The sequence below is a fragment of the Labrus bergylta genome, chromosome 6 (assembly GCF_963930695.1).
Source record: "Labrus bergylta chromosome 6, fLabBer1.1, whole genome shotgun sequence".
NCBI lineage: Eukaryota > Metazoa > Chordata > Actinopteri > Labriformes > Labridae > Labrus > Labrus bergylta.
The window spans coordinates 16,539,906-16,610,939 of record NC_089200.1 but is presented as its reverse complement, the minus strand read 5'-3'; the positions used below and the strand labels follow the sequence as shown (position 1 = coordinate 16,610,939).

Here is a 71,034-nt window from a genome sequence, read left to right as displayed (position 1 = left end):
GAGAGCCACTAGAGGGCAGAAACCTCCTTTTTAAAAAAAAAAAATGAAATGTACCTCCACCAATATTAAACATAGAAGGAAAACATCAAACACGTTCTCATACAATTAGAGATTATAGTCCCTGGTTTGTTTTTCCTCACAACGTCCAAAATATAGCCTATATACAAACTTGACAAAGTAGCAAGAATGTGTTGGCTATACAATGGCAATCACTGCAACATTACTTTTTTTTTATTAACACTCAATTGTAATGCTGTGTTGTTCCTGACAATAGCCTGAATCCACCCATGTAGGTGTTAAAAAATAAACGGTTGTTGTTGTTGACACAAGACAGATAGACCCACCCACATGTTTGCTCTGTTGTACTCTTTTAATCCAGAATGTTTCCTTATTAACATCTTAATGAAATGTATAAAGGCCAAAACTATAAATAGTAGTTTACTTCAGTCAGTGACACATCATGGAAACTGGTTGAACCCTGCCTTGCATTCTTTAACACTTTGTGTACGTATGTTTTTTTCTTAGGTACGTTTTTGATTGATAGTCTGTCAGAGAAACTTAAAAAGGCATATAAAACCAAACTTGAAAGGTAAAAACAACGTAGAGAAACAGATGAACTTAAAAAGGAAATACTTTAAGGTTCACTTCATTCAGATGCAAAAAATGATAATCAAAGGAGATGTGTCACAGTGCCTTCACTATAAAAAAAAAAGAGGTCAAATTCTACACAACACAAGATGATTGAGCATTTTATCAGAATAAATAATCAGTTTTGTTTCCACCAAGTACTTTACCTGTACATTCGTCCATTTTGCATCTTGTTATTTTACTTTCAATTCTTCTTATAATTTTCAGGAAGTTTTAAATGCTCCAGGCTGCAGTGAGTCAGTCCTCTTCATTGGTTTACATCCACCGAAAACAACACAGTCTCCTGATTTTTGTTTGGTTTAAAATGGAGAATGGGGTCATTAAGTCCGGTAATTTGAAGCTGTTTTTGTTTGGCTTGATGTTTTAGGAAAACCCTGATAACAGCAGGCCTTGCTGGATCATTTAATTGTATATCCCTTTCCTCTGCTATTCATATCTATTATCAAGATCAATTACGTTAACAAAACAGGACTTAAGCTCCACGACACAGTTTCAGTTTTGTGTTATGAAAATCCGTTATCCATTACTCAAATCCTCTCTTGGGGTTTGGCTGAGAGATACTGTGTCATAATCTTAACTTTTATTTATATGCTTCAACATGTTCAGTTCTCATTTTGTACTTGTCACATGCTTTTCGTATCATTCTAAAAAAAATAATGTGACCAATGTCAAGAAATTATTGTTAGTCACCTTCCAGGAACTTTGTTGCTCATTGAATAGTTTACTGCACTTGTTATTTTTCAGTACTTTTTCCACCCTTTATCTCCCAACAACAATGACTCACACATCTGGGCTTTACTGAATTTGTCAGACTTTTTCTAATTGATTCTCTTCCCTGAGTTAACCGTGGTAGCAGCTGTGATAACAGATGCCAGTAAATGCAGTGTTTAGAGGGTAAAATGACTGTAGATACGGGAGGAAGGAAGCTGTTTCAGTGTCAGGAAAGCCTGTAATTACTGGAGCACATTTAGCCTTTTTAGGACAACGGGATCCACTTTGACAAAGAACAGCAGAAACTTATAAAGTCTATACAGTTTGAAATCAACGACAACATGTCTTTGTCAATGTTCTAAATCTCTTCTGAACTTTACATTAAATCAATAAACTTAATTTGAAACTTGAAGGAGATTGAGGAAAATCATTAGCAAATAGTTCATTTAAGCCTGTCATGCTTCATTACATCACACGGACTCATTCAATTTGGTGGTTTGTTTTTTCGTTCTCCTTTGATGCCGCTCTTCAAACAGAGACTCAGGTCTCTTTTAGTGTCCCACAAAGATCTCGCCAGCTGTGCAGAGTAACAGGACATGTTACTAAATGCTGCTACTGTTTACAACTAAGTGGTGCTTTTACTTGAGTAATTCCATTTCATCCTTCTATAGTCCTCTAGAGCAGTGGTTCTCAACTGGTGGGTCGGGACCCAAAAGTGGGTCGCTGAGCCATTTTCAGTGGGTCGCAAACATGTGACTGTGAAAAAAAACGTGTAAAAAGTCTATGAAGCGCTCTTAAAACACGTTGGTTTTTTTCCTTTTCTATATTATGTACCATTCGAGGTCCAAACTGCACTATTTTTCATTCAATAAATCTGATTGGTTGAAAAATTATCAGAAACTTGGGTCACGATATTTATGAAGGAATTGGTGGTGGGTCCTTAGACTAGACCAGTTGAGAACCACTGCTCTAGAGAATATATTCCTTTCACTTTTATTTTACAGACTTACTTATAACTTTATATTATATTCACATGATGTATTTTTGTAGAATATTTGACTTTAAATAGACTTATTTATAAATACTTCTGTAGTTTGGTAAAATTGGAATTCAGGACTTTGTGTTTTCCTGTATGATAAAGTAAGTTGTAAATACCTTGCTGTGATTTAGCCTGATGTTTTAAGTAATAAACAGAAAACTCAGCTACCAACATTAAGTAAAAAAAAAAGTTTGTTTATTCTTTTCAAAATATAGGCTACATATGGTTATTTTGTACTCTGACACAGTATTTGACACAACAAAAAAATAACCAAATTACTGAGAAAACATTGAAATGTAGTCATATATTGACATGAAAGGATCCATCATCAGTAGTGTGAACTTAGAGAGGTAAATGGGATGTATTTAAGGGAAAACACAATACAAAAATGTTGAAGTCGAGCTTCAAAACTCTCTGTCTACACTTCAATGAAACAAACATACTGAATTCATTATTGATGATTTCTTACTGTTACAAAGTCATTGTTTAAATGCACTGATAGACCTGAAATAATGAACTCACTTGAAAATTGACTATGAAGTAAATTAAAAGTTTAATCCTTTACCTTTTTTGTCTGAATGGATTTACATGGACTGATAAACAAAAAGAAATTAAAAAAAAAAAAAAAAAAAAAAAAAAAAAAAAACTGGGATTCAGAGTCTGTACACACAGTCTGGTTTTGTGAGCAATCCTGATGCTGGTTCCTGACTCGTGGTACAGAAGGTAGTATTCAATAATCCTGGACTGGGTTACAGTTCATCATCACAGCCTGCCATCCTGCTCAAGTTTGTAAAATCACTGCTGGTCTGAGGCCTCTGCATGGCCTTCTGCTGTTCTCTCCTCTAGACATAGTTGGATTTCTGGTTACTGCCTGATGGGAGGAGGTGGTTTACACTGATGGACTCAGGCGACTCGGTCCGGGAGCACCTCCGACAGCTCAGGAAAGCACCACCAGCCATCGTAAGGAGGCCTCCAGCCCAGCTGACAAAAACCGCCTTACCAAACTCGTAGCTGTGGAGATAGCATAGATGCACATTTACATAGATTGTCATTCACAGAATAACCGCTAACTTTTTGTGTTTTTCTTTCTGTTTGTGTGTGGTTTATACCTTTCCAGGTGATGGGATACTTGGAAGGTATGAACAATCGTGCTGACATACCAGGAGGTTATGACCAGGGTCAACAAACCTGAAGAATGACATGAATCAAAATGTTCAACACAAACATGCTCATTTCATCTATTTCTTCAACTGTACTATGTTTTTTATTCTACAGTTTGATTATTGATTTAAGGTTTAAGTCTTTTTAGTGCGGGGAAAGATGATGGATAGTTCAATGAATGATGAAGAAGCTCAATTCAACCGCTTACTGTTGTTCTGGTTATACTTCTGCTCATGTGGCAGCAGAAACATTCTGCTCTCTTTCCCACCAGTTGTGTTGTTGTCTTTAGACCTTGATGTGTTAGTCCATCACAGTAACATATTTTATTTAATTCGTCTTGGTTGATTTTCATACTTTCACACAGCTCCTGGGTTATTTCAAGTGATTCCACAGACTTAGTGATTATTAAAACATTTAGTCTTTATTTTAAGATCTAATTTCTGTTTTCTTATAGTTATGTGGTTTCTTTCTGGCTTATCTTTCTAACATTTTTTGTCTTTAAAAATACCTTTAGTTTTGCCCTCATTAGCTAAGCCCAACAAGGTCAAAAAGACATTAATATTGACCAGACTTTCCTGATTTAATAAAGATTCATTGACAGATTTTAACTAAAGAAGAACAAAGATGAAGAAATGTCATAATCGTACAGGACAAATTATGTAGTTTGACTGCCATTCAACACACCTGCAATAATGAACAGGATTCCTCCGACCATGGTTGTGATGGATTTGCTTTCAGGCCTTCCGTCCAGGAAGTGTGTGCACTTCATCCCCACTGTGGAGACCAGCACAGCCACAACAGAGAGCAATATGCTGAGCAGCATCACAGCCCTGGTAGCCTGGATCTCGGCTAGAGGAATACAATAGGGGAACATTAGTATGTTTATACAGTAAGCCTATCATTTATACAGATTACAGATGTTGGAGAAGATCCATTCCGTTAATTGCATAGAGCTAGTTACTAATATTTCTTATTTTTGAAAGTAAAGGTAGGGTCCTACATTTTTTTTGTTTATCATATAGGATTACCGTTTTAACAGAAAGGGAAACTGAAGATGAAATTAAAAATAATGCATTAAATAAAATATTGGAAGGACCTATATTTAACAAGATTATATCATCATGACCTTACACATTCCTTCAGACTGATGTAATGACGTCAGGTGAGGCCAATCCACAGGGTTAACACAACAAAGACGCACTTCTGGCTAATATTAGTAACTTATCATCAGTGGAAGGTATCTCAACAGGCAGTGTCTGGCTTTCAGAGCTGATGCAGATGTGATAAAAAAAAAAAAAAAAAACACAACATACTTGGAAGCTTGAGGAGGGACTGATATAGTTCACAAGTTGTTCTCTCGTAGCCGCTGCAGCTCATCCACAAGCCCTCGTGGATGCGGTGCGTCTTTCCCTGATACTGCTTTTTCCATTCAACCATTAAAGTAGCGGCGACTGTGGCAGCGAGACCGACCAGAGAGAGGAGGAAACCGAGCAGCTGCAGTCCCGTGCTGGCCATCGTGTCCAGATATGCAGGAGCGGGAAAGTTCAAACAATTAAAAAGAAAAGTCCGAGAATTTGATTCAAAGCAAACACTTAAGGTGAGCAGAAGTTGTTGAAGAACAGATTGATCGATGCAGAGTGATGTCTGTTTAAATCCCTCTCGCAGCTCCCTGGACCGTTATATGTGCGCGCTGCTGCAGCCTCTATTTAAAGTCGAGGGCGCGTGACGCATTGGGAGGTATCTACTCCACCTGCAGCTGATAAAGAGAGGAGAGATGTGTTTCTTATAAATCATATCAGAGCAATTCACAGGTTCTAGTAAACAAGGTGACGATTCTTAGAGGAAAATGCTGACATGACACCAAAATAGATTCACTGAATTGATTGCTGAATAATCTCTTCTGACATTTAAACAGGCTGACTGACCAGAGGCTTCATGCTTCATTCCTCAAGTGGCTTTTGTCCAAAGAACATTAGTGGTGTCCATTTTCATTGAACTTTAATGGTTTCAATCCAACTTTACACAGCTTTGGAAATGAATGGGAGACCACATTTGATCACAAATACAATATTTCACAAACCTTAAAAAGTCTCCAGCTGTAATTTCTGATACAGATGTAGGTCTATACTATCTTCTTTACAAACTACTTTTTCCAAGACACCAATAAATACCAATGAGTTACACAATGTGCCCCGTGTTTGTAATGAAGAGCCTGTTATCGTGTCTATTGGCTCCATTTTACCACATTGGGCATCAAAACTAAAGTGGTTGTGTTGTAGGCATAAGCATGGATTGCAATAGCCTGGTTAGTCTCAATTTTTGAGAGAAAATTAATGACAGGCTTAAAGCTCATTAGGCCAACTTGTTTTTCTCTTTTTTATTACCCACTGCCCACAAGAACACCCCACATTTGGGCAATCTAGTTAGCACTGTAAGGGGACCAAGCTGTCAGTCTATAACAACACATATTATGACCTCATACCTTGACCTAAAAAGAAAAAAAATTGTGGTTGTATTTTTATTTGCATATCTTTTTTGTATTACTAACTGTGGACATTGTATGTTTGCATGAAACAGAATGAAGGAGCTTAATAAAGTTGCTACTGAATTGTTCTACTGCAATATACTGCAATAATGTAAATATAATGGGAAGGTAATAAGGGGAAGAGAAAATTGAAACATACAGTAGCAGTAACTTAATCTAGGACTTACTGTCTAAAAAATATTCGTTCACGTGTCTGTTCATTTACAGTTAGAATATAAAGAAAGAAAAAAGCAAATAAACCAGTAAAAGAGGCGTCTATTGGCTCAAAGAAGAGAGGCATCACATGCTCAATTGTCATTCTTTTCTGCAGCAATTAACAACAGCAAGCTTGTTTCTATGTGAACAAACAGGGTTCATTTTAACCCAGACAATTACCGACTGATGTGACCATATTTGGTGTGGGATGCCAGTTTGTAAACACTTAGCAGTTGTCTCTTAGATTGGATCAGTGTCCACCCTTTCCTGAAATAAACCATCAAAATATTTTGACCCAATTCAACTCAGAGCTCCCTTCTGTATACGTCTAAAGCTGTTGGTGTTCCCCCATAGCCAGTATTTTATAACAAACGTTGGAATTTTTACACTCCCATTGTTTAGTGTTACTTAAAGGGTAGCTCAGGTCAGACTTTATTTTCAAGGAATTCCTGCCTAGGTTTGCACACCGCAGCTGAACCAGATGGTTACTGACAATATCAGGAAAAGTTTACAAATTTCCTGAGAATTTTGAATCACCTTGATTTTTGTGAGGAAAAACATACAATCCATCAAATAAATCGCTTAAAAACACAGTTAAAAGGGTCAAACCATTTTGCGTAAAAATAAGGGGAAAACTCTTTTTATCAGACTATCCTTAGTGCCAGAGTAACTTATTGGTCATCTCTGATCCTGTCCTCCCTCATGATGTCTGTAAATGGCCTTTGTTTCATAGGTAACAGTGGTTCCCTCCCTTATATGTGTCATAATTGAGTCACATACAGATTTTGTGAGAACATCATGAAAAAAGATATCCATGTTTGTATATGTGCTGAACAATACGTATAACAGGTGCTGGTATGTGCTTTGAGAGTAACAGGTGGTCCTAAAAACGAAAGTTATTAATAGCCACTTTAGAGAGAAAGAGGAGACAATTATGAAACGCTGAAGAAAAATATAAATGAACGTTGAGTCAGTAGTTAAGAATTTTTTAAATGTGGGGTCACGACAGAGCCAAAAGATGACATTTTAAACTAAAACGTGAGGTCAACATTGTCTCGCATGTAGAATCACATCTACATGTACATCTACCACCAGGTTTTTATATAAACACTTAATATATTATTTTCAAACAGTCACATTAAAAACCTGGTTTTACTACCAGGACCAGTACTTTTATGTTTTTACATCTTATTGGACATGGTGTTGACTCTGCTGATATTTTGATTTTACATGCAATTTCTGGAGTCAGTTCTTTATCACAAATGTCACAAATGTATGCTTGTATTTAACTGTATTGTTTGGTTGATGAATGAAATAAATGTACAAATTAAAAAAATCCTTAGTCTTTCATTGAGCTGTACTCTAAGCAGGTTAATAACACACTTAGAGGATATCCATTATAAGTCTTAACATATTCTTACAGTTGGACTATTTGGAACCTGTTTTGTGTCACAGTTAAAGTAAATGGTCCGAACATCTGCAAACATTTAGTTTGATACTAATATTAAAAGTACTATCATTCCTAGTCAAAGACACTTTTGTGCATCATCTTGAGGTATTATGTCATAGGCAATATGTTGAAATTCACATCCAAAAATAAATGAGGCCCTTGCACTTTCCTTTTAGTTGCCAAATATATGTTTTTCTTAAACCTCAGCACAAAAATCATGTAAAAGGAGAAATGGCCACAGCAATTTGTGTGGGTGTACAAATAAGCCTGGGACAAAACGACACTTTAAACTTTTTATTGTGAGAATGAAAGTGTGTGTGTGTGTGTGTGTGTGTGTGTGTGTGTGTGTGTGTGTGTGTGTGTGTGTGTGTGTTTGGTGGTGGGGTGGGGTGAGAGATGGGGTGGGATGGAGTGCTGTGTGTGTGACGATGATTCTGATGCCTAATCATCAGATACGCCTACTCCCTATAGACAGTCATGTAGAGTCACATTGCCTTAGACGAAGACAGATTGGGGGAAATTTCAAACGTGTCACAACAATTTACCTTCTATAGCAAATTATGGAATGTATTTATTGGGACAGAGGTTGCAAATTAGAAACCTGTATGCATGGCATTGCTTCATATTTACATGAAGCAATGTTCATTGCATGTGTCCCTGTTAAATAAACAAACAACATAGAAATAAGACACAACAGTAAAATGTTTTACATTGCTTTAGAAGTCTCTGGTAATGCAAACCAATTAGCAGGGAACAGAATGTAGAATGATACACATTTGAAAACAAAAAAGAAACAAAGCAAATTCATATGAATTGACCATAACCTTCATATATGCACGTATATGAATCAATCAGTCCATCACTTTAGGGTTCATTTACAACATAGTAAATATCACAGCATCTATTGGATAGTTACCAGTATATGTTGAATAATGTATTAATTGTTTCAAGAGGATAATTGTTAACTTTTGTAATGCTCTGATTTGTTTTGCCAGCATGTGAGGGTTAAATCTTTTTAGATGAAGTGAAATGACTTTACAACTGCTGAGTGGGCTGTAATAAACTTTGAATGTAAGGCATCTGAGACTCGACTTTGGGGAAAATTAGCATGCAAACACATAACTAAGGTTGCACTTATTATGATCATGGTATATATTGCTTCTGCTCAGGTGAGAATGTGGGAAGGTTGTCATGCTGCAGTTAGCATTGAGTTCAACGCACAGCAGTGTCTAAATGCAAAAACGCATAGTGCTTTTGACTTTTTTTTTCTAGAGGTCACTGAGTGAAAATGACGAAACTTTATCACACGCACAGACATTCCTTTAATAGACCCTCCAAACAAAGACACAATCAGTTTTTCAAGTCTCTATCAAAAATCAGTTTCCTTTGAAAAATAAATGTCTGCGTGTTTATGTAGATATGAAATATGAAATGGGCAGAAAGTGTTTATGTGGTACTTAAAAAAGACTGAGTGGAGGTTGTGGAAAGTGGTCCTCTGGGATCAGTTGTAAACTCTTAATTGTTTTTCTGTTCAAGGCTTGTGAACTGTGATGCTTTGGCAGTATGTAGGAGTAACAGCATTATATTACCTCAAAAATGAGGTGACGATAACATTAAAAACCTCTTTTGTAAAAAAGACTTGTCAAGGTGGGGACTCATAGCGACATGCCACCGACAACAGTACAGCAAAAAATATATCACATCAGAATCCTGATGTACACAAAACATTTCAGAAAAAGTAAGTTAACAATAATAAGTCATGTGTTTGTTGTTTGAAAAACTATTGCAGCTAACAAAGACATAATCCTTTATATCCAGATTTGAAACTTCTGAAAATAGGGAAAAAAGGCAAAATCATTCAAAATGATAACTGGACAATCAGCACATGATTACAGGGAAAGTTGATACAACATAGCATGACAACGATGTTGTCTAAGATATGAGACATATAAGACAATATTTTAGCATCAGCTGGGTCTTTTTTTAAGGGTATATGGGTACACAGCAAAGCATAATAACCATGTTTTCATGCATATTACCCACAAACAGCAGTTTAACTGGAATACATTGGACAGGTTTCTTTGTTAATAGCACATAATCTCCTGATTCATTAACAGTAAATCACTGTTTCGTTGTTAAAATGACTTTTCCTGTCGTAGAGGAAAAATATGGAGGTCCCGTCTGTCTATATATTTCGAGATCTCTGCAGGCACGTGTCAAGCAAGGCTTCATTACTCTCTCCATCATCACACAGAAGAAGGAAGCAGACATCTGGGGGGAGTAACATTGTGTTCTCTGGGAACAGCAACAAGCAATTGGAGTTAATTACAGCCAAATATGTAGGCTATCTAGTTAAGCTGATGAGTAAACAGAACGGATGCAAAAGTAGGTTAAAGTCCTGCTCCATTTTTAAGTTTCGCATCATTTAGTTTTGTCTTAATGTCTAAAGAATGTGGCCCAAAGTTGGACTTTTAGACACTGAACAAATTGAAACACAATTGTCATGTACGATTAAGTCAACCAGCTCACTGAAAACTGACGTACAAAATCCAGACCCAAAGAAAGTTTCAAAATAAGTTAAATGCAGTTGAAGATTCATCTAACACAGGAGAACACATGAGAAAGATGCCATCAAGTGGATTCAAGGAGTACTACAACCGAGAACGAGTCTTCCCTTTAAAATTCACATTGCATCATATAGAATGGTATGGTGGTGTGTGGTGTATGGTTTTGAAGCCAGTTTATCAATGTGTAACCATGAAATATCCATCTGAAAAGTATTTTAAAGTTGTTGTTTTTTTAAAATTCTTTAGTTATAGGCCTAATTTAATTTAATGAATATAATTTGATGTGTTTGCGCTGCCAAAGCTCAGGTTCTGTGCACATTGTCCTCCTGTGTTTTAACTGCAATTTCAAAGAGTGTCTTGTTTATACAAGATTACTTGACAGTAATGATTACTGCGAAAAAGCATGTGATTAAAAAAAATATTGCATATATATATATAAATATATATAGATGGTCTAGGGCAGTGGTTCTCAACTGGTGGGGTGGCACCCAAAAGTGGGTCGTACAGTTGTTCTCATTGGGTCGGAAATGTGTGCCTGGAAAAAAAATAGTCAAAAAACCTATTAAGCACTTTTTGAAATTTTTTTGTCCTGTCTGAGGTCCAAACTGCACATCTTTTATTCATCAAATCTGGTTGTGGATCAGAAATATCGGTTGCAATTTCTCATTAACTAGTAAGTGGTGGGCTCTTGGGCTGGATCAGTTGAGAACCACTGTTCTAGGGTTCCACACACCTAGGTCTTGATGGGGCCCTCTAGTTTGAAGCAGGAATGTTCTGGTTTTCTTCCACTGGGATGCGGACCACTTTTTAACTGCCACATTGTTTCTGAAAGTGGATAAACCCTAACAATGTTTTAATGTTATTGTATCGGTCAGCACTGACACCTCACAGTAAGCTGGTACTATGTTTGCATCACAGCAGGGGCCGTCCAATGTGGAGCTAAAGAGTTCTAGCATTCTCTTACTTGAACATGGACCATGATTTTAAACAACCCTGTTGTACTGGAAAGTATGTAAAACCTAACAGGTATATGCCCCAGGGTGGCATGTTAATGAATTTTCAACACCAGCGTCACAGCCAACAGGTTCCAGGTTACAACCCCGGCAGGGCCTTCCAGTCTGGAGCTAAAGTGTTCTGGCTTTGTACCACTAACAATATCTGTGGTGTATCACAAGGTTCAGTTTTAGGTCAGATTTAACGCTCTGTTTATATGCTGCTATTCACAAAATAATCCAGACCTATAACATCTCCTTTCATTGCTATGCAGACAACACATAACCAATTCTTTCTCAATTGAACCTTGAAAAAGTAATCAACAGACTCATCTCCAAATTACATTTCTATAACTCCCTCCTCATATTAAATATAAAGCACTCTCTCACATCCAACTAGAAAGCAGCAGCCAGACTTCTCACAGGTTTTACGAAATCGAATCACAACCCAAAACTGGCTTCACTACATTGACTTCACGTTACTTTATTCATTTGTGTCTGGCTCCTAGCTACATCAAAGATCCACTCAAGGCTTTGATCTAAAGAGATTTTGTGCAATAAAGGTCGCTCGGCTTTGTCATGATCTGCCTGAGGAGATAAGGCACACGGAATCAGTGAAAGTGTTAAAGTGCTGCTCGATGTTACGTGACTTTGTCTTCTTATTGTCTTCTTTATTATCTTTTTGTCTTACTTTATATCTATTTTATAACCTTTATTCTATTTTATTTATCTTTTTATTGCTCTTATTTCTTTTAATTATTTATTTATTATTTACTATTTGCTTTCTTACTTTTATTTTCTATCTTCTATGAATTGTTTTGACTTCACCCTGGCTCATTTATTTTCTTTGACTGCTCTTTTTTTATTTCTCTTACCCTCTCTTAAAGGTTTTCTCTCTGTGTTCTGACATTTGTTTGTTTGTTTGTTTATTTGTTTTACAGTTTGGGTCTCCTATGTCTTAGCTCTAGCCATTATCTGTAAGAACTTTTGCTTCCTATTGAGTTTCTGAAATGTCAAGGTTTTTGTGAAGCTTGTTTTAATGATTGGTCATGTGTTTGTGATTGTCTTGTTTTTGTGACTTACCCTTTTTTGTGTTGTTTGTGTGTGTTTGTGTGATTTGCTTTGCTTGCTTGTCAAAGCAGAGTTACTGAGATGTCTTCTGTGCAGACTAGCATGATGGCACTTCTTATCTCTGATGAACAATTTAACTATTATCTTTGGATTCTCAGCAAATGCAACCCCACGTTTTTTGTGTAACCAACTGTTGAGGAAGATTCTTTTTTTGTTAAATGTATTTTAACTCTAAGGGGGGTGTTTACCATTTATGTCATCCAACATGTAAAAACAGATGAAGTGCAGATTGTCTTTGTCTCAGCCTAACCAGAGTGCAGTCAGCGCTGCACCTACTGGATAAAAGATACATGAAAGAAACTTCCATTTAATCAGCTTTATAGTTCTATACAGTAAAGCAGCAATAATAAGTCTGTCTTAAGGACTGGGAGCTGATGTCTTTGAACACAACAGGACATTGAATCAAGTAGTCTATGTCACCTCCCAGCAGGCCTTTTTCACAGCAGACATTTTGACTTGTATAAAGTAACATAATAACAACAACATCAACAATGGTGGGTATTCATTCAAGTTTTCCAGTAATTTTTACAGCAGTCTTCGAGCATTCATAAGGACCAGATCCCCTGAACTGAAGCAGCTAATGACATTTGGCCATTATTTATTCTGTGATCTTCAGTTGCACTAAAGCAAATACAAATGAATGCACACACCTTAAATGTAATTACAATTAAACTTTGAATAAAAGTCACAGTATTTATAACATCTCTGCATCAGTGCTTAATTTAAGTAATATGGTGGGCCTGTCTATTTTTTTTAATCCAACTACCTTAACATGCAACTGAGCAAGCTGATCAATACCCTAAAATAAATTCAGTACATCTCAGGTTCCTTTGTGCAAGCTTAAACAAAGCACCCGAGGATTGCCTTGGCATGCATACAAGGGTGACTCCCTGCGAAGATGGGCCTAGGTGGTGCTGCAAACCAGTCCGATGTCATTCCTGCATCAGGCACAGCATTGAGTGCCTGGGGCCAAACGGCCTGCCTAATTTTTTACACCTCATGATGAGACTGTTTGCTTTTGTCCACATGCCAACATTTCATCTTATGAAATACGACTGACTCTAATGCAGGGCTGTGGGGTTGTTATTCTTAAATTGGTTAGGCTCTTATAGGATGTTTTAACCCAGGGGGAAGACCAGCATTCATATGACCACTCATTCAAAAACACTATGAGTCAAATCGTTGACATCAGTTTGAAACTTCAGGGCTCGCAACTGATTGTAGGTCAAAATGCAATATAAATTCTGATTTTCAAATGCGAGGTAAATAGATTGAGGTTTTATGAAAAAATCCTTTGTGATAATCAGCTTTTACTGATTTTTGGAAAAGCCTGAAGGTATAGCACCAGAGACGTCTCTTGCTGTTACAGGCCTGTCAGTGAGGGATTGCCATTTGACACTTTTTACATTTAGTGCTGGGAATAAGGAAGAAAAAAGGAAAGATGGCCTATTCTTTGATTTATACTCTTTCAATTCTCATATGTCATTTGTAACTTTATTATTAATTTCCCAACTAAGAAAAGAGAGAGCTTTGAGTTTCTCTGTGGAGGGTTGGATCAGTTTAAAGACTAAATAGTTCTCTGACCACCTCTACCGGTTTTTCCTGAAGATGTGCCTCAGGCTCTATTAGGCTGAGAGAGAAAGAAACATTTAATGCATTGGATAAAAGTTAACTGCTGCTTTTTCCTTTACATAAGCTATCAAGAGTGTATCTTTCAAAAGGATACAAATCTTGATAAGGACTTGAATAGACCAAAATAGCAAGTAGTTAACTGGTAATCTCTCTCTTTCTCTATTTTCCTGTCTGTGTGAGTGTCTCTCCCTGTTAAGTGGGTGTGTCTTCGTGTCCCAACACGGCGTGCTCCAGTTGATAGACAGCCACACTCACCTTTTTTACCTGCCAGGTAAGACATGAAAAAACACTGAGTCCTTGAGAGTTAATATCACTCAGTCATTGAACGCAGCAGCTGGTTGATCACTCTCAGGCCACTGGAATGATTGGATGACACCGGCATGGATAGGTGAGCTCACTTACCTGTAAATACATACTGTTCTGTTTAGTCTGTGCTGTTATGTAATACTGTTAACAAGAACCCTCTCGCGTTATGATGCGTATCTGATCTTTACTACACTTCTTGTCCTTTTTTTTTCGTTTTTAGTACAGGCACCTGTTCCGGCTGGCCTGTGACTGTGTTCACTGATATCAAACGAGTTTGAGCCTGAACATGAATCAATATTTGCATGCAGTGTTGTGCTACTGCATTATTGTGTATTTTGTAATGCAGCTAGTACAGGAAGATCACGATCAAAGTATCATTAATGTGCTAATGAATGGAGCACTTTGACATCAGTTTAAAACTTGATATCTTCCCCAAACAGTAACTCTCGTTTCTCTTTACAGGGTCATTTCACAACTTTTCTGTTACCCGCTCAGCTGGAAACTTTGCCTGGGAATTTGTTTGCTCAAAAATTTCAGTCATTGTTTCTGGTCGTGTGTGTAATGTGCATGCAAGGCCAAACGGATATTGGGTCGAGTACTTTTTATACCTATTGTATAATCTTGTACGTTTGAAGAAAACTGAAGTACAAATTGATAACAGCCTGAAATAATACTGCACCAAACTAGCAGAGGTAATCAACATCTGAAGGCATTAAAAATGAAAAGCTACCAGCCAAAATGTTGCTGCTTTATCTCCTTTCTTTAAAATAAATCAAATATCTATGCTGGGTGTCATCTTAACAGCAGATGATTCAGCAGATAATAAAAACCCTTCTTATTGAGACAGATCTCCTATCTGATTTCAAAACTGTTTAATCTCCCAGCAGCAGCCTTGTTATGGAGGTGTATCTCTTAGTAGTTTAGTTGTGACATATCCCACTGAGGGCATGGCAGTGGTGTTGCCACATGCAGACGAAGCATCACTATGTCAGGTATGTTGGTGAACCAGCTCCACTTAGCCTTTGTCAGATGATGGGTGTAACTCTGTACTTTGTGGCATGATTTATTAAAAATGCCAACAATAAAAGACAAAGTGACAGTCACACGGAAATGATTGCACAAAGAATTCACGGGGGGAGTAATTTAAGTTAAGTTAAAGAGGGATTTTTGGTTTTTTTGCTCATTCAACTTTCAAATGTTAAATCCTATCTAGACATAAATGTGCATGTATGTAATCATGTGTATCTGTTTCTTCACAAATAAACACAAGGAAGAACGCCTGTACTGAGTTTGTTACTAAATAAGGACATTTTAAAAAGTGTCTTGAAAGTGTTTAAGGTGAGCAGGTGTATAGTTAATATTTGTTTGTGCACACAGCTGGAGGTTAACTCATAACTTGTTATCTATGTTTGGGGTTGCTTAGATGCAGAGTTAACTTTTGTGTCAAACAGGTAAACAGCAAATTATGTAACATTCAACATAAATGTGACATAAGACAATTCAAAATGTCAATGTTTGTTAATTTTACTGTGCAGATTTTACTAAGGCCATAGGTGTTGAACATAAAATATAGTGTCTTCTTTTTCTGGCTACTGTGCGCTGCTTCTGGGAAAGGTACCTGTATTGCAGGTGTGTCATAGGTACCGTTTAAAATGAGAGTGCCAAAGAACACTTCAAGAAACATTTTTAAAAATGAAATTAGTTATTTAAGGTCTAAAGTCTTGAACTGGTTGAAATCCAGTGCATTGTGTAAAATGTTGTGTAGTGTAGGTCAGGGGTTCTCAAACTTTTTTTAGACCATAGACCCCTTTCAGGTGAGAAATTTTTCCAAGGACCCCCTCATTATCGAACGTTGATAAGCATATATTAATACTATGTAATAATGTACTATGTAGTACTTAGCAACGATATAATTAGGCTACATTTATACATTCCTAGTAATTCATTTTATAAAATGTGAGAAAATGTTGACTCCGAGGTGTTTTTTGTTTTGAGTTTTTTTTTTTCCGTTGCACACTATGAGGGACAGACATGTCACGATCATATCAGAATTGATCTAATGGCACAAAACTAAAGTGGGCGGGAGAAGAGGTCCCAGTTTGTAGATATGCTTTTTCAATGATATAGCACACTTTTACAATTGTTTGTAAATTATTCCACGGACCCCCAAGCTATGGTTTGCAGATCCCTGGGGGTCCTGGGACCCCACTTTGATAATCACTGGTGTAGGTGACCTATGTGTGTCTTAAGAAGTGTATTCAAACACAGGTGAAATGCTGATACAGTTTATTACATTTGCAATAAAGATGCATTAAGTAAAAGCAACTTATGCCATTTTACTTTAAAAAGAATTATGTTACAGCAAGTGCCAACACATAGAGTATGTGTTGATTCACGATTGGAAGATTGCATACAAGCCCTGGATTACAGAAAATTAAAAACATAACTAGATGTTTGATGAAGACAGCACTCTATTCCAAAGTAATGTGTGATGCACAACATCCACAAATACATAAAGACGCATCCTGATCAGATCTATTTTGTACTTGTTTTTTCTCTCCAATTGTCTCCAAGTCCACAAGGTGGCACTCCCACCAAAGAATAAATTATGAATCCCACTTTGGGGTGTGGTAGCTCTGCTACAACCACAACTACTTTAAGCTTTTACAATTTATATGTCCCTGAAAACATTAAAAACATATGGCACAGATCTCATTCTGTCAACAGCATTTCTCACATACTGTAATTCACTTACAGCTGCACACCTGTCCCCAGCAGCCCAAACATCTCACACCTGAAGAAAAGTGAAATTTGTATGAACTCTAAACGGGGAAGGAATCATTTTAAGAGTGGAATTATAGATTCAGCAACATTTTTTAACAACACAACCTGAACGCAGCAAATGTTTAAAGAATGATTCACTTGTCGCCACAAACATAGATGTGCTTCTCTATTTTCCAATATGCTTAATTTTCCTTTTCATCCTTATTCAATATGAACAAATCAAAATTGATCCTGGAGCAGTAAAAAAAAAAAAAAAAAAAAGGTCCCTTTTTCAGTTAAGTTTTCTAGGTGACCCTGTGAAGGATTTCCCTCATACAAATATCTCTTCCATTGTTGAGTGTTTGCTTGTTCTGCAGACAGGAAGTGATGTCTGCTTTGGAGTTCAGAGACAAAGAAAAGAGTTTTGGACGTAACGGCAGAAACGCTCAGGAGGAATGGTTTTAAAATGAACTATCTGAGGAAAAACCAACAAAATATTGTATAAAAAATAAAGCTCCCTTCAGTGAGACACAAGGGAAAGAGACTTTGTACTTTCCACAATGAGAAACAGGATTTGGTTGCATGAGTAACAAAACAAAATAGAAAAAAAATTGATATTTACATTTAAATAAAACAAGAACACATATTCAATCGTACAACGTCTGCACCAAAAGCACAAGCAAGAATTCAGATTCATCAGCAGACACGCGATGTACATGCATTTCAATTTTGGAACTGGCACTGATTTCTAAATGATATGAAGAAAAGTGACATATTGTTCAGAAGTATAAGAGCTAAAACAATTTATTTATTCAGAAAGAGATGAGTTTTGGCTTTCTGTGGCTTAAGCCCTTTTTGAGGATATAAAAAAAGGGAGCTGGATCGTTTGATATAGAGCTGAAATGCATGTACACAGTTGTACACTTTCAGTAAGCATGCACATAGAAACAGTGAGTCCGACACAGAATTTCATCCACCCACTTCAGTTTAAGGGTGGTGGGGCTAAAAACAATTCCCACTCACAAGCAAAAAAACAAAACTACCTAAAGCCAATTAAAATCCATGGATCACCACAAAGCTCCGCCTCCTCTGTACTGGAACAAGGTGGCAAAAACAACCAGCACATTGATAAAGGCTTATTTTTGTCTCGTTTGAATAAGGAAACAGAAACGTCTCCCTTCATAGTATCCTCAATGCAGAGCAAGAAATGAGAGCAGAACTTAAGGGTGCATGGGTGTAACAAAGCAGCTGCCATGTTGCTATGTAAGACACTGTAGCAGCCTTGATGGAGCAGACAGGCACATTCCATGAAGAAGTCATGAGGATAACTGAGATTGTACGGTTGTTTCCAGCAGAGGCCTTGAGTCCTTGTGATGGCATGGTCCACACACGGGACGACGAACAGCAGCACATAACCACAGCAGGTGAAGTGCCAGTTCCTCGATTTTAACAGCTAAGAATCATGGTAGATTATGTCACAAGGCTGATAGTTTGGCTTTTTTTTTTTTTTTTTTAAAGTGGAGTCAGTTAAAGTAAATAATTATATTAAATCATGATTTCTAACTATATAAAAACAGAAAAACGGTTGAGTGTGGTTTTGGCACTCATTCCCACTTGTTGAGCTCTGGGGCCAACTTTGGAGGGTATAAAAAAAAAAAAGAAGAAAAACTTCCATTGTCAACTCATGAGATTGTCCCAAGGCTTTTGGTCAACAGAGTGTGGATGGTTGAAAACAAAAAGATAAATTAAAAAAGGAGGACGAAGGAGGACTGACAGCATGTCTGGACATGGCAGAGAGCCTGAGTCACCGCTTGTAATAGGCACCTGGAAAAAACAAAAGGAAGAGACAAATGATCCATCACACTGCAATCTAAAGTTGTTGTTGAGGTGTCTTTGCACTGAACTTCTCACATATCAGTTTTTATCTTGAAAAATCTGGAATCTATTTTTTCCCAATTTAGCAAACTACTCCAGTTTTGTTCCCTGTGAAATATATTCTCAGGCCAGAGAGGTGTGAACAATAAGTTTAAAAACTTCAGCATATCTCCACCGTCCACTTCCTGTCTTCTAGAAACTCACAATAAGTAAGTCAATAATAACATACCTGGATGTTAAAACAAAGATTTAAGAGCGTACATTATGGATTGCTGATGTATTTTTAAGCTTTATGCTTATGAAGTAAATCTGTTTTTTTTTTAATTATCAAGTTTCAGACTTCTAGCTTTTAAGCAAATTCTCAAATATCAGAATTGCTTGCTGAATCTTTGCTCATTTTGAGAAACTTTAATGGTAAATTTGAAAAATAAAAAAAGTAAAGTAATTCTAAGAACATGCATTACTTGTGTATATGAATTATTGAACGAAATGGTCTCTCAAAAGGCACGCGCTTGTTTCATTAGAAAGCACGTTATGCTTAACTCAAAGGTCAATCAAGCAAAGATCTAGGGAGGGACTTGGTGCGTCTTTAAGCGCTGTCATTTTTAATAGTATTAAATGTGGTAACACTCAACATAAACTTGTTCAGTTGTTGCCTACAACGCAGGTCACTGTCTTAGGGGAGAAACATACACATTTGAGAAAGCTTAAAATTAGACTCGAAAAATGTGAACTTCCCCAAGTGCTGCTTTGAAATCGTTTTTTTATTTTTTTATTTTTTTTTACGTGTACCAGAAAAAGAAAGCACTCAGCTATCATTATGAGAAAAAAAAAACTACTGTACTGTTTTCGTGTGCTGGATACTAACATATAGGTCAATAATGGGTCATGATGTAAAAAAAAAAAAAAAAGAAAACATATTTTGATTTAAGTAAAAACAACCAAATAATCACAGGGATACGAGACCTTTGTAAGCAGCCTCAGGTCTGCTGGGAGCTCGGGGTGGACCATGGTGGTCCGAGTAGCCGTAGCCAGAGTTCACATTCTCGTAGTCGTGTGCACGTGGCTGTGGAGGCCTGAAGACAGAAGAAGAGACAAAATGATCACAATCATAAAGCTTCTTCTTTGTGATTTACTGGAAAGAAGTAATGTACCTTACAGTGGGGCTGCTTGATAATCATAAAATCACAGTTTTGATTGATATTGAGATCACGGTTATTAAACAAGATTATTCATTGATTTTGGAACATCTGCATCAAATGCATTTATCAAACTTAGACACTTATAAGACTTAAACATTCTGAACACTTGGAAAAACAAACAATGAAAATAAATTAGTGGAAAAATAAAAATAGATATAATTACAAATTATAATAATAATAGATAAATAAAAAATAAAGGAACTACGTTGTTGAGGTAGTAGTGATGCACCTTTTGTGGCCAAAATATAACAACAAACACTTGAAACATTTACCACACATGACCAAAACCCCTTTTAATCTGGATCATGTTGTTTTCATGATCGTGGGGGGCCAAAATGGTAACTGGCACAGAGAGTGTTGTCTGACCCGTCTCACATCCTCCACTCTGCAAGAAGGTAGAAGCTCATACTCAGACACTACAGAGTCCTCCCCCCAATGTGAACTGAACTCTTTAGTAGCCACGTTAATCAAGATTCTGAACAATATTTCGTAAGGCTGTGTGGGTTGAGCAATGGCGGCATGGTGTCCTTAAATGTAAATCCTGTGCAGTATATGTTGTTTTGCATTGGTAAGTGCCTTTCTGTTAATGTTTGGACATGTTTTTCTATTGTTTTATGTATTGATTCTCAAGGAAGCAGTTGAATGTTTGGCAGCAATTTGAGTCCAAGAAAAATGTCTCCAAGGGGAAAATAAAGTGTATCGTAACGTACCGCAATTGAAACTATTAATTAATTACCCAAGCCCTACCTTGTAGGCTTGTTGTTGTTCCTCTGCCTCTGGTGATCATGCTCCTCTCGTGTTCGAGGTCTGACAACTTCCTCCGAACCTGGCTGCAAAACACCAGCAAAAACAAGTTCTTTGAAAAGGATGGTTCTGCTATTGCTGTATAAATATAAACAAAGCTTATTAAAAAAACACATTGGCTGCAAAAATATTTCAGCCTAAAGAAACTTTGAGCACGGTTTTGGAAAAGTACCCTGTAGTCTCCCTCTAGGCGCCTCCTTTCCACTACCATCCTCTCCATGGCCAACTTCTCCCTTTCTCGCTCTTTCTCTTTCTCCCGCTCTCTCTCCAGCTCTCGATTCTTCTTGTACTCCTTTTTCTCTTGTTCCATCAGCAGGCGGGCGATTTCCTACCAAAACCAGACATCAGACAAATTAAATTGAAAATGACCTTAATATCCTGTGATCTGATGTGTGGGCAGCACCTCTATGTCACAACATGTTTTTGTAATAAAAATATATTTAAATATGAGAGCAGTGTCAACAGCCCTAAATGTCTTATAAAGATGATAACACAAACTATAATACCACTTGTTCAGCAGACTTTTTATATATATTTTAGGGTAAGACAGAGTCATGTACAATCAGCTTTATTTATTCAGGGTTAAATGACTTCCTGACTTCATGCCCACTCACCTCATCCTGTGCCATTTGGGCTGCACGTACATGCATCTTGCTTGCCTGAAACCAAGAGACAATCAAAGAGTCACATTTTCCCCAGAGTTTCCTGCACTTCTCCGACTTAATGTAACAAAGGAAATGACTCAGGCGACAGGTCATTTACAGCATAGACATTAGAGTACATCTCTTTGCTTTATCAAATTATGCCTCTACAGTATTTCGTTTAAAAAGTATGCACTCCTGATATAGAAGCTATTAAGGAGCTAGACTTTACACATCATTCGAATCACACCTTCATCCAAAGTAAAACATGTTTCTATATATGTTTTAATAAAATAAATACAGCCTTAAATTAAGTCTAGATCAGAGTTATTATAGCCCAATGTCTGACTTTTGATATAAAATGTATTACAAGCTTATTGCCTGCCCTTGTGTATCTGACATATTAAAGCTAAGCTAAGTTTAACACAAGTGTTTTAAATTGAAGTGTGCACTCCTTACATGGACGATAAGACATTTTCAGTTCACTTATCAGTGCTCAGCAGCTTCATGGAAGAAGGGGTTTTTAATATTTCGATATAAGGTCTACATACTTAATAGTATCCTGTTGCTAGAATGTGTTTAATTTGAATGTAATCCTGCTCATAAAACCAATGAACAATACCACAGACTATCCTGGTCTCTTTCCTCACCTTGATTTCCTCCTCATGCAGTTTCCTGGCCACCTCCATGTCCTTCAGCTCCAGCTCATGGAGATCAAGCTTTGTTAACCCCTTAGTGGCCTCGTTCAGTTCGTACTCGGTTTCTGCTACTACTGCTCCACTCCCTCTATAAATAATACGACCTGTGGAGGGGGACACATTATGTTTACAATTGATTAGGTCTGCAAAAAACTACCATTTTCTTAATTTAAGGATTAGTTGATTTTTTTTTTTTTTAAATTGGAAATTGTAAAAAATAAATTAGTTTCATAAGGATATGTCGTCAGACTGCTTGTTTTTTTTCTTTTTTTCTGATGAATAAAAACAATTTTCTGACATTTAGGTACAACAATAGATACGATTGTAATTTGTTTGAAGCTGTAAGGCACCTTAAAGGGCTGCAGGGCTTCTTGATAGGTGTTTGCCTTAAAACAGATTTGGGATAAGCTGATGCAACCTGCTCACAAGCGCTGCAGCCCTTTGTGAATGCCAAACTGAAGCTCATCAAAACATATGAAACTGTTCTACTGAGAAATCACAGCACACATTTCACTCTCAGCACAGCCATTACTTCTGCACTGAATGCAACATCCCAGCAGACACTGCAAGAATAAGAAAAACCAACAGCAACAGAAACAAATCCAATCACTTCAAACCATCAGGATCTGAATCACATCAGAAATGACTGAAATTGAAGTCATCCTCATGAGAACAGAGCAAATTAGTGTCTTCATTAGTGATTGCAATGTTAAATCGACCCACCACCTGAAATTGTTTCAGCAAAAAGAAGCAACTCTCGCTCACCACACCCCCACAGAGCCTGGAGAGGGGCTCAGGGTGGTACCTGTTTCTCCGCTGGGGTGAGTATTGCTGCGTTCCCTGCCAGGACCTTCCCCCAGATCGGGGTCCAACAACTCCCTGGTGTTGTCCCTAAGCTCATCAAACCCCTCTTCAGGGCCAGAGTGGACCCGCAGCCGGCCCCTGCTCCTCCTCTCTCTCTCAGCATTATCGCCCTCCTCCTCCCAGGATGCCCTGCCATCTTTCAGCCAGTCCCCTCTGTGCCCTGGATCCCTTTCAAGTCCTCTCTCCATGCTCCTCGTCCTTGCCCGCCTATCTCTGTCCTTATGTCGCTGCTTTTCTCTCTCTCCCTGTCTGTCCCCACTATGTTCTCTATCTCTAGATCTTTCCTGGTCTCTTCTTTCAGATCTGAAGTCCTGCTCCCTGTCGTTTCGATGATCTTTTCCCCTGTGCCTCTCCCTCTCTATGTCTCTGCCCCTGTCTTTCTCTCGATTCCTGTCCCTCTCTCTGTCCCTCTCTCTGTCCCTCTCTCTGTCCCTCTCTCTGTCCCTCTCTCTGTCCCTTGCCTTGTCTCTCTCTATGAGGCCCTGTGGCTGAGGGGGTCTTGCTGGTCTCTCCTTCCCCCTCACTACTCTCTCTCTGCCAGCCTCTATGGGCTCATAGTCTGTGTACTTGTCTCCATGTTTTCCCCAGGAGGGAAGGAGGTGCTCTGGGTATGGATCTGCATGCCTGCTTCGCCCTCCTTCTGCACCGAGATAGTGCTCAGGGTATTTGGAGCGGCTGTGGGGTGCTGCTGGGTCCTGTCTCGGGTACCTGCTTCTTTTTGGCTCTGTGGAGCTGTAATCTGGGGAGAAATCCCGGTGTGAGCTCACTGGAGCGTAAGCATCATATTGGACAGGGGATTTGTGACGACTGTGTTTGTCCAAGTCGAGGGGTCTTCTTGCAGCTGAGCAGGGCAGAGGTGAAGCAGTGAGGAAGGGAGGAGGGAGAGAATGAGGATGAGGATGATGATGGTTGATGAGAACATGGAAACAGGAAAATAACAGGAATAATATGAGCTAAGATGGTTAATAAGCACTGAGTTAGACAGCACCTGTGAGGACAATGATGGCCAAAATACAAAGTGTAGAGATATTAAGAGAGTAAATATGAACAACAACAACATCAAAAATTAAATTATAACATGGGGAATTTCAAACAATGTTAGTACAGTGGTTACAAGTCTTCAGAGCCTAAACAAAGATGATGCAGAATAGCACTTCAGAACACAATAACTCCACTCACTTCAGAGTTGTGGAGTGCTTTGTGAAACAACACCATGCCTGAAAGCTAAACTCCTGAAAGCTCTGCTTGTTTTGAATGAATATGAGCATGATTCATTTAAAGGAATAAAACTAAACATGAGATCAAGAAAAACATGTTCCTCCGCAGGACAAAGTGTATGCTGGGAGTTTGCCTGCTCCTGACGCGAGTTTGAATGAAAACAAAAGAGTGGAAAGCACTCGTATGAAGCACACAGCATAGGCCAGCAGTCTGTGCACTGAGAGTCAGCTCAATGGAATTCCACTTATCCAACTGGCTGCTTAACGTCTATTCGACAAAACTTTGTTGATGTTCAAACTTGTGGGAAAAAAAGAAGGCAGGTACAAAGACAGGCTGACTGATACCTGCTCAGAGTGACGGTGTTAAGTTTCATATGTGGTCTCTTCTGTCATACCCAATTTTAAATTAAATTTTTTTTTTTTTTTTTAAAGTCTTAACCCAGTTGTGTATCTGACAAGAAGAGACAGATTCTTTCACCACGCAATTTGCTGTCTGAAACTGTAATCCACTGGATTATGAAAATCACAGCCAGAGGCCCCCTAATTTCCTGCTAGGAGGAGCCAATTACATGGCCTTATAAAGAGTATGAATGTGAGCGTGTGTACACAGGCGTGAGGAGGACATAAAAACTGGTGGGATGCAGATTAAAAAGCAAAAAGAAGACGATCCACATGTACACAAAAGTGGAACACCTTTGTGTACAGGGACAACCTCATAATGTGTCCGGTTACTCACTGCAGCGTCAGTCCTCCAGTGTTAGATGAATGGTAACAAAAAAGGAGCTGTAGCTTTTTCTTTTTTTTTTTCCTACAATGCGCACATTCACACACTCTGTAGGACATATAAACTGAGGGGTAAAGCAAGATGCAAGAAACGACTGCAAATAAAGAAAGCCCGGCAGAGTAGTGTCAATAAAGAGGTACTGCTTCATCCTGTCCGCCTGCCATTTGTGACATCTTTAAAAAAAGGCCAAGCACCTGAACAGCAAGTGATCCAAACAGACACACCGTGACAAGTAGACTGACAGCCGTAAAAAAAAAAAAAAAAAAAGAACAAACTTTTATTAGTGGTCTTTATATCAACAAAGTGTAGACACAGGCCCTGGACTGTAATCTAAAGCCTGCCTCTCAGTTCAAAACGGTCCTTTTCCTTTGTGCTGTTTTCCAATGTTTAGCTTGCATGCTTATAAAGGGAGAGCTTGAGAAGTGGAATAAATACAACTCTTGTAAGCAGACAATAAGAACCCTCATGGTCAATGCATCGAGAAAATATGCATCGAAGAGAATCGATGTCTTGGAAATAAATAAAAAAAACAATACTAAAAAAGTGGATCGATTGTTGATGTTCAGTTGATTGTTTGATGAAGTTAACAGTTTTTTTTTTCCTTTTCTGGGAATGAGGATATGACATGAGAATGTTTCCGCTTCCAAAAACAAAATCCCCTTGGCATAAAACTGGGAGTCAATCTGTCAGATAAGATTCAGCATGCCGCTAAAGCTGCAGAGAAAAGAGTCCAGCCTTGATGAGTCAGGAGGGAATGTAAAAAAGAACGGTGTAAAATATATTTCTCCTGTACAGTCAAAGTCACACCTATGGCTTAAGAGCTGCGAGTGCATTAAAACCTCGCCACATTGCAGCCAGATAGCGGATATATTTCAGTAGCAGCAACATCTCTCATTCTGATAGCCTTCTACTATAAAGACCTGCATTGAACCTGCTTTTTTTTCCAACAAGCGGATGACGCAGGAGCAACTCTGACCTTAGTATGAATGTCACCAACAGGTTTACTTGACTCTTTACAAATAGGGAAGATTGAAATAAGCTAATACTTCTGAATTATGCAGCATGTGCATATGAAATGACTTGGAACAGATTTCAAATTGAACCCTTGGATGTGTGTGGACAAAGATATTAAAGTATCTATGTGACATCTGCTTGTAGATCGTAATGTTTTCCTACTGTGTTTTCCCACATCTAGAGATTCATTTTAATCTCTGAGGTATAATCTAATATCAAAATGTATGCTGTGGTAACTAAAAAAACTGGAGCACTGATCAAACCATTAACGTCTGTGTATGTTCTTGAAGTTATTTCTTTGCAGAAACATGTAAGCCTCCATTCAGGGTTAATCATGAGTTTAGGAATGCGTGTTGTAATCTTTGTCTCATTGTCATAAACCATCTCCAGCTCTTCATCAGCTCTGCATGTGTGTGCTTTTGCTCTGATGTTGCAAATATCCCTATTCATTGAAAAGGAGGCATATTCTCTCCCATTTTACTACATTAGCAAGCAACAAACATGTACTGCATGAAGAGAGAAGACACACACACACACAAACACACACATAGCCATATTACCATGTGTGCTCTCCCTACCTCCATGATCCTCAAAGTACTCCTCCTCAAATTTGGTTTCCAGCTGCTTCTGTCTCCTCTTCTCCTCTTTCATCTCCTTCTCCTGCAGTTTACGAGCGATAGCCTACAAATAAACACGACCAAAGTTAACACGCTGTCCCACATGGATATGAAGAATTCCTTGTTTGGGCCCATACATAACAAATGTGCATTTTTTTTTTTTCAAATTACAGTGTTTGAATGCATCATCCCCTGATAGTTTCCAAAAAGTAAACCGGTACAGAAGATCCTTCTTTGACCAATCAGTGGATTATTTCATTCAAGTATTATACAAAAAGCAACATCAGTCCCTCAGTATGGACTCAGGAATTTCGCAGCAGCACCCGTTGTTACAAAAGATTCACTTGCACCTTAGCCTGTAGACCAAAACACATAATAGGGAACTGGGAAGTCAAGATGTAAATAGTGGCAGCCATGATGGATGGACTAACGCATAACAAGAAATATTTTGCAAATCTCATAGTCAGGATAAAAACACTGAACTCTATCCTGTTCATTAACACTATACAGGAAAAACCTTTTGATTCTGTCATGACATTTAAATCCCTGCTCTTTATTTCAAGCATCAACACTGGGGTTGAGACTTGCAGATCAGGTCATTCAGTGGGTGGGTCAAGTGAAGTGACCCACCCATCACAGTCCATCACTACTGATAGAAGTCAAGTCATTGATGGGTGTAACCTACATAGCGCTGCAATTGGCTTAACTGGCTGCACGTATGATTATGTCTACATGCATTTGTGTGTGTTTCTTACCGCATCCTTCTCTTCCTGCTTCCGTTGTAGTTCGGCCTGTTGGACCAGTTGATCCTGAATCTCCTGGGCTATCTCATTATCTTGGCGCTCACTGAAAGTTTCCATAGGTTGATGTTAATGTGATTATATAGGGGAGGGATATTGAAAACATTAAGAACATGCATGTCAATTTAAGGACAATGACAAAGTCTGTGTTCAAACAGTTGTAGCACCGGATCAGAAATTTAAACGAATGCAATAAAAATATATCTCACTTTTCATTCCATCTCAACTTCATTGTTTCCCTTTGGAGCTTTTTCTGTTGCTATTCCTATGATACAAGGTGTATGTCACTCTACTACACACCACTTACCCAATAACATCCTCCAGGTTAAAATTCACCTTGACCTTAATGTCAACTGGATTTACACAGAAGGCTGAGTCTTCTAAGGAATGAGACTTGTTTTCATAAAAACTGAATATGTTTCTAAAATGCCAGACTACACAAATATCTTTAAAAATACATTCAAAATGTATTTCATCTGAATAGACAAAAACTAAGAGATGCACAGCAGTTCTTCATCAAAAAAAACATGATCAGCACTGAAGTTATTACCCAACATGTTGTGAGAGGTTGTGTTTGTGCTTAAGGCAGGAGCAGGGACATATTCGCCTTTCGTGATGTTGCGCTCAACAGCCCGCTTCGGCTTAGTCACATATTTCACAAGAAGTGATTTTGACAACACAACCTGCCTTAAAGGCTGGCATGCAGAAATCATTTCTGCATCTGAAGTAAACAGAATGGAGCACGTTTGAATTTGCTCACATGTAGACACAATCTAACAAGTGAGGCTGCATGCCCCCTGAGAGTGTGTGTGTGTGCTTAGTTGTATATCTGGAAGTGGTGTGCAGGTTGGATGGCAGTGTTAGCTCCCGCAGGACGAGCAGCATCAGCCTGCCTCAATCGATGGTGGAGCATCTGGCCTCTCCCTGGGGGGGCGGTTCCATCCCACTGCTGAAGCTTCCTGTGTATGTGTGTGTGAGTGTGTGTGTGTGTTTGAAACTGTGATCTAACTGTGCTGCGAGCCAGCAAATATTATTGCAAGAAAAAACAAATGCAGTGCTGAGAATGGGGCTTCTTCGTTTGCAGGATTGTGTTGCAGCTGAAGCAGAAGCAACATAACCCTTAGCTATGTTTAGGAGTTGCTTCTGACTTCTCTGTGGTGACGCTCTCAGCTGGAGCCTGCCCAAACCCTTAAAAATCCTAATTACACACCAGGGCTGTGGAGATACCACACAGAGACCACTAGCACAGTGAGTGGGTTGTTGCGTCTTCTCCTACATGTTTAAAATGCCAGTAGCAGATACTGATAGTAAAAACAACGTATATCACAGTCAAGACAGGCATCTTTCTTTTTCAGAAAACGTTGGATGAGTTCATGTTTGTAATCTAGCAAAACCTTTACCTCGACAAAATCTCTGCCTGGAGTGCTGATCACCTCACTCCTGAAGCATAAAGTGATCTTAGCTATTCAGTAAGTACATTAGATAACACAGATCTTCAACAGATGCCTCTGACAAAGCAATAAAAACTGAGCAAAGTATTCTGATGGCGCCATGACGTTATGAGATACAGATGGTTTAGATTCAATAAAGATGTCTTATTCTGTACCTAAAAGGATGGTAACAGCCAACCTTTAGTGGCTATTTAGAATCACAACTAAACATAATAAGCTATCATGTATATTCTGAGTCACCTGTCATGTATCGTAAGAGATAAGTACAAGGATCATATATATTCAAAAACCTTACTGAGTTATTAACAAGGTCATTCCTCCCTACAATCATAGATTCCCAAAAATCTTTATTTCTTTGTTTTTATCGTCCATCTCAGTGGCACGTTGCTTTAACATGCATATGAAAGGGTTGTGTGTGTGTGACAGAGATACCCACATTTCGACATGCTGTTTCTGGTTCTGCACTTGGGCCCTGTGGTCCTCCTCTTGCTGCAGCTTCTTGGCGACCAGCAGGTCCTTCTGCACCAGGCGGCTCTTATTGACATTGGACGCCAAGTGGCTCTCGACTGTAGACACAAACACAGAAGCATGCTCTTAAACTGTGTACATGATGATGAGAAATTCAATAAATGATGAACACTGGAGCATTTGGGGAGCTTATCTACTGATCCACCCTTTTCCTGACGCCCTTTCCCCTCTGAGAAGCCGTAGTATTGTTTAGTCTGCAGAGGAAAAGATCAACGCTGAGGACACAGACGCTTCAGTCTCTGGTAATAAACAGAGAGCACTCTTAGTCACTGAGAAATGAGTGTTCACAGCAGAGGTGCCGTTCCAAGGTTGTGTGATGGCACGTTGTGGGCCATAACAGATGATAAATCCTGTTTGCTGACGCACTCTCGACACTTGCTAAGCATAGAGGGCATCACTCACTCGCTCGGCTCTCTTTCACCTGGATATCGATCCGCTCCCAGCTTTCATGTGAAAAGGACCAAATTATGTTTGGCAATTTAGCCGTGCGAGGCTCCATAAAGTTTCTGCTCTCTGACTGGTGGCATTGAAAGAGGAAACCGTGCGTCACAGCTGTGGCAACTTGATAAAAAAAAGTCAAGGGTTCAGATTGATTTATTTTTGATGGGGCTGATCCATTGTTTAAGCTTGTGACACATGGCTGAATTTTTTTTTTTTTAAAGGAAAACCTAAAACCACAACCCAAGACAAGATCATTTATCCACAAACAAGATTTCCATTTATTCATCTTTGAAGACAGCAACAAAAAAAGACAACATGACCGGGCCATGACCATTTAACTCACTCAACCTTGAGGTCTCACATCATTCAGATAAAGGGGAGATAAGGAGAGAAAGCTGGACTAAATGAACCTCAGACATATCAGTCCCAAACTGAACGCTGGAAAAGAGAAAAAAAAAACACATTCCAGAAACAGAGACTCTGAAAGTGCTGAAACAGCCATACAGAAATGTTTTCCATGTGACATTTTGAAGCTTCATTGCTCTCCAGCGCAACACTTTCAATAGAAATAAAAGCCAGCTGTAACTGCACATTTATTTGAAGTGAATGTAATAAATAAAAGCCCTTTCTGTGATGGCCATCTGTTGATGTGATCCAAGGTGGAATAAAAAGGACACTGAAGACTGTCAGGCTTCAACAGCCAGCACTCTCCCTGGTGACCTCCAGGGTCAAAGGTGGAACCAATATTTTTCCAAACCAGATCAGTTAGTGTGGCAACAAAAGAAGCAACAGGAGAAGCGCCTTAGATCACTACAGCTTTAAAATGGGTAATGACAACAAAAGGACAGGCCAGCTTAAACCAAACTAATCACAGCTATAACAGAGACTAATCTGCACTTAGGGCAGCTGACATCTGGCCTTCTTTCTTCAGAGCTTATATATATATACTTTTAAGCTCTTATAGAGGCATGCACATATTCTATTGTCCAAAGAAGCTGTCCTGTTTCCTCTGTTCTACTCTTTAAATATATCACTCCCTTCAAAATAAAGGCTTGACACAAGACTCTGCAAAGTAACTGCCAAATGTCCTGCCCAGTCTAAAAGATTTAGCCCACTCCTCTCATTGCATTATGAAGGAATTTGCAGGTGAAGAATATGAGGAGGTCATTAGCCATTAGCAGATATAAATGTATGTCTGATGAAAGGAAGGGTCTCTTCGAAAACCGGAGCAAAGAAGCTTTTGACAAGAAAACTAAAAAGTTCATCATTAGATTTCAACAATTTATCTAATGAGGCCTGCAGGGAAAAACATGCATGCAGTATTCCACAGGGTGTTGCGTAGATAAACTCTTGATACACTGAATTTGAAATCGAACTTTCCAGAATCTGGATTTCTCTGTTCTAAAGCTTCAGCTCACGAATGAACGCGATCAATTCAAATAACACGCCTGATCCGCTGCAGTCTGCCACAGCCGGGCCCTGATGCTGCATTGTAGTGGCCTCCTGCACCATTCACACATCTAACTGTGTGACTGGCTTTAGGTTGGCTTAACAGGCTGCAGTTGACCCAGTCAGGATGGACACGTTTTACGGAAAGCTACATTGGATGATGGCGCACTGCATTCATTTTTCACTTGCTGCGCTCTAAAAACATCTTTCACAGCTTGCTCTTTTGCTAAGTAAGCAGGAGTGACCTGCTGTAGGAATGCAACAGAACAGAACAGCCAGACAGAAACAGTCCACAGTAATGAAAATGGTCTGATGCAGAAAACATTTTAAGACATAAGTGTATAAACAGACAGTGTGGAGAAAAAAAACAAACGCCCTGGGTTTTTACTTAACTGCATGGACTCTCTGGATCCTTTTTATATCACAATAAAGAATCTGTCACAGGCAGCCAAACTTTCCACAGCTAATTCAGAGTTCTTACTTTCTTGTTCCTGGAGGTTGTAGGCCAGGCAATGGTCCTCCAGCACTGCAAAGTCTCGGCACACTGAAAAAAAATCCAACAACATTAAACTAATGAATAACACTGAAAAAAAACATGTTTAAAAAGGAAATTTCATGAATCAGCTCAGTTTCCTAGTAGCTGGTAGACGTCAACCTTGAAGCAGCTCAGATGATATCTAAATCTGTCATTCAGTTTCAGATATTTAACATCCGGCCCAGCTAACTACAGATGTTTTTAATTACACGTTTACATAAGACACATGCAAAGAAGTAAATACATTTTTAACCTCTTTCATGTAGTATTAGTAGCATGGGTACATTTCTCATTGTAATGGGATGGATGGACTTGTGAGGACTTCTTACTGAGTCCTGTAAATGTGTATACAGAGCGTGAAGCTCCTGGAGGCAAACATGTAGTTTGTAATATTGAGCTATGTCAATAAAAAAGACAAAAATCAAAGGATTTGTTTATCACTTCTGGCCTAAGTTTTAAATGGCATGTTTAATAAAACATGATACAATAGACGTCTTGAATTTGTCACTGATAAGAAGCAGAGACACAAAGTGTTTCTTTGTGAGAGTTGGGCAACCTTGCAAATGGTTTGCTGTTTGATTCTTTTCTTTCTGTTAAGACAAGAAGTGAAACTGTGAATGAGGAACCGTTCCTCCTCAATATATCAAAATAAAAATAAATACAAATGTGTGATCTTTGCAGCCACAAGAGAAGTGTGAGAACGACATGTATTACAGACAAGCTGCTGGTTGAAGTCCTTGAACTGACTGACTAAATGCAACAAGCACAGTCTCCACCGATTAGAACAGAAGTGTCTGTTCATTACTGTCAGTGCTAATGTAGTTACAATCAATGAAAAGGCTACAAAGACAGCATTAGATGTGAAAACACAATCAACCTTCAAAGAAACCTTTAAATGAGTGAGTCACATTAACTGTAGCTATTTCTTTCAAAACAATTGGATCTTTTCTTCTCAGGTCTAAGAACAAAAGTGACACCAGCATGACTCACACTTGATGATCTAAATCATCTCTGTATGGAACACAAATCATAGGCAGCAAGATTCTTCTGGACATCTTCTGAACAAATCCAAACAACAACAGACCTTACATGTATTGTTTCAACAGTTTGAAATGGTTATGCAGACTGCTGTGGAAAGGTAGCTGTACTAATTACAGTCAAACCCACCAACTCATATCTGTCAGAGCAGTGGTTACATGAGGCAGAGAACATATTCCTCAGCTCATTTGGAGATGACTAGTTTTCACATACTGACAGTTATCAGTGTATGAAACAGAAAGGGGGATTTCTCACAGCCTGCGCTAATGACTGAGGGGAAACTTACAGCTCAGGATGATGAGCAGTGTATCTCTGCTACTAAATCTGTTAAGCATTTATCTTGAAGAACCACATTTGTAAACTTTTTCTTCGCATCAAACCTTGTCAACACATCATTGAATGAAAAAAAAAAAAGGATCTAGTGAGTAACTAAATCAACCACACTAAACTATCATTTGACTCTTAGTTTTAGAAATTCTTTCACCTCCTCTAGTTGTATGATGGGAATTATTTTATCATTCATTTTAAAGTCTAGATTAAGCCATAGCAATCCTTTCTCTGACACTAATCTTGTATTGAAAGCCTTCCTCCAGAGTCACACTCAATAACCTCACACTGTTAGACTCAGCTCCCATCCTCTACCCTCACAAACATGACTTCAACCACATCAAAAATTAATAACTCACGACACTCTCTCAACTAAGTGCTAGCAGGCATTAGAGAGAGCGCTGGGAAAACAAATTATTTGCCAATATTGTTGACACCTGCAACACAAACAAAGCACTGGTTAGGAGTCCAGATTGTATTAAACGGGTGGAGATGCCCGTATGAATGGTTGGGTTGAAACAGATGCCGTGATGAGAGGGTGAGACCTACACAAAGCCTCGAATCAGTACGGGATTTGATTAACACGGACCCTTTTTTTCTAACCATATGCTTAATCTTCTTAGCCGAGTAACCTGAGATTAATTCTGGCTGCTCAAGACACGAGACATTTCAACTTATGTAACAACATGGGTTTTATGTGAGTGACAGACAGTCCCCCTTTGAAAGCTTTCAAAAGTTTTAACAGCGCCGTGTAACCGGGTTAAGTTTTCACAACAAAGCAACAAGTGACAGGAGGATCAGAGCTGCATCGTTGAATCACTTTGCGCTGAAGCGTACCAAGACATCTTCACTAAAAGGTTTTGTGCCTCACATGCAGTGGGGAAAGGGGACAACATAAAGCTTAGATCAACAGGACAGCTCAACTCTTTATTTCTCTGACACAGTAGAGATTGAAACGGTTACAGCAGCTTTCCCCAATCTTTCCCTGCTGCTGTCCAGTTTATGCATTTGGGAGTGCACGCTCCTTCTCTCGCTGACCAGAATAACAAGCATCCTGCTGAGCAGCTGCTTCACATGAACAGGACAGGTCCTTCCCACCAGAACATCACCACATACACAGTGTACCCCAGTGTCAAAGCACCACTTTTCACCTTCATATCAGTAACAATATAGCTGGGATGTGTATCAAAATGATGTATGATGAGACTGGTGTTGAAGTTATTATTATTATTGTACAGCTAAAAGCAAAACGTCACAGGATGAGACAGATATTTATCTCAAAGGAAGAAGCCATTTCACCCATGCCACACACACACACACACACACACACACACACACACACACACACACACACACACACACACACACACACACACACACACACACACACACACACACACACACACACACACACACACACACACACACACACACACACACACAGTGACAGCTCAAACCACAGGTCTCCTCACTCCTACACTGTTTTCACTCACACCATCACACCATACTGTGTAGCTTTGCCCACTTACCACGCCACTATAACCCACAAAATATGTGAAAAAACGAAGGTGTACACAATGTGCCACCCTCATTTCTTCCTTACAACCACATATTTAGCTCAGTGCACTAACATTTCTCTCTGATATTGTTTTACTGGGTTACAGAAATCTGACATGAAGCACAAGAATCAGTGCTCGCTGCCTCTCTCTCTCCTGACTTATCTATGCTAGCATCAACTAGCAAGCTGTGCTAACCATCATAAGCACAGTGTATGTTATCAAAAAAAACAGAAACACCTGTGTTCCCACATTTTAGCATTAGCCGAGCTAGTGTCACCTGCTGGATACAGGTGATGCTAAACGGATATATTTCTTCACATTCAGTCGGTAAATATGTTATGGACGTTACCCTCTTTCACTCCAGGTAGTTTATTCTTGTCGATGCTAACGTTACACTCAGCCATGTTGTCACCGATTATAAGTTTTTTTTTTTTTAAATGACGTTGAATTACGCTTCCGCGTTTTCTTCCGAAGGTTAACCGCAGGCTGATTAATCGCCTTCACTCCCAAACCCGATTGATGGTTCAGGTGCTGGACGGCCCTTTTTTTTGATTAGTTTCGGTCGTCACCCTCCCTCGATATGTCGCTGCTGTAATTGCCTGCTGAAGCTTGAGCGTGTCAGGTTTTTCTACGAGCAGTCCCTCCCCTCGCTGAGTCTGCACACAGCCAATCAAGGTAGAGAACTTCACTCACAGTTTCCGCTTAGAGATGTCAGATGAAAGCCTAGGAGCAATGCAAAACATCAAAAATCCAGTTTAAGTTTTTTTTTTTTTTTTTCAGTGACTCAATACAATATTTGTCAAAAAAAAACAACAAAAAAAAAACACTTAAATTGCAGGAACTCATCTCTATTAATGATTTTAAAACTCGGCTCACAAGTTTTTTTTTAATGGCTAATTTTTGGAGTGTGTAAATGTTTCACTGCATAGGATTTTATCATCGTCACATAATTGTTATTTTAGTGTGTATTGTGGTGTTGTGTAACATGACCTTTTTGATTGATTAATTGATTGATTAAATTTATTTCAGACATATCAAAAATACAAAACAAAATGAAAAGCACGAAAATACAATAAACAAAAAACAATGTTCAGATTATTTCACAAAAAAGGAAAAAGAAAATTACATATATTCAATTGATATGCCTGAAAAGGAGTAGGAAGAAGTATAAAACTTATTTAATCCTACCCCTTTTCCACAGCTCAATAATTAATATTTATCAAATTAAATTCCTGTGTTCCTTATTATCTCTCTCTATATAAAATCTCTCTATATACAATTTGCTATACTATATTTATGATATTATATTTGATATTTACAATTCAATGATTTGTAAATATCCATACATATATACAACTTGATATACTATGATTTTTTATAATTTATATATTTATACAATCCATATATCTATATATACATATCTATTTGTACTATTTGATGTACTATATTTATATATTATACAATCCTTATATCTGTACAGTTTGGTATAGTATGTTTACAATTATACATTTGATACAATCTATATATATACAATTTGATATAGGCTACTATATGTACAATTTACATACATATAATACACATTAACATTAACAAAACTTGTAAACCCAATTATTATTATATTTATTTTATTATTTTCCTTCTTATCTCCTCCTCCTCCTTCTTATTCTTCACCTTCTGGACTGTATTTGTCTCTTTTTCTCATGTCTGTGCTTTCTTTTTAGGTTTTAGGTTTTTACTGCTGCCATTTTGGCCAGGCCTTGCTCGAAAAAGAGGTCATTTGATCTCAAGCAATTCTTGCGTGGTAAAATAAAGGTTAAATAAGATAATCAAAAACATCTTTAAGGTGAAAATACCAAACTTGTTAAAAATGTACAGAAATTGGTTCATTCACCTCACTCATCAGGAATATTTGACAGATGAGCCCAAAGTACGGTAGGTCATGTGAACCCACTAGAGCAACAAATGTCAGAAAAATAGAGCTATGAGAGCTTACATGTGAAAGTGAGGAAGCGAACCTTGAGTTTATTTTTAATATTTAATTAAATGTAATTAGGCTGGAAAAAAAGAGCAATGTGATTTGGACTTTATTTTAGATCAAGTTAAATCCTGACAAACAAAACAAATTCTAGTGTTTACAATATTCAAAACAACGAATGTTTAAAATAGCAATTCTTAGGTCATGAAAAGCTGTAACAACATTTATAGCATAGGCTATAGAGGCCTACATATCTGACCCTGAGCAGCCTTGCTCTCAATTTTCGAATACATTTTGAAAATCAAATCCACACATTTCCGGTATAATCCCAGCTGCATGTGGTTAACTTGACAAAGCTGTGTCCACACAGGGTTCAGTGATTGTAGACATCTGCAGTTGCAGATACGAGACGTGTTCACCACGAAGCGAAAAGAAACACATCCCCTTGGGCCACATCTGTCCAACTAAATGTTTTTGCCTTCTGGCGTCCTCGTTGACGATGTTCCGGCTAAATCAGACTTTTGTTTTATATGAGTGATGAAGACATCGGCTACATTCACAGGTGATGGTGTGGCAGCCTCCAAGCTTTTTGTGCTCTAGTTGTTCATGTGCTCATCGACACAAACAAACGCATTCAAAGTGTCATGTGATCCAAGTCTAAGCGGTATTCTAATTAGTTAACCTTATTGCGCCCTCTAGTGCTCAGTGTGTAACATAGCCCTGCTCCATACCTGCTTTAAATAAACTGGCATCCTAACTGAATGTAGCACATTACTTAACTAGAAAATGCATATCCATTAATTGCATTAGATAACCTGAAGTCTCAACTGCATTGCAGTGCAGAAAAAAAACCTTTAACTGTATTGTTCAGACAGGCTAGGAGCTGGTAGGAATTGACTGAAGATGATACATCTTAAACTGTTATACTGACAAAGTTTGGTGTTAAAATTAAGTGTGTGCTGGTATCATTATCAGACAGTTACCTGCATTGGTGAACTCTTTGAATAAAAAAACAAAAGACATAGCAAGTAAGAGCTGAAATATCTCGCCTTTTAAACAAATGGCAATATTGCGATAAGAAAGCTGAATGATAACAAGCATGTACACTTACATAGCCTACTTTTCGCCATGAGATAATAACAGTGTTTTCAGTTTTTCATTAGTGATGCAGTGCACCGGTGGAGAGCAGGATCGATAACCTCAAGGCTCTGACTCATACATCACTACATCACATATAATTCTTACATTAATAGAAACTCAGAACTGGATAATATATTGCTACTATTTTAAGCTTTATTTTTTTTGATCAGTTAGAGAAAAAGTAGCTTTGTTTTTATAGCTGACATTTATTGAATATATAGGCCTACTTTCTCTGTTTTTAGAGATTGTTTTCAGATTTCTCATCAGTATTTTCTTTTAAACTTATGACTACATACAATTAAAACTATGATGATTTGATCCTGAAGAACCCCAAAATTGACATGACAGTTTCAGGTTGATTCAAATAGCTTATTTTAGATCTCATCAGATCTTGAGCTGCTGTGTTTTGAAAACCTGAAGTGATGGATTCATGGTAGTTTCTTTGATGCAAGACAGCAGCATCAACAGTAAGACACAAGTCATATTGGACAAAGGTGCAGAATGGCCAGGGGGGCTTTTATGAGACCCTCAGCAGTCAAATTCAGATGGTATGGTGCCAGTCGGCTCAATTCCCGAACTCTGCATACGCACAATGGCTGCTCCTCTGGCAGAGGTACGAGACTCAGGAGGCGTTGGGTAGTTGGCTTGGCCTCAGTGATGGATGTTCCTTCAGCTTCAAATCAGCCCAGACTGAGGAGCTGATCTGTGACTATGATGCACTTAGAGACTGAATCAATCTACCTTACTCCCCTTCTCCAATGTGGCTATTTAAAGAAGCAATTAATGTAAAAGAAAAAGACTTGCAAGTGCCAACATCTGATTGTGGCCTCTTATAACCAGCATGCTGATTGATAACTTCCTCTCTCCTGTCAGACTGATTTAGGGTTTCTGGCCTCGCCTACAACGTCAGATCTCTGTATTTCACTCAGATGGTCTATGGTCCTTGTGAAAATGCGGGCTATTGACAAAACCAACGATGACTAGCTATTGATTTTGTACGCAACAATTCTGGCCCCTCCTCCTCGCCTCTGAAAGGATAAATGTAATGACGGGATGGACCTAAGGCAGTGGATATTGTTGCCTTGCTTTAGGTTGGACTCACAATACAGCAATAGTTTGTAACTATACAATGAGTACTATGGATAAGGTGACAGTTTATTACAGCTGCTTGGGACTCCTGGCTTTGTTACTTCTGCAGGGAGTGCTCAATGTGGAGGGGAGGAGCATATTTAACCCTGGTGAGTATGCAGATATTACATTTTCTTTATCTATTTACAATGAAAATGCTGCATGCAACTACAGCTCCTTTTATAGAAGTCCCATTGTTGGCTGAATGTTTCACTTTTTCCAAAATGCAACAGGTTAAGAAACGCGACCAGACTGTAACATTTGGATGGATGTAGCTTCATTTTCTGTTCAGTATTTTGTTTGTAGCTTGTAAAGTTATATTTTTATCTTCTTTGTATATACAGGAAACCATGTTTATAATCCGAAAGAGGACACAGATCCACAGAGCAAGATCCTAGCCCTGTTACTACGCAAGAGCTTAGTTCCTGACGAAAAGGACAGCCCTCTTGGTGAGAGATAAAATTAGATGTTCTGACACATTTTGACAAATAAAAGTGTAGTCTAGCTTTGATTATTTCTGATTTTACTCTCTTCAGGTCTGGAGCTGGCCAATAAATTAGCGGAATTAGAAGAGGTAAGGATATCAAATTCAGATTCATCTTGAAGAAACTTACAATAAAAAAAAGAAAATGTATGATGATTGACTTTGATTTAAATAAATTCTGCTTCTGTTTGGATAATGTGCATGTTCCTTTAATATGTCAGGAAATGTGTAGTAATGTTATCCACATTTTCCGATACTTTAATACTTTACCACGTTTTAAAACGATACAATCTCTGTTATTTTAGTTATTGATATTATCAAAAAAGTACCAGAGCTTTGAAAAAACACAGAACTTCAGGTATATTTTTAACCCAAAGAGAGAAAGGCCAGTGTCGAATTTGCACAAATTTAGGATTTTGCTTGCAATATTAGGTCATTGGAAATAACCCAAAATTGTCTGCCTAGGACTTGTATTTTTGTTGCTGTGGTATTGAAACAGGTATTGATGTAGTTTGTTTTTATTAGTATCGTATAAAAGTTTAGAATAGTATTGTGGCAACCCTAATGTGTAAATTATTCTGAAAGAATCTGTCAGACAAACTGCTAAACAGACAATGTGTTGATTGTTTCATCCCTCTGATCTGTGCTTGTAGCTGCAGGTGCTGAGAGAGGACCTGGAGCTGGAGAGGGAGATCACAGCAAATCTAGCAGAAGGCAAATCTATAACCAGGAAGAGAGGGGAACGTGAGTCAAAAAAATGTATACTTCAAATTGATCAATATCTATTAACTATAGCCACTTCAGTGTATATATTCTGCAAGTGACACCTATATCTTTTATGTCTGCAGCTTGCTTCTGGAAGTACTGTGTCTGACAGAGGAGGAGCACTGCTTTAACAGTTTGCTGCAAAGCCCAACATAGCCTTAAGACTCCAAACACCAGTATTATAATCACATTGTATTTATCCCAGCAATATAGAGTTGTATCACAATCCAAGTCATCAGTTAACCTGTCATTTCCACTTCACGGACGAGAGATTTAAGTGTTGGATATACATCTTTAATCTGTATTAATCAGATCTTCACTGGGAATACTCGGAGGCCTGAGATGACTACATGTTCCTGATGGAAAAGACACATTTCAATTTAATTATCAGCAGGGATTTTATTTGCCTTCTCCTTGTGTTTTTGTCGCTCTCTTGTGGCAGAATTGTGCATAACATTTTTTGTACTACTGCCCACAAACATCATATGTGACATTGCTTTAAGAAAGTCACTGCTGTACATTTTACAGATTAAATACAATTATAATGTGAATAAGAACATTATGTGATGTTGTGTCTTATTTTTTATCTTTAGTGAGTGACAATGACTGAACTCTCAAAAAGGTTTGAAATAGAGAATTGTCTTTGTGTTCATTTTTTCTATCAAATAACAAACATGAAAAGATATTTTAGATTTAAGTGGACAACATATCATAACACTTATTCAGAAATTGAATATGTTGAAGTGTGAAACTCCACTGTTAAGTAATTCACCTGTCATCACACCTGTACACCTCGTGCCACATTTTTTTCACTCTGCATTTATTTTATTTGACTGGTTCTTTTTGAAGGGGGTTGACACAGCTGAGTCAACCACTTTGTATAAATAATGGGTGAGCTGTTGTGTGAAAGGCTGTGATTCACACAGAGGATGACGAACACAGGAGTTTATTCACTCTGCTTTCAGCGAGACCAGAATGCACTCACTCACAGCAGCATCAGACAAAGTGATGAACTTTGCTTTTAGACCGTAAATCCTCTGCAGTGACTTTATTATTCATGCATCTCCATTTAAAAAAAAAAAAAAACTAACATGATACATGCATGTACACAAAGGTAAAGTCTTTGGTATAATCCATGTATCGATACAATGAACTGAAGATAACACATTATTCCGTATAAGTACAATTTTGATAGCGATAGCTTCACAGTGCATTTAAAGTGCATTGTACTTCTATATGGTGATTAATACCATTTAATTTTCAGTCTATCAATGACTAAGTATTATCCAGGTTAGGGTTAGAGTAGGGTTTTTTTGGGGTCAATTTTCACCCTCTATTTGCTCAGGCGTGGTCTGTTGCAAGAAAGAAAAATTAGAAATAAGTAACTGAAATAACCTTACAATGAAAACTGATATATTTGCAAAAATATACAACCCCAATTAGTTCAGTGCTGGGTTTTATTTAAAGGCAGTTTCCTCCCCCAACCCCCCACCCCCCCAAAAAAATACATGACTATTTAATTCTTACACAGTTAAACAACATGAAGGAGGTGTTGATTAGAAGATCACATAAGTCTATATACATCAGCCTTCTACATTAAAAAAAGTAAAAGAATACAATAAAAATCATAAGCACTAGTTTAACCATGTTATTTATTTACCAATATTTTGTTAGCATCTGCCGAGACAATACAGTTCTCCAGCTGTGTTACTCTAAAGTCATCAGAGACACTGACTGACAGACACTCACTGACTTAATACGGAAAAAGAGTTTTATCTTCTTCAGTTCAGATCACAACTTGGAGCTTAGACTCCAACTTTTCTGTCAAGATAAGCTCCAGGAAATTACCAAGCATCCATTGTGTCACTCATACAAGTGAAAAAAACAAACAGTATTATTTCTAGTAGATGATTTTCCAGCCAAATATCGCATGTAGCCTACTATATTAGGCTTTAGAATTTCCAAAAAGCTAAACGGTAAAAGTAAATGAATCAAGTGAAAGACGAGTCAGGGTATTTTTTGTTAAACTGTTGTATTAAGCATTCCTTTTTTAGCTAAACAAAAATCTTTGGCTGAATGCAAAACTGAACCAGTGCTGTCTTTCTGAACTCAAGCTTTGTTAAATGTATGATTCTCAAAGAAAAGATACATAGCAAACAAATGATGATGTCATAGAACTTGGAGGACTGCTGTGAAATATCCCATCCTTTAAAAACAAAAGTACAGCGGTAAAATACAAGATATGAATGAATATTTATCCCAAAAAATGTATTCATTATATTAAAACAAAGACTGGGACTGTTTAACTACAAATTAAGACTTATTGGTAAAATAAACATGACAACATGAAGAAAAGTGACAAAATAGAAAGTGAGCGAAAGATATAGGGCTGTCAAAGTTTTTTAAATATTTTTTTTATCGCATGTGAGAAATTCCATTATTTAACTTTTTTTTTTAAATGTTAAGGCTTTTATTTGGGATTTTTATTTTATTTTATTTTGAAATAAAGTAAGGGCCTTTCTGGTAGATCAAATGTTATGACATTAAATCAACCAGGAAAAAAGGTGAAATGTTTGATATAATAAAGTGGAAATTACTTTGGACTCAACAATGAATGAAAAAAAAAGAATGTTAATCATTTGTAACATTAATAAGACACGATAAACTAGTTCATGCTGACAGCCCAAATATTAAGACGATAAACAGCCAATGTACAAACATACAAACACTAATATTACAGTAATGTATGAATAATGAAGGACCATTCCAGGGGCAGAGGTATAATATTGTTAGATAAACAAGGGAAATACTTTTAAAAATAAAATATTTAAGGAATATAATACAATTAAAAATGAATCATTGTGAAAAATTAATTTGTGTTTTTGTGGGAAGTGATATCTATATGTTATATGATCTGGAACGGTTTTAATTAGTATAAGAATTGTTATAGAGTAAGATGATATTTAGTAGTACACTAGAGCTTCCATTGTCATCATTGACTCTAATGATGATGACTAAGTTGTTCTACTTTTGACACTTGTTTTACCCTTCATTCACTGATAAGTGATGATGGATGGTTTTTTGGGCGGTCTTCCTGTTGAGCAGAGGACAGGATGATTTAATAAATTTTGTGCACTTTTCAAACTGCTGCAAAGAGGAAACACTGCAGCAGGATCACAACATCATACAGAAAATCATGGACTCTAACTTCAAAGGTTGGTAAAACATCATCATCATCAACATCATTTTGGTTTTAATTCGGTTTAATTCCAGACTTGAATTGATCGCATATGAAAAATAAACATTGAAATATGGATAAAAAAAGGGAAAGGTTAAAACAATGCAACAATGAACTGCTATTTGGGACAGTATCAGACATTAACTGCATGCCTACAAGCATTAAAACCACACACATACGCATTGAATAAAGAGATTAAAATAGGTAGAATAGAAAATAATAGATTTAGTCCAGTCTTAAGTGTATAGACATTTTAAGATAACATTGCAGTTATAAAAATAAAACTGCTCATGAAACTAGATTATAGTAAACTAAATATTGTGTATTAAATATTATTGCAAATTAGGTATTTTGCACATTATTATATGCTAATACATTACAATATTAATACAACAAAGTCTTGTTGTGTTAAGTGTTGTGAAGTTCAGAGGTGGTGTAGGGGCATTGTTTCTGTGGAGTGCAGATGAACATGCTTTCAGGAAAGTAAAGTTGAAGAAAAGAACTTACATCTACTTGGTTTAACTCTGCAGGCATCTTGTGGCTGGCACTCGTTCTCTTCACTCTGCCTCGGCTCACCTGCCACATGAACTGTCCTCCAAAATGCACCTGTAAGGATCAAGTTAACTGTTACGACAAAACCATCAAAGAGGTACCGAGGGAGCTTCCTCCGAACACAACCAAGCTGCAGCTTTTTAACACCAAGGTGAACGAACTGAATGAGCACAGCTTTAAATTCCTGCCCCTGCTGTCACGTTTCCTGTTGGTCAAAAGCCAACTGCACATCATCCATCCCATGGCCTTCCATTCTGTTTCAAAGATCAGGTCCATCATACTGGTGTCCAGTTACCTTTCCAACCTTCCTGCTAAGGTTTTCAGTACGCTCACTGAACTGGTTCAGCTAAGTTTAGATGAGAACCAGCTGGAAACCATTTCTCCAGAATTGTTCAAAGGACTTGTTGCGTTGGAGGATTTGACCCTGAGCTCGAACAAACTGAAACGTCTCACTTCAAATGTTTTTGATGACTTGGGCAACCTCAGACTTCTGAACCTCGGCAGGAACTCCATATATGAGCTTCCATCTACCATATTTCACAGTTTGACTAAACTTAACAAGCTTTATCTCTATCACAACAAGTTGGATGAGCTGCAACCTGGGATCTTTGATAGACTTGTCGCCCTTGAGGAGCTAAGAATGCAACAAAGTCAGATAAGCAGTCTTCCTCCTCGGGTGTTCTGGCAGCTAAGGAACCTAAAGGTCCTCTATCTGTCCAACAATCAACTTCAGACTGTCCCAAAAGAGAGTTTCTACCATATGCCAATGCTGAGGTCTCTTACCTTACATAAAAACCCGTTGATTTCTCTTCCTGATCAGCTAATGGGTCACATGCCTGACCTGAGAGAATTTAATTTGTATGGAACCAATCTCACCACTGTTCCTGGAAACCTTTTTGCTAATATGTCTGGACTGTTAAGTCTAAACTTTGGGTTGAATGCTTGGCTGAAAGACTTGCCTTCAGACCTCTTCTGCTGCCTCCCCAACCTTCAAAATCTCACACTGCAATCCAACAACCTCCATCATCTTCACACTCAGCTGTTCTCAAGACTAACCTCACTACAAATACTTCGTCTTCATCAAAATAAGCTGCAGAACCTACCGTGGGACATTTTTCAAGGCCTTGGAAAACTTTCAATCATTGATTTGAAAGAAAACCAGCTCAAGACTCTCTCAGGTGATATTTTCTTATCAAATGTAGCTCTGAGAGAGGTCCATCTGAGTAACAACACCTGGAACTGTAACTGTAGCATCAGAGGTTTTGCAAAATGGATAAGAGAGAATGAGCATGTGGTTCCTGACAGAGAAGATACTCAATGTCTTAGTCCAATGCAAAAAGTCAGTCGTGCCCTTAACTCTCTTCACGACAAGGAGTTTGACTTTTGTGATGCTACAACAGTCAGTTATTTCACAACATCGCTGCAGACTCAAACCACCACCTTGCTTGATATAGAGGAGTTTTACCCCACCACAAAGACTTTGGTGACTGATGGCAGGTCCCTTTCTTTCTATGACAAGTTGATGGTTGAGAACGGTCCAGATTTTGTCCACCACAACTTTCACAGCGGCTGGGTGTACGTGTGGTCGCTGCCCACTGATACGTCCCTGACAGGGCTCCTCATGTTTAGTCACATCTTCCTTGTGACCACAGGCGTGTTTCTTATTCTTGCTACCATGTATGGCATGTATCGCCTTGACAGGATTATGGACGAGTTAATGGCTTAGTCAGCAAAAACATATGGGTAACACAACATGTTATCAGTCCTGCTGCATGAGAGAAAAAGATAAACTGTCCTCTTCCAGTGCTGCAGTTTCCTGTTGTTGATTCAGTTGTTTATTCAGTAATAATACAAGATATCTACCAATTAGGTATTGATAATAACTAGTTGCAATTTGAGGGCTGATCAACTATGTCTATATTTATTCTCTAACTTATATTAGAGAAACAAATATCTTACTGTGTGGAATTGTGTCATTTGCACACTTAAATCCGCTTTTTCTTATTTTAGAATATTAATTGTCTTGTTCTATTACAAAATAATCCAAATGATGTTTGGAGCAAAGTTAAAGTCACATCCAGACTCTGTACAAAAGTTATTTTCAATTCAGGAGAGCAAATATGATTTAAGAGGTGTTTGTAAGTTTACTGTACAAAATGCAAAATGCAAAAAATAAAAATAAAAAACGTGTTTCAATAGTTAGGGTTTAATTAATGAATGATTCTTACTTGAGGCTAACAAATGAGAATAATGTATCTTTATTCTTCTGGGAGCTGGTAGCTTAATTGAATAAGAATGTAGGATAGTCTTGTTCAGTCACTACTTAGTACATCATTGTTGATTTTGTTTTAACTGTCTATATTGTTTAAAAATATTGTATTTTGTATGAAGGCTTAAAAAAATACTCAAAATCTTACATCTTAGTGGTTGAAACGGTTGTGATGGGGATTTTCAACTTCTTTTTACTCCTGTGTGTACAGGGTTTTTGGACTGAGTCGGTCAGGCAGACTATTAGAAATAAAAAGCTTAATGGTATTTAAGATGAGGGGGGTTCAGTGTAACATAATTTAATATAATATTTCAGTTTCAATGACAGGGGGAGTCTTATGTTTATCAACATTTCTTACCACCTATTTGCTCAATATTTAATATTAGATATATTGCAAACTATGCCAATTCTTAGGTTGAATGTTAGCCCAGAAGGATAATGATTGGGAATCTTAATTAAAGACTGATCAGTAATTTTGGTAATTTTTGGAGTAAAAACGTGCAAACATCTGCTGCCCAGCTTCTTTGATACAGAGATTTTACATGTTGTTAATGTTACATGGACCAAACAATGAATAAGTTGATAAGGAAAATATATAACATATGAATGGTGAAAATATTTTTAGTTTGAAATGTAGATTTTCTTTGAGATGAATAAAATGTTTTAATTTGTCTAATTTTGACAAAACAATTATCTTGAATTATAAGTTGGTATGTGTCATTGCTTTGATTGTTAAATATATTAGCTTATAGCAGTGTGTTAATTGTTTGTGTCACTGTTCATTACTTTGTTAAAACTGAAGGAGGGTGTATTTTAAGCTTCATAAAGACAATTACGTCAACATCGCAAGCTATTTGTCTCCCTCTGGTCGCGTCATCTCTGAATTTCATGAGGAGGCAATGCAATCATTTAATAAATACTCAAATAAATAAGATTATGACCAAATGTTATGTATATTGTTTTATTTTTTGATTACATATGTAAAAAATAAATGATTGTTTTCTGTTCATTGTAGGTTTTTCTGCAGCTGAGGCGTGTAAAAATGCCATCAAGTTTTCATAATGATGTAATTCCTGCCTCACCCAGCAGTAATTATGTTGTTTTGTTTTACATCTGGAGTCTTAAATGCATCAGACCAAGGCCACACCTTACGTTAAAGCTGACACAAGCAAAATCTATAACATCAGTTTGAGATGGAAGATAGTTAGTGGGTATTTGAGAATATGTGAATGTGTTGGTTTTACACTTCTCTTCTTACACTTTCTAAAGAGAAAGTGAGCTCAGTTGGTTGTTGGGATTTGATGGCTTATATTTCTATCACTTAAATTAAAGTCTACCAATACATGTAGTCGTACTGTATTACCTTGTACATATCTTATTATAGTAGTCCTACTTGGTACTTATTGCTTATTTTATTAACTCTATTCTATTTTTATTTTCTACTGCTGTATTGTGTGAAGAGCAATGGTAACACTGAATTTCCCCCCTTGGATTAATAAAGTATTTCTGATTCTGATTCTGATTCTAATCAAACTTACACTTATGTAGCCATTTCCTGCAGTGTGTATGTTTAGTTCAATCCAACACACACACACACACACACACACACACACACACACACACACACACACACACACACACACACACACACACACACACACACACACACACACACACACACACACACACACACACACACACATACACAGCTGAGTATGTTATCTGAATCACAGCAATGGTGGAAAAATGTGACCTCCCAAAATGAATCACATCATGGATACTGGAATCAGAACATTTATCATAATAGCCTTCAAAACAGGAAGCTCAGATTCAGTCATCATCATCTCTCAGCAATCAGAGGGCAAGGGGCTAAATAAAACCTGAAATGACTCTTTTCTTACACAACATTGCCCCTGTCGTTTCACAAGACCCCATCATGACACAAAACCACAAGAACTTGCACATAGAGGTCGTTCCTTTTTTTAAATAGTTCAACCATCCCCTAACACATAAGTTATCTGAAAATATACTCCAAAAAACATTTTGAAAGGTACTCTATATCTTATCCTGAAGTTGAGTAATAACTAGAATAGTATTATAAATGAATCTCTTTCAACTTTGTAACTATCTTAACTTGTAAATACTAAATTAAATTTGTTGTTGTAGCTGTTTTAGGTTAAACAAAAGAAAGTGTTTTATTTATTATATAGTTTTATTATTTTCAAGATTTTAAGAGCTTTAAAACTTTCACATCATGGCAACAGATGCCATACATTCTTGGAGAAGTGATTGGACTTTTAAACAAACAGAAAACAAAAGAGCATGAATTGGTGAACAGCACCCAAGTTCATCGCTATGACAACGGGTGATTAGGCCTTTCCAGTACGCTGAGCTCGCACAACAGTGGGTATAACCAGTACCCCTCCCACACACACGCACACACACACACACACACACATGCACACGCACACGCACACACACATGCACGCACACACACACACGCACACACACACACACACACACACACACGCACACACACACACACACACACACACACACACACACACACACACACACACACACACACACACACACACACACACAGCAAAGACAGTAAGGGAGGGTGAGTGTATGGAGAGGAAATTCCACTGCAGGGGTTACAGAGAATATTTGACCAAATTCCAAAACAAGTGTCGAAGATTAAAGATTAAAAAACTAATTTTGTACTATTCTAACCTTAAATTTATCAATAATCAATTCATTTTAAGTCAGTATTCGGAAGAACAGCTTAACAGGCTATTGTTTAAACTGTTTGTTTTTTTAAATGTCATGGATTAGTAGATACATATTTAAAAGAGGAAAAGAGGAGTATTATCCAAAGGTTGCTTTTTTTTATGTCTAAAAGAAAGCTTCCTCCATACGTACTTACCCATGACCTTTTGACCTTTACACAAAGACATGGAATATAATAATTCAGAAAACACTGCTTGCTGTATCCTGCTTCCTGCTTCACAAAAAAAAGCAAATAAACAACAACAACAACAACTTGACTCTCTTAAATCCTTAAAAGTAAGCTTTAACATTGATAACATTGTTTTACTGCCTTAAATGACCAGGCCCCACACTGCATGCGTGATATGCTAACTGGATCACTGCCTGAGATCCTCCTGTAGGGCCCTACTAGCGGTTCCTCAAACCCGACTCGACTGGTCACAAAAGGTGATCGAGCCTTTGCAGTTCAGACCCACAGCCGTGGAACTCCATGTCTGCAGATCTCACACAGATTCTTAAAACTACTTTTTATCTGTTTGCTTTTCTTAACCATTGGCGTTGTCAGATAGTGCTTTGCCAGTTTTGTATTGATAGATTTGTGAAATGGATGTTTGGGTCTTATTTGCCAGTTTATTTGCCTTCATTTTTTTTGTTTTTGGTGATTTGTGCTTTTGTTTTAAGATTTCGGCCTGTTTAATATTATTAGTGTAGGAGCAGAAATGTTAGTCCACATTGAATAACATATTTTTGAACTTAATGATAGAAAGGGCCCTTTTTTTAACATTTTCTATATGTCTTTCAGTATCATTACAGTTATATCAGAAAAACACCCTGTTCCAAGTATCCATTTTGAACACAGTTTTCACTGAGTGCCTATACGTTAACTCCGCCCTCATTATCTGTTATCTGTGGCAAGGAGGAGGTTTGATAAGATACAGAACTAATGGATTAACTTACAGCGGCACAGGAATGTAAACGCAGCAGAGCACTATGTTACATCATGAATACATCATACCTGTTATGTTTAACTTAGTCTCACGAAACCAAATGGTGTCTTCAGAAGCTCAACTACAACAGCAGGGAAAGGCTCATTTCTTACAGAGTTTACAATAACAAATCTGTTTCTTTATTTTCCTAAACATCCCTATACAGGAGATTAATAATAATGTCTAGAGTAAAACAGTTCTATCCAGTTTTTTTTTTCTTTTTTGTGTACCTTTTGGATCATCTTGCAAGCTGTGAAACCCAACTGCTGATTTCAGGGCAAATCTGCCAAGTGCCATAAAAGCCATAAAGACCATAAAAGCAATGCCAAACATGGGATGTCATACCCATGTGCAGCTGCTAGTTCAACTTGAACACCCAAAAAAAGATGGCAAGGATAAATCAAAGTCACAAAACAAACAAAAAACTAACCTCATTGTTTTTGACCAAACAAAGTTCTCCCCCTCCCTCTAAACCAAACCTCCAACATAGACACAGCTCTTTCCCATGGCCGAAAAGAACAAAAAAACATGTAATTACTTAAATGAAAACATATGGATCCCTTAAGATGAAACACAGTTCACATTTCCCCCTTAGATGCATTCTAACAAGCACAGACACCAAAGGGTGGGGCCTCCCCTATGCGTGATCCCCCCTCTCACACAAACACACACACACACACACACACACACACACACACACACACACACATACACACAAGCACATTTAGCAGAAAAAAGTGAGCGTGAGTGCATGAAAGGCAGAGAAGGGGCTGGCGGAGCAGCCGGGACACTAAAGCCCCAGAGAAAGTAGCTTCAGATTTCATGAGCTAAGGGCAAAATTTGAAGACAAATAGATTAGTAAAGGGAATCGAGCGATGACGAAGAGCAGGAAAATGTGATGGTGTGAAAGTGTGTACAACGCTGGAAACTTTCATCAGAGGATTTGTAAAGCTGAGGAGGAAGGGAGGACGTACATAAAAGACAACCACACCAACTCTCTGTCAGCATTCATTCACCACAGGAGGTAAGTTCTGCAAAACAACATGCTGTCCCCGCTTAACATTGTGTTGATTGATACTTACTTAACATACTCACGTCAGAGATAATAATCAATGAGCAGTAGTACATTTGTGTTTTTTAATCACAATTCTATCTTAATTAAAACACTTTTTTGAACACTTTTTTTTTATTATGAACTTTCACTGAATTGAGAGACTACAGGAACTACTTTTTGTATTTGGTTAACTTAATGCTCCTGTGAGTAACTTTTGGTCTTCATCGAGGACCCATTTGGACTAAGCTGTAACTTTTGTTGCTCTGCTTATATTGTCCTGTACAAGCGTAAGTGTTTTTTTGACTTAAAAAAATCATCCTGATTTTCTGTAGGGCCCTGTTAATCACTTTGTCTGACATCTATCCAGCAGCAGAGGTTACAAGCTTTACAACTTACTAGTAGTGATCAATCCTGTTCCTCATGGGGTTGTTTTGCTCATTAGGTCATATAGAGGCATCACTATTAACTTAATTCTGTTTTATAACCGTCTAAAAACTACTCACATGAGCTTAAAGGGTTAACACTGAGTTGGATAAAGAGGTAATGAAAACTTGTAAAGCAAAACATAATTTAACTTCTTGAGCTCGACTCCTGGTCCGTGGTGGCACAGTCTTACACTTAGTTATTTCATAACAAAGTGCTGATCCCTCAGCTATGTCTAGCTGGAAAAAACAAAGTAATTATTGGTGGACTGGAAATGCTTTAGCCATTACACTGTGCTGCAGACTATACCAGTCTGGTCTACTCGAGACAGACATTGGTTTTGCTTGGAATGATGTTGGACCAGAGAGGAAACATTGTTTAGTTGCGGGTTTTAAATTCATACTTCAGAGGATTCTTGTGTTTTCGTAACTTTTTTTTGTCATAAAGCAGAGAAAAAAGCCACTAAAGCTGCTATAATATTTTGTCCAGACAGTTTTTTGTGCTTATGTTTTTCTATCCGACACATATATCTAAAGAGAGGAACTACATTGAGAGAATCCATTGCTCAATGGATTACTGACTTTTAGTTTCCAACGATGGCATAATCAGAAACACATCCCTGACTTGAATGTGACCTCGGGCCCTTCAGACTCAGTAAAGAAAAGTGAAGTGGTGACTACAATAAAACCAGAGAGAGCTGCCCCGTGAAACCTTAAAACCTCATTTAAAAAAAATAAGAAGGAAAGTTAGAAGTTGTATTAGGGGCTGTAAAAATAGGTCAATAGTGGTAGTACTGGTAGGATTGGAAGAGACGAATCACATGTTTCAATTAGCAGAGTTAAATACTTACAACAACAATAGGAACATTATTATATTTCCCATTTTACAGCAGGCACTCAGCAGCCAACACATGTTATTAAAACAGGCATGACACAAAATGTCTTGAAAATGGGAACAGCTGTGAAATGCACAAGGCTGTATTGTACTAATACATTTATGTGAAAGAAAGAAAGAAAGAAAGAAAGAAAGAAAGAAAGAAAGAAAGAAAGAAAGAGAAAGAAAAGACATGTGGCTGTGCTTATTTTAGGGATATGCTGGTGGTCTCTTTAGAGAGTTACTTCCTTGGAAAAACACTTTCTGCACCCTAATACAGCTCGGCCACTAAACAAGTACTCATGTCTGCCAACCTTAAGTTGCATAAATTTCAAACAGGCTTCAATAGAGAATTGGATCAGTAAGAGTTGGCACGACTTTGTGTTTGGAGCCTCTAGTGCCATTACAAACAGTGAGCACAGCCTCTTCCACAGCCTCAACATGTGCAGCAGTCTGCAGTTTGAAATGTGTTGTTGATACAAAACATGTGGCACTTACTTGCTGCAAAAAAACAAAACTGTGTCTGTATTCAAAAAGGATATTATCAGCAGTTTGGAGACTTGTGTCTAAAAAGATTCTGCAACAAGCATTTCAGGTATATGTGAAACTGAGCAAATCTTCTGAATAAGTGATTTTAATGCCAAAAGGCTGATAAACATGGAGACTTACCAGCCAATCCTAATGACAATGCAGATGAGCATTGCTCCAAGCCACAAGCAAAATAGTACAATGCTTAGTAAGTCAATACAAATGTCTCCTTTCTGGTTAACACTGGAATGTTGAGGCTGCAACATTTTGGGGAGTGTTACAAATTAAAGTTACTTTCAGTATAACACTTTGCAGCTGTTCTTTACGAGAAAGGCAGAAACAGCCTCTACTGTCCTAGAAACAAAAATCTGTTGTTTCTTTTTTTGTACTACAAAGTCAAGCTTAATCTCTTTTCTTGGCCTCAAATTTTTGGTTGGACTCCCCCCCCCCCCCTTTTTTTGTTAAGTGTTCCGTCACACTTTTTTTTTTTTCTTGATACTTTTTTACTTCAGTACTAGCATCAACCTAAGAACAGCTCAACACTGACATAAAGCACATTTTTTTTACGCTTATATGTGAGTCATGTCTGCCTTGACAACTGAAGGCAAGAACTGAGACAATAACGATTAATTACACAGAAAATAAATATACCAATGTACTCATGGAGAGTAAAAATGTATCTTTTTAGGATATAGCCGGAGGGGTCAAGGGTCACAAATGTATTTCCCCTTGCATATTATGTCACTATTCATTATGTCAACTGATCTTTGTAATAACATGCTTGAGTTTTCCTACAGGGATGTAGACTTATTGCTAGGTGGTTCTTTCAGAATTAGTCAACACAATCTTTCAAAGCTAGGACAGTTTAGGAAGTATTGATTCTTTGGTGTGCAGCTGACACTAAAGGCATAACAACAAGGGGGAGCTCTTTTCCCTTTTTCTAACAAGATGGAAAGCTTCCTGCTTCATTACAGTTACAGGTCACAGTCCACCAGTGTTAGAGGACATTTAAAAGCTTTCACAGTCATAGTGAATGTTCATCAAGGGCTCCTTTAAAGACAAAAAAAGGGTACTCAGTATGCCATTAGTTTGACCTGTTCAAAGAGTCTTTAGCCATCTATTAATATCCGATAAAGGAGTCAAACCAATCCTTAACAAATCTCTTTCTTCTGTTCTAGAGAAATAATGGACCTGCCCTGGACTCTTCATGTGCTCGGACTTCTCTGTTTCCTCACCTCTGTTGTCTGGTCATGTCCAGATAGATGTGTGTGTCAAGGGACAAAAGTCTTTTGCAGTGGCCTCTCAGACTTCCCCAAAACGGTGTCCTCAACAAGTGCTGGCCTGTACTTGTCCAACTGCAACATCTCCTTTCTGAAACCAGAGGACCTGACTGATCTCTCTAATACTCTCAGCATCTTTGTGGTTATAGACACTGGTCTGAGGGAAGTGCACCCTGGAACATTTGATTCCACTCAAAACATAGGAGCTTTAGGGTTTACCGGCACAGAACTACAAGATCTCCCTGAGGCCTTGTTCAAAAATCTGCTGAAGCTTGAGTCTATGAATCTGAAGAGTAACAAACTACTGGTCCTCCGCCCTAATTGGTTTTCAACATTGACAGCTCTTAAAAACCTGGACCTTAGTAAGAACCAATTCACTTCTGTACCTGTGGAAACTTTTCAGCCTCTCACTGAGCTGCAATACCTTTTACTGTCTGGAAACAGTATTAGCCAAATATCTAGAGAGACATTTAAGGGTCTCTCTAAACTGCAAACATTACGCCTTAATAAAAATGTATTAAAGGAGTTCCCCTTAGGCAGTTTGGATGACCTTGGCAACCTACAGGAGCTATCACTACAAGACAATCAAATCACTCATCTCCACCCTGATCTATTCTCTAAGACTTTGAGACTGCAGAAGCTCTTCCTCTCCAAGAACAGGCTCACATCTCTTCCACAAGGGGTTTTCCTAAACCTGCCCCTGCTTTCCCAGATCTCCCTTTATGATAATCAGTTAGAGAGTCTGACACCAGGGGTATTTGGGCCAATGGCTCTGCGGGAGTTGTGGTTGTATGACAATAAGCTGAGTCGTGTGGAAGACGACACATTCAGGAACCTGACCCAGTTGCGGCTCTTGGTGCTTAGTCGTAATCACATTAGCCATGTATCCACCTGGGCCTTCAGAGGGTTGGAACAGCTGGGGGAAGTTTCGCTTCACACCAATCTGCTCAAAAAACTTCAAGCTGGGACTTTCCAAGGTTTGCCCAGTCTGGTGAACATTTCCTTAGAGCACAACTTCATTAGCTCCCTCCCTTCAGGTTTCCTTCAGGGCCTGAGCCACCTGGGAGAAATCGACTTGAAAAATAACTCTCTTCCCAACCTACCACAGGAGACTCTAGATGCCCTAAATGTGGCCCAGGAAGTACTCCTGCAGCAGAACCCCTGGAACTGTAACAAAGATATTCTTCCACTCAGAAACTGGCTGAGACAGAATCCATCAAAAACCAACCAAACTCTGGTTGTATGTGAAACACCTTTCAGTCTGAATGGTGAGGTAATCGCTCTGCTGGCAGACGAGAACTTGATGCCTCTCAGCACTACTGAGGAGCCTGCATGGACGTCGACAGAAAAAAGGAAGAAACCCCACACCCCTCCAACCAGACGAAGTACCTCCTCACCTTCAGTCAAGACCACCCCCACCTCAGATCACGAGGAAGTCACCAGTGGCGGACAAGGACAGGGGGAAAATGGAACAGTGTCAAATGACACTTCAATCATTCTCATCATCATCGCAGTCGTGTCCACTGTCATCATCAGTACCGTCATCATTTGCTGTTTGTGCTGGAGACGGAATAAGAAAGGCAGGGGAGATTTAAGCCGCAGAAATAAGAACTCTGTGCTGTAGGATCGACCACCCAACATCAGCAACCCAAGAACTGATTACTGTGGTTTACTTTGGAAATGTTGACCGTAGAGTAGATTTTTAGGACCTTGAAGGCAACGGTTATTACATCTCGAGCTCCATATACCTGCTGAACAAAAACATCATTAGCTTTAGGTTTGAGTTGGTTTTAACATTCACCAGCAAGTATTACTTTTAATGTTTACTGTAAAAAGAGAACGGATATTGAATGTACTAGCTGTAAAACTACCCACTCTTGGCAACACAATCGTGTTGGTGAATGTAACCTCTCATGCCGAAAACAGAGCTGTCTTTGTAGGGAAATTAAGCCTGTATTCAGTATTTTCTTGGATCTATTTTTGTTTTTCTGTGATAATAACTGTTTGACAATGGCTTTCTTATGCTTACAATAATACATTTAGGAGACGGTTTAACTTGTTTTACAAAATTGCTCTTCTATGCAAAATCTAACATTTCATTTTGACTCTACTGGAACAAAAATATTGTTTGGGTTTATATAATTTAATGCCACTGTACATTGAATAAATGCACTATTAAGTGGGAGAAAATCTCACTGTGTCAGTCAATCACTATACAAAGTTATTGTATCTTTTCATATCATTTAGGATTGTAAAAAAGAGGTTAAAACTCCACTTGCTTGTGAAGAGTATTTTAGAAAAATAATCTAAAAAAAAAGGTTTAAAAAAAAAATTAAATAGAAAATAGCATTGATGGCATACATCATTACATTATAATATATTTTAGAAATGGATAAAAAAAAAGTGTGAAAGCATTTGGTTGTTGTTACTTAAACAGCATTATGGGATATTTTTTGATAGGAAATCCTAATCTACAATTCAGCAGACGCTTAATCAATAAGCAATATGTTTCTCATCAAATTGATCATGCCAAACTAGCCTAGTTTAATTGTTCTAGTGTTAAACAGAACCGAAAGTCCGAGGTACTGTGAAGGTAAGGGGGGTCAACATGATACTAAATCACAAACATTTAGTGTTACATTCACAGGAATCTGTTTTTGTAAGAAAACAAATAGTTTTCATGATTGATTGTTGTTTAGTCAGCCAGTAATTTAACTTATGTCTACTTTCCTTTATACATATATATATATATAAAACGACTACCATCTAATGGACAGAAGTTGACATACTATTTAAATCTATTGGTTACAATCCAAAAATGATATCCCTTGCTTGGCCTGAAATGACAGAGACCAGACAAAACAAAGGGGTCACAAATATTTTACATTTGTATGTCTAATTGTTTCCTGACAAGAACAATGTTCTAATTAGGAAGTCTTATCAAACCATAATAAGCAAACTGGAGAAACTAGAGAAAAGGGAGGAAAAGCATCAAATTTGTCGTCCTTTTTCCTTCTTCTGTGGGAGCAGGTTCATTTTTCAAAATTACTAGAGGTTTAAATACAAAGGGGAGAATGTTTAGAGTGTGTTCATGATCCTTCTGCTCTCCTTAAAAGATAGAAACTCATACCTTTCACATATGATGGATAAAAGGTGAAAGCTTAATCATAGATATCAAATTTTAAGACCTCTATCCATTTATAAATAACGGCAGGAAGTGTTTTAAAAAAGCTTTAATGCCTTCATTCTTTTTATTGAAAGAATTTGCAGATGATGTAAAAGCGTCAACCACTTAAATGGATAGTCTTGCATCATAGCAGTGCAGTAGCTGGCTGAAACATGGCTCTTATCTGGAGCTGCAGACGTGTGTTGCACCACGCCTCACATAAACATAGATGCTGAACATAACGAATGAGACTGAGTTTGTTTGGGTCTCTTCTCTGCTTTAACAAAAATTTGGTCCTCATTCCTGAAATAAAAAGGTAGGAAAATGTTTTATTTTTTGTATTTTACATCAACAACTCATAGATTGAATGAAAACAAAAATAACACAGATGTTCTTTACATTATAAAAGTCATATTTCTTCTCAAAAAACAAAACATGTCAAAGTACCTTCTAAATTTTATGAATTAAAATAATGTTAATACTCAATTTCACAAGTTATTAATTACTTTATTTTATCTGTCTTATAGAGATGTTGAGGGGAGAAATTGTTGTTCTTTTTCTGTCTTTACTGTTTGAGACTTCATCAACTCAAAACAGTCAAAAGACGGACGCAAACAAAGAAGTTTTTGGTCCAGAGACGAAGGAAATCCCAAAGGTCCTGCGACCAGGTGTGACAGAGCTTTTCTTTGCGGAAAGTGAGATCAATACAATACCCAATGAAGCCTTTGTTGAACACCCATTTCTGACAAAGTTGGAGTTTATGAACACCAACACGACTATTATTGGGCCGGAAGCTTTTGCAGGCTTGGTTAACCTCACGCACATTAAGATCTCCAACAATCTACTTACATCAATCCCAACGGGAGTCTTTAAAGACCTCCGTAACTTAGTGACAATTTCACTGGGATTTAACAAACTGCGTTGTCTGGACAAAGGCTTATTTGACGGCTTAAAAAAAACAAAGGAACTCATGCTACATGGGAACCAGATCCAAACTATTGAAGACGGGACTTTTGATGATCTTGAGGACCTTACACTCCTCCATTTAGCTAAAAACAATCTCTCTGCCGTGTCTGCCAAATGGTTTTCAAAGTTGAACAAACTGCTGACATTGCGGCTCTACGAGAATCAGCTCACCACCATTCCTGAAGACATTTTTCTGAATTTGCCAAATTTGAAGGAAATTAGCTTGAATGGAAACAAAATTGCAGAATTGTCACCAAATGTATTTCCACATAAAGACAACCTAATTAAGCTGCAATTAGATGATAATCTTCTGATTAGTTTACCTGAAGATTTATTCAATGACTTCAGGAAGCTTAAAATACTGACACTGAAAAATAATAAACTGACTAATCTGCCGCATGTGCTTTTTGGAAAACTGCCCAAACTGACTGACTTAAGTTTCAGCCAAAACAACCTAAGCTCCCTTCCTAAAGGAATAGTCAGCCCTCTGGAGAAACTCAAGAAGCTGGATCTGTCAAAAAATCAATTTGCCACTTTGCTGTCTGAATATTTTGAAGGCGCTGAGAAGCTCACGGAGCTGAATCTACTCAACAACAAGATTGATTCGCTGGATGAAGATGTGTTTGAAAAGCTACAATCGCTGACAACGCTAAAACTAGCTCATAACAACCTGCAGACACTTCCTGGAGATATTTTCAAGCCTTTGACCAAACTAAAGAAACTTTATCTCAATGACAACCCCTGGCGCTGTGACTGTAATCTGATTGATCTGCACGACTGGATGAAGCAAAACTCGGACAAGATTTTAGATTCTGTACTGTGTGATTATCCAACAGATCTAAAAGGACAGGAGGTCAGATCATTGACAGAGGATAAGTTTATTTGCCTCACCACTGTTGTTCCTCTAACCACAACCATCACAACAACTCCCTTGACTACAACATCACTCCCAACAACTTATCCAACGACCACCATCCTTACCACTACAACACCTCTTCCTACAACACCAACCACTGTTTTGCCAACCAGCACTTCATCCCTTATAACCACAGCTGCAACCACCACAACGCCCACAACTACAGAAACAACGACCACCATCCCAACTACAGCGACACCTATGACTCCAACCACCACTACACAACCTACAACCACCACTACACCACCTACAACCACCACCTCAATGACTACAACACCTCTTTCTACAGCACCAACCACCACTACACCACCTACAACCACCACAACGCTCACAACTACAGAAGCAACAACCACCATGCCAACTACTACAACTCCTCTTCCTACAACACCAACCACCACTAAACCACCTACAACCACCACCGCAATGACTACGACACACCGGACTACTGAACTAACAACCACCGCAATGATTACTACAACAACTCTTCCTACAACACCAACCAGCACCACACCTCCCACTACTGCACCTCCCTTTACCACAAAACCAACCACCGCCATCCTTACTACTACCACAACACCAGCAACCACTTTGCCAGCTTCAACTACTACCACCCCTGTCTACACCACTACACTTGCCACAACTACAACAACAATACCAACAACCACAATAATGTTAATAACAACTGCATCTACAACCATAATATTAACAACAACAGTTGCACCAACTACAACTTTACCAACAACCACATATACCACCACAATGACAACTGCATCTGCATCTACACTTGCCATTACAAAGACTTTACTCTTTACCACAATGAGTGTACCAACAACTTTGACAACAACTAGACCTACAAGATCTAAAACCTCCACCACCATTCCCAGTACTACCCAGCCAACCACAGGCCAAACAATGACACCACCTCAACAAACCGGTCCGGTCTTTCCCTGTCTGATGGATCCATCCACTCAGGAGCCATCACCGTCCTTTACAAGTCCATACAAGAACAAAAGTCAGCGGTGTAAATCTCAGATGATGTTCTACACCACCCTGCTCGTGATGGAGGTCATCTTCACCCTGGTGCTTGCTAAGTTTACCCTGTCTCTGTTCCATCTGCTGAAGAGCAGAGAGAGGATGTACCACAGGGTCAAACTCACACACTTCTCCTACAGGAGGGAGGTCATCCTCAGGCCACTGAAAGAGGCAGAGACTCACAGACTTTAAACAGCAACAGCACTTGAAATACAGACCAAAATTGTTTGTAGACAATGTGCTCAAGCAGGTTAGTTTTTCACTATAAGAATGTCTGATTGTAAATATTTATTGGCTGTATTCCATCTTTAGCAAAAAAGGGTTTTTTAAACAGGATGCATATTCGGAAGGATGACATTTTTCTTCCTGAAAATGTGTTTGTCTAGTTCTGACTGAAACCCTGTAATTGAAGTAGATGTACAGTAGGGGGAGATAGAGATCTTAGAAACTTCATTTTATTGCTTGTTCACAGCCAAATATTGAGCTTTGAGACACCTTGCAGATTTAGAGTTATTAAACTCCTAATGAACTGAATCAGATGCATAGGCTTGTTTCTTCCGCACCTAGTTAAGTGCTACAATAGGGGCCAGCGGCTCAGATTAACATGAAAATAAATATGAAAAACTGCTGAGGTGAATGGCCCCTGACTTATTAAAAAAATCTATAAAGTTGTAACAATTTTGGTTTGAAGACAAGAATGATTGGATAACTTATATACAATAATTTGATATTCACATTTTAAATAAATTGATTATCACTTCATTTCACCGCTCCATCTCTTCTCCTAATGATTCATTAGTTTACTTTTTGCCTCTGCTGTTTTCCACACATCTGCCAAATATGGTTAACAGTAATTACAGTCTTTTGCGTCTGTGCTTTTATTAAAAGGCCATAGAACACTTTGGTTTAAAAGTTCTAGAATTCTGCTGACTGTGTGTGTGTGTGTGTGTGTGTGTGTGTGTGTGTGTGTGTTGGTGTGTGTGTGTGTGTGTGTGTGCATGTGTGTGTGTGTATGTGTGTGTGTGTGTTTGTGTGTGTGTGTGTGGGCGTGCATGCGTGTGTTTAAGAGTTAGTAAAATTGCAGTAAAAAGTCCAATTCTAGGTAAAACATTAAACAGATACGGCCATTCTATTCGATCGAAGGCCTGCCAAGCATCAAGTGTCAGCACTGCTGTGTCTTTTGCATCAAGTTTTTCATGAATTATATTGAGAATTCTTCTAATATTATGAATTCCTTGACACTTTGGCACAAAGCCATTTTGATCATTATGAACTAAATGTGGGATATAGGGTTCCAGCCTCTTTGCTAACGCTTTGGTTGTTGTCACTTAAACAGCATTATGGGATATTTTTTGATAGGAAATCCTAATCTACAATTCAGCAGACGCTTAATCAATAAGCAATATGTTTCTCATCAAATTGATCATGCCAAACTAGCCTAGTTTAATTGTTCTAGTGTTAAACAGAACCGAAAGTCCTAGGTACTGTGAAGGTAAGTGGGGTCAACATGATACTAAATCACAAACATTTAGTGTTACATTCACAGGAATCTGTTTTTGTAAGAAAACAAATAGTTTTCATGATTGATTGTTGTTTAGTCAGCCAGTCATTTAACTTATGTCTACTTTCCTTTATATATATATATATATATATAAAAACGACTACCATCTAATGGACAGAAGTTGACATACTATTTAAATCTATTGGTTACAATCCAAAAATGATATCCCTTGCTTGGCCTGAAATGACAGAGACCAGACAAAACAAAGGGGTCACAAATATTTTACATTTGTATGTCTAATTGTTTCCTGACAAGAACAATGTTCTAATTAGGAAGTCTTATCAAACCATAATAAGCAAACTGGAGAAACTAGAGAAAAGGGAGGAAAAGCATCAAATTTGTCGTCCTTTTTCCTTATTCTGTGGGAGCAGGTTCATTTTTCGAAATTACTAGAGGTTTAAATACAAAGGGGAGAATGTTTAGAGTGTGTTTATGATCCTTCTGCTCTCCTTAAAAGATAGAAACTCATACCTTTCACATATGATGGATAAAAGGTGAAAGCTTAATCATAGATATCAAATTTTAAGACCTCTATCCATTTATAAATAACGGCAGGAAGTGTTTTAAAAAAGCTTTAATGCCTTCATTCTTTTTATTGAAAGAATTTGCAGATGATGTAAAAGCGTCAACCACTTAAATGGATAGTCTTGCATCATAGCAGTGCAGTAGCTGGCTGAAACATGGCTCTTATCTGGAGCTGCAGACGTGTGTTGCACCACGCCTCACATAAACATAGATGCTGAACATAACGAATGAGACTGAGTTTGTTTGGGTCTCTTCTCTGCTTTAACAAAAATTTGGTCCTCATTCCTGAAATAAAAAGGTAGGAAAATGTTTTATTTTTTGTATTTTACATCAACAACTCATAGATTGAATGAAAACAAAAATAACACAGATGTTCTTTACATTATAAAAGTCATATTTCTTCTCAAAAAACAAAACATGTCAAAGTACCTTCTAAATTTTATGAATTAAAATAATGTTAATACTCAATTTCACAAGTTATTAATTACTTTATTTTATCTGTCTTATAGAGATGTTGAGGGGAGAAATTGTTGTTCTTTTTCTGTCTTTACTGTTTGAGACTTCATCAACTCAAAACAGTCAAAAGACGGAAGCTATCCAAGTTTTTGGTCCAGAGACGAAGGAAATCCCAAAGGTCCTGCAACCAGGTGTGACAAAGCTTTTCTTTGTGGAAAGTGAGATCAATACAATACCCAATGAAGCCTTTGTTGAACTCCCATTTCTGACAAAGTTGGAGTTTATGAACACCAACACGACTATTATTGGGCCGGAAGCTTTTGCAGGCTTGGTTAACCTCACGCACATTAAGATCTCCAACAATCCACTTACATCAATCCCAACGGGAGTCTTTAAAGACCTCCGTAACTTAGTGACAATTTCACTGGGATTTAACAAACTGCGTCGTCTGGACAAAGGCTTATTTGACGGCTTAAAAAAAACAGAGGAACTCATGCTACATGGGAACCAGATCCAAACTATTGAAGACGGGACTTTTGATGATCTTGAGGACCTTACACTCCTCCATTTAGCTAAAAACAATCTCTCTGCCGTGTCTGCCAAATGGTTTTCAAAGTTGAACAAACTGCTGATATTGCGGCTCTACGAGAATCAGCTCACCACCATTCCTGAAGACATTTTTCTGAATTTGCCAAATTTGAAGGAAATTAGCTTGAATGGAAACAAAATTGCAGAATTGTCACCAAATTTATTTCCACATAAAGACAACCTAATTAAGCTGCAATTAGATAATAATCTTCTGATTAGTTTACCTGAAGATTTATTCAATGACTTCAGGAAGCTTAAAATACTGACACTGAAAAATAATAAACTGATTCATCTGCCGCCTGTGCTTTTTGGAAAACTGCCCAAACTGACTGACTTAAGTTTCAGCCAAAACAACCTAAGCTCCCTTCCTAAAGGAATAGTCAGCCCTCTGGAGAAACTCAAGAAGCTGGATCTGTCAAAAAATCAATTTGCCACTTTGCTGTCTGAATATTTTGAAGGCGCTGAGAAGCTCATGGAGCTGAATCTACTGAACAACAAGATTGATTTGCTGGATGAAGATGTGTTTGAAAAGCTACAATCGTTGACAACGCTAAAACTAGCTCATAACAACCTGCAGACACTTCCTGGAGATATTTTCAAGCCTTTGACCAAACTAAAGAAACTTTATCTCAATGACAACCCCTGGCGCTGTGACTGTAATCTGATTGATCTGCACGACTGGATGAAGCAAAACTCGGACAAGATTTCAGATTCTGTACTGTGTGATTATCCAACAGATCTAAAAGGACAGGAGGTCAGATCATTGACAGAGGATCAGTTTATTTGCCTCACCACTGTTGTTCCTCTAACCACAACCATCAGAACAACTCCCTTGACTACAACCACCACTACACCACCTACAACCACCACAACGCTCACAACTACAGAAACAACAACCACCATGCCAACTACTACAACTCCTCTTCCTACAACACCAACCACCACTAAACCACCTACAACCACCTACAACCACCACCGCAATGACTACGACACACCGGACTACTGAACTAACAACCACCTACAACAACTCTTCCTACAACACCAACCAGCACCACACCTCCCACTACTGCACCTCCCTTTACCACAAAACCAACCACCGCCATCCTTACTACTACCACAACACCAGCAACCACTTTGCCAGCTTCAACTACAACCACCCCTGTCTACAGACCAAAATTGTTTGTAGACAATGTGCTCAAGGAAGTTGGTTTTTCGGTATAAGAATGTCTGATTTTAAATATTTATTGGCTGTCAGTTGTCACTGAAAATATGTATTCCATCTTTAGCAAAAAAGGGTTTTTTAAACAGGATGCATATTCGGAAAGATGACATTTTTCTTCCTGAAAATGTGTTTGTCTAGTTCTGACTGAAACCCTGTAATTGAAGTAGATGTACAGTAGGGGGAGATAGAGATCTTAGAAACTTCATTTTATTGCTTGTTCGCAGCCAAATATTGAGCTTTGAGACACCTTGCAGATTTAGAGTTATTAAACTCCTAATGAACTGAATCAGATTCCTAGGCTTGTTTCTTCCGCACCTAGTTAAGTGCTACAATAGGGGCCAGCGGCTCAGATTAACATGAAAATAAATATGAAAAACTGCTGAGGTGAATGGCCCCTTACTTATTAAAAAAATCTATAAAGTTGTAACAATTTTGGTTTGAAGACAAGAATGATTGGGTAACTTATATACAATAATTTGATTTTCACATTTTAAATAAATTGATTATCACTTCATTTCACCGCTCCATCTCTTCTCCTAATGATTCATTAGTTTACTTTTTGCCTCTGCTGTTTTCCACACATCTGCCAAATATGGTTAACAGTAATTACAGTCAAGTACTTTCTTTTTTTGTTCCGAAGACACTTATGCATAAATATGTCATGTTTGTTTAATACTCGACTATTATAATGAATCATATGTTTATTGCTTTTCTTTATTAAACTGTAAATACTTTTTGTTACATCTTACAAATAATACAACATTGTACATCTCTATTCGCTAAACATAGAACAACTTAATACGTTTTGTCAGTTTTCTTTTTTTATTAGTAACATCCCCATCACACAGTCCAATCATTAACAGAATGGAAATGTTTCAGTCTTAAATAACTGTACAATTATGAAAATCAGAATGACCTTTATTCTGAGAGCCGTGGAAAGAAAAGCTCATTTTAAAGGGAAGAATCATCCTGCAACCGTCAACCAACGATCTTGAGGAGCCTAAGAGAGCGCAAGAGCTCCCAGGAAAGTAGGTGGTTAGTGAATGAGATTTACAGATAGATACATGCAGTAATATGATGTGCTGTATATGCACACTGAGAGAGAGAGGCGCTCAAGGTGCCAGTTCCCCTGGTAGTCTAAGCCTATAGCAGCATAACTAGGAGCTGGTCTACACCAGCACCAGCCCTAACTATGAGATTTATCAAAAAGGAAAGTTTTAAGTCTATTCTTAAAAATACAGACTGTGTCTGCCTCCCGGACCCGGCTGGAAGACGATTCCAGAGGAGAGGAGCCTGATAACAGAAGGCTTTACCTCCCATAGTACACTTAGAGACTGTAGGGACCAGTAGCAGGCCTGCATCCTGGGACCGTAATGTTCTTGAAGGATAGTACGGCACTAGTAGCTCCTTAAGCTAAGATGGTGCCTGGCCATTTAGAGCTTTGTAAGTTTTATAGTGTGCTTAACAATTTAACTGATTTATTGATGTATCTTCAGGCAAAGGTTACATGAATCAATGGGAGAGCAAATCAACAAGATATGGAGATGGGATTGGTAAATTCAAATGGTGCAAAAACTTCCTCTTCAAACTTTAGTCTCTGGTGTACCAGGAAAAAAGCCCCTTTACCTTTAAGTGGCCTATGCTTGTTTATATGACCACACTGAAGCACAGGTATCTGTCCAGTCTGTTCTCATTTATGCGAGTTATTTTTCCTGTCCTGTTCTGCCCTCTGCTGGTGGAGGCTATACAGGGACCATATCAGAAAGAAGAAAGGGGAGGCTGCAAACTCGGTTTGCAAGAATAATAACCTAAAACACCATACTTTTCACAAGACATGAAGCAATAGCAAAAGGGACATTACACCAAATATTTGGCAATTAAACTGTCTTTTGACAGACGAGAAGCAGTCTGCCACTGACTTATTTTATAAACTCTTCTTTATATTTGTAAGTAATGTGTTAATGTAGGAGAGTGTGTGATACATCAAAGATCTGACACTTTGTCCTCTATTTCTGTTGCGTCAAGTGTTGTATGTCTAATAACATACTTAGGGACTGTGTGATGTTTGTGATAAGTCAAGATTTAGCTAGATTTAACTGATGACACAAACAGAATAAAGAATGGACTAGTTTGATCTTCAGAGTTGAGCCCAAAAAGTTACATCTTATGTCTTAAAATATTCACATAAGAGGATAAAACATTTTAAGATACGTGACAATGAATCTTTTTCTAGGACACAAAACTGAAGTATTTTGCAGATAATATCTATAAAAATAAAATAAAAATACTTATAGTAATTTGTCTCTCCACTTTGTTTTTGATAAATCACATAAACCAAGTTAAGAAGTTGCCTATGTGGAACCAAGTTTGTATATCTATTTCTTCTCTTCATATATGGCCATTAATGAAATAAGTAAGTAATATTAACAAGTAAAACAATTCTTGGAACAAACAGACTTGTTCAGTTTTAAATAGATTCATTTATTTTTTTATTTCTCAAATAACTAGCCCAATTGCAAACCAATTATACTATCAGATTGGAATTAGATTCATATTGCCACAAGCATCAAATACAACAAATATCAACAGTCATCAATCAAATATCCATCCATCCATTATCTATACCGCTTTTTCCCGTTGGGGTTATTCGCCAATCAATTACAGGGCTGACATATGAAGACAGACAACCAGCCACACATTCATAAGTACGTGCAATTTTAGTGCCACCGATTAACCTAAGGAGCATGTCTTTATACTGTGGGAGGAGGCCAGAGTACCCGGAGAGAACCCACACATGCATGGGGAGAACATTCAAACTCCACACAGAGAGGCTCCTGTGACTGTCCTAGGGAATACGAAGACGCTGAGTTTGAGAGTGTGCAGACCAGATGTGTATTAACTTCACATTAACAGACGTTGTCGGTCCTGGAGATTAACCTGTGGATTGTTCTGCTGTACTTCGAGCGAGGGAGTCCTGAGGAAAACCTTTAAAATGTCACTCTGGGTTTTGTGTTGCTTTCTGGAGGTATTTAAGTGCTTCTTGTAATGAAGTGCGAACATCTGTTGCTGTACTTCAGTTTTTGCAATTCATCAAATTTGTTGCATAGTTGTTTAAATGAAAATCAATTTGGTCTAATTATTCACTTGCATCTACTAAATTATTGAAAAGTGTATGTAAACTTAAACATTTTAAAGTTTAACAAATCTGGTTTAAAGCAAAATACATAGGCTTTATTAATAAAAAGTCCATACATTTTTAGTATTTTAAATAAATCTGTTTTATTGTCTAAACTTTTTACATATGCATTTAAAACACATATGATTTATTTATGTTGAATACATACATTGTTATTAATTAAAGCAGATGAAATTTATTGAAGAACATACATAAACTTGGTTTTCATGTATTTTGAACACATTGAGTTTATTATTAATATCACATAAAACTCATCTACAAAAGTATTAGTATTAGAAAAAAAATCAGTTCCCCTAAGGATGACATAGCATTCAAAATTTTTGGGCGGTAAAGCACAGCAGTGAAGGGCAGGCTTCATGCGAGCCAGGGATGGTGGCTGAGCTCCTCCAGAGATGGACGTAGAGCAGTGTCTTTGGTTAGACAGAGTTGCAGCATGTCCTGGCAAGCTGGAGACAAATCCTTACTGATAGTTATTTCACCGGCGAGAAAACTTGTCGTCTCAAAGCGATCGTTCCAGTGCAGTAGGTCATACAGGACCACCCCAATCTGCCATACTGTGGTGGGACTGGCCCTGTAGGTTTTGTTCTGATACCACTCTGGTGGGATGTGGGCAGAGGTACCACAAAAGATTCTGTACGAGGAAGATTTTTTAGAAAAGCAGCTGAGCCCAAAGTCGATAACCCTAACACGTGGGAAGTCAGTGCTGGTTTCAATCAGGATGTTCTCTGCCTTGATGTCTCGGTGAAACACCTTCTTTGACTGAAGCTCCCTGGCTGCCTCTATTAGCTGCTTTAATATTAATCTGCTCTCCTCCTCCTGCATGGACCCTTCTTTGACCTCCATGTACTCAAATAGGTCAACTGCAGGGACTGGACGCTCCAGGACCAGGATGAGCTCCTGGTCCAGATCATAGTAGTCAAGGAGGGAAATGGCAGCAGATTTACTATCTTCTTTTCCATGTGCCATCTTCAGCATTACAGCCACCTCCAGAGGAAGCATCTTCTTGCTCTTCCTGACACTTTCATAGATTACGTTTTCCCTGGGGATATGCTTAATTGCCACTGGAACATGATCCTCTCTTCTGAAGCCAGCATAAACACACCCTTGGCCTCCAGCTCCTAGTGGGTTCAGTTGCTGGTACTTAGCCTCAAACGCTTGTCTGCTGGTTTCCCCAGAAGTGGCTGCAGTGCTTTTCTTCTTCTTCTCAGAGGACTCCAATGAGGATATGATGGCTTCCACACATCTCTCTTCGTGCTCACAGACTCTCAATCTCTTTCTGGGTCCATTGTTTTCTTCGAGGAGTTTCCTCTTCACCCTAGTGAAGTCCTCTAAGGGCACAGGATCAGAGGTCTTCAGCCTCTTTGAGATGCCGCCATCTTCTACCTTGGATGCCTTTCTCTTTCTGGCCTGCTGGCCTCCACAGGCAGACGTACAGACCCTCAATTTCCGTACAAAGCCAGAACCATTTTGGTAAGTGTGCAGTGTTACCAGAGCAGCTGGAGGATGAAGATTCATAAACATCTGGGATAGTGATTCAGAGATAAATGAACTCATTTTGAACTTCAAGTTGAATGGTGTTTGAACACAGTGTCCTGACATCAAAGACTAAACCAAACCAACGCTTGTGAATTTTGTTAGTCTGAGACTTTAACTTCTAAGGTCTGAGAACGGAATCTTCAAATGTGCTTTTATTAAAAGGCCATAGAACACTTTGGTTTAAAAGTTCTAGAATTCTGCTGACTGTGTGTGTGTGTGTGTGTGTGTGTGTGTGTGTGTGTGTGTGTGTGTTGGTGTGTGTGTTTGTGTGTGTGTGTGTGTGTGTGTGTGTGTGTGTGTGTGTGTGTGTGTGTGTGTGTGTGTGTGTGTGTGTTGGTGTGTGTGTTGGTGTGTGTGTGTGTGTGTGTGTGTGTGTGTGTGTGTGTGTGTGTGTGTGTGTGTTGTGTGTGTGTGTGTGTGTGTGTGTGTGTGTGTGTGTGTGTGTGTTGGTGTGTGTGTTTGTGTGTGTGTGTGTGTGTGTGTGCGTGTGTGTGTGCGTGTGTGTGTTTAAGAGTTAGTAAAATTGCAGTAAAAAGTCCAATTCTAGGTAAAACATTAAACAGATACGGCCATTCTATTAGATCGAAGGCCTGCCAAGCATCAAGTGTCAGCACTGCTGTGTCTTTTGCATCACGTTTTCATGAATTATATTGAGAATTCTTCTAATATTATGAAATCCTTGACACTTTGGCACAAAACCATTTTGATCATTATGAACTAAATGTGGGATATAGGGTTCCAGCCTCTTTGCTAACACTTTACAAAGTATTTTTGTGTCGGATCCAATCAGATTTAGTGGTCTAAATGAAAATCTTTCAGTAGGAGGTTTTCCTGGTTTCAATATCAATGTTGTCATTGCAAGCCTTAAACAAGGCGGGAGTGTTCCATTTTGATAGGACTCGTTATACATATTTAAGAGTGTAAGCATTTATTTTTCTTGGAAGAATTTATAAAACTCAATTGGTAGGCCATCAGGCCCTGGGGTTTTAACACTATTAATACTTTGGATTGCCTTTGATATCTCTTCAATTGTTAAATCTCTGTTTAAATAGTTTTTGACATCTTCTGTCAATGTCGGGTATTGAAATTGGTCAAGAAATGTGTACCTTTCCTCCGAGGATTGACTGCCCTCTGATCTATACAACTGTTCATAAAACTCTTCAAAGCTATTATTTATTTCCTTCGGATCTACTGCAATGTTTCCTGAAGAGGTTTTTATACTGTTGAATTCTCCATGCTGTGAGTTTTCCGGCCTTTTCTCCTTGATCATAATAAGATTGTTTCAGCCACATTAAACCCTTTGCAGCTTTATCTATGGATAACTTATTGTACTTGGTTCTAAAAAGTAGAAGGTATTTTTGTTTTGTTAAATCATCCTTTTCATTTAGTTCTGTTTGTAAGGATTTCATTTGTTTTTCC

General features: G+C 38.1%; 6 protein-coding genes across 8 annotated transcripts; 3 read left to right on the top strand and 3 right to left on the bottom strand.

The window, feature by feature from the left end:
- Nucleotides 1-2,571: 2,571 nt before the first annotated feature.
- On the bottom strand, nt 2,572-5,243 carry LOC109987742 (claudin-1). The gene is made up of 4 exons (XM_020638934.3): nt 4,873-5,243; nt 4,244-4,408; nt 3,508-3,586; nt 2,572-3,409 (listed from the first exon to the last, which is right to left on the bottom strand). The coding sequence occupies exons 1-4, from the start codon at nt 5,072-5,074 to the stop codon at nt 3,241-3,243; spliced, it is 615 nt and encodes a 204-aa protein (XP_020494590.2). The 5' UTR covers nt 5,075-5,243; the 3' UTR covers nt 2,572-3,240.
- An 11,405-nt stretch (nt 5,244-16,648) lies between these two features.
- Nucleotides 16,649-35,614, bottom strand: ccdc50a (coiled-coil domain containing 50a). Of its 2 annotated transcripts, XM_020638942.3 has the most exons (12): nt 35,334-35,614; nt 32,007-32,069; nt 29,544-29,673; nt 27,612-27,702; nt 26,818-26,920; nt 23,166-24,065; nt 22,313-22,464; nt 21,636-21,680; nt 21,194-21,349; nt 20,965-21,047; nt 19,982-20,091; nt 16,649-18,964 (listed from the first exon to the last, which is right to left on the bottom strand). In XM_020638942.3, the coding sequence occupies exons 1-12, from the start codon at nt 35,386-35,388 to the stop codon at nt 18,945-18,947; spliced, it is 1,908 nt and encodes a 635-aa protein (XP_020494598.2). In that variant the 5' UTR covers nt 35,389-35,614; the 3' UTR covers nt 16,649-18,944. The 2 variants fall into 2 exon arrangements, with proteins under 2 accessions (XP_020494598.2, XP_020494599.1); XM_020638943.3 differs by lacking the exon at nt 23,166-24,065 and having other exon boundaries at nt 35,334-35,606.
- A 2,407-nt stretch (nt 35,615-38,021) lies between these two features.
- Nucleotides 38,022-41,035, top strand: uts2d (urotensin 2 domain containing). 2 transcript variants are annotated; one of them, XM_065956342.1, is made up of 5 exons: nt 38,022-39,337; nt 39,572-39,676; nt 39,764-39,801; nt 40,365-40,470; nt 40,560-41,035. In XM_065956342.1, exons 1-5 carry the CDS (start codon nt 39,229-39,231, stop codon nt 40,583-40,585), a joined length of 384 nt encoding a protein of 127 aa, XP_065812414.1. In that variant the 5' UTR covers nt 38,022-39,228; the 3' UTR covers nt 40,586-41,035. The 2 variants fall into 2 exon arrangements, with proteins under 2 accessions (XP_065812414.1, XP_065812415.1); XM_065956343.1 differs by having other exon boundaries at nt 38,322-39,337; nt 40,365-40,455.
- A 2,585-nt stretch (nt 41,036-43,620) lies between these two features.
- Nucleotides 43,621-57,198, top strand: LOC109987749 (slit homolog 2 protein-like). The gene is made up of 4 exons (XM_065956326.1): nt 43,621-43,691; nt 44,245-45,991; nt 46,098-46,136; nt 54,350-57,198. The coding sequence occupies exons 1-4, from the start codon at nt 43,673-43,675 to the stop codon at nt 56,073-56,075; spliced, it is 3,531 nt and encodes a 1,176-aa protein (XP_065812398.1). The 5' UTR covers nt 43,621-43,672; the 3' UTR covers nt 56,076-57,198.
- Nucleotides 57,199-57,347: 149 nt separating this feature from the next.
- Nucleotides 57,348-65,681, top strand: LOC109987748 (uncharacterized). Its single transcript, XM_065956325.1, has 3 exons — nt 57,348-57,933; nt 58,145-60,720; nt 63,129-65,681. The coding sequence occupies exons 2-3, from the start codon at nt 58,147-58,149 to the stop codon at nt 64,665-64,667; spliced, it is 4,113 nt and encodes a 1,370-aa protein (XP_065812397.1). The 5' UTR covers nt 57,348-57,933; nt 58,145-58,146; the 3' UTR covers nt 64,668-65,681.
- A 2,752-nt stretch (nt 65,682-68,433) lies between these two features.
- On the bottom strand, nt 68,434-69,859 carry LOC109995046 (serine/threonine-protein kinase pim-2-like). Its single transcript, XM_020648627.2, has one exon. The coding sequence runs from the start codon at nt 69,598-69,600 to the stop codon at nt 68,434-68,436; it is 1,167 nt and encodes a 388-aa protein (XP_020504283.2). The 5' UTR covers nt 69,601-69,859.
- Nucleotides 69,860-71,034: the final 1,175 nt, after the last annotated feature.

Excerpts from the sequence above, each read along its gene's own strand:
- LOC109987742 (XM_020638934.3), bottom strand. The coding sequence starts at position 5,074 with ATGGCCAGCACGGGACTGCAGCTGCTCGGTTTCCTCCTCTCTCTGGTC. Across the intron at positions 4,409-4,872 it reads GTCCCTCCTCAAGCTTCCAA|CCGAGATCCAGGCTACCAGG; the intron begins GTATGTTGTGTT and ends GTATTCCTCTAG. Across the intron at positions 3,587-4,243 it reads AATCCTGTTCATTATTGCAG|GTTTGTTGACCCTGGTCATA; the intron begins GTGTGTTGAATG and ends GTCATTCTTCAG.
- LOC109987748 (XM_065956325.1), top strand. The coding sequence starts at position 58,147 with ATGTTGAGGGGAGAAATTGTTGTTCTTTTTCTGTCTTTACTGTTTGAG. Across the intron at positions 60,721-63,128 it reads AGGCAGAGACTCACAGACTT|ATGTTGAGGGGAGAAATTGT; the intron begins TAAACAGCAACA and ends TGTCTTATAGAG.
- LOC109987749 (XM_065956326.1), top strand. Across the intron at positions 45,992-46,097 it reads ATGGACGAGTTAATGGCTTA|TTGTTTATTCAGTAATAATA; the intron begins GTCAGCAAAAAC and ends TTGTTGATTCAG. Across the intron at positions 46,137-54,349 it reads ACAAGATATCTACCAATTAG|AGAAATAATGGACCTGCCCT; the intron begins GTATTGATAATA and ends CTTCTGTTCTAG.
- uts2d (XM_065956342.1), top strand. The coding sequence starts at position 39,229 with ATGAGTACTATGGATAAGGTGACAGTTTATTACAGCTGCTTGGGACTC. Across the intron at positions 39,338-39,571 it reads GAGGAGCATATTTAACCCTG|GAAACCATGTTTATAATCCG; the intron begins GTGAGTATGCAG and ends TTGTATATACAG. Across the intron at positions 39,677-39,763 it reads CGAAAAGGACAGCCCTCTTG|GTCTGGAGCTGGCCAATAAA; the intron begins GTGAGAGATAAA and ends TACTCTCTTCAG.
- ccdc50a (XM_020638942.3), bottom strand. The coding sequence starts at position 35,388 with ATGGCTGAGTGTAACGTTAGCATCGACAAGAATAAACTACCTGGAGTG. Across the intron at positions 24,066-26,817 it reads GTACTTTGAGGATCATGGAG|CTGCAAGAAGACCCCTCGAC; the intron begins GTAGGGAGAGCA and ends TGCCCTGCTCAG. Across the intron at positions 21,681-22,312 it reads TGCATGAGGAGGAAATCAAG|GCAAGCAAGATGCATGTACG; the intron begins GTGAGGAAAGAG and ends TCTTGGTTTCAG.
- LOC109995046 (XM_020648627.2), bottom strand. The coding sequence starts at position 69,600 with ATGTTTATGAATCTTCATCCTCCAGCTGCTCTGGTAACACTGCACACT.